We start from the raw sequence: 72,089 nt of genomic DNA, 5'->3' as shown, positions 1-72,089 counted from the left end.
CGTTAACAGCCTTGAAGGACCTCGACTGGTCGATTTTTTCAAATACCAACGGGACAACAATGGTCGTAATTCAGTTTTGTGCAACTGGTAGCTAATTTTTTTTCCACGTCGACCTTATCGACTGCCTTGCCTGGGGCGTCTGTTTATGTATCTGGGCTCTATGTACGCTTATTATAACAATAAAACCGTGGGCGACCCCGCAAATGATATACACATTGTTGTTCTTCTCCCACTTTACCACCAATATCCGTATTTACAGTTCCAATTTAACCATTCTTGACGCTTTTTGTAACGTTAGTGTAACCTAAGCAATAACTATTTAACAAGAAGTTGAAAAGAGAAAGCGAATTAGAGAGACATGGACTCTTCCTACCAAAGTTAAAGAGACAAAAATCTGCTTTGATCGTTGAATATCAGGAGTTTCATTGGTTGGTCATTCAGGTTGTTGAAGAACGTTGCCATATCCCAATTATAAGAAATTAGTTTATATTTGACTCTGATAATTGAATGCAATTTTTAAGAGACAACCGGCAACATGGTTCCTACCAAAACAAATTGCCATCTTAAGCTTGGTTCACATGAATCCGGAACATTCCTCATTAAGTTTCCTATCTACTAACCTAAAAAAACACTAAAAAATCGAGTAGTCAGTTAGAAAAACAGTGTCAAAGTTTGAACTGTCAGAAACACAGTTTGAAAGGACAGTCGGAGACAAAATCGCCTGTAAAACCCACTTGGAATGAGAAAATGACAGTTTTAAGCACATTTTTGGAATCCTCGTTAAATTTCATATTCAGTTACTTGGAAAAACCGTATAAAATGTGTTACAGTCTGGGAGAAAAGCAGTGTCAAATTTTGAACTAAAAGAAACACAGTTCGGAAGGACAGTCAGGGACAAAATCGCTGGTAAAACCCACTTCTAGTCAGAAAATGTTTGATTTAAGTACATTTTTGGAATCCTCATTAAATTTCCTATTCAATAGCAAAAAAAAACAAAAAACATAACGGTACAGTCATGGTGAAAAATGGTGTCAAAGTTTGAATTGTTAGAGACACAGTTTGAAAGGACAGTCAAGGACAAAATCGCCTGTAAAACCCATTTGTGGTGTGAAAATGACAGTTTTAAGCACATTTTTGGAATCCTCATTAAATTTCCTATCCAATAGTCTAAAAAAACACTAAAAAATCGAGTATAGTCAGATAGAAAAACAGTGTCAAAATTTGAACTGCTAGAAACACAGTTTGAAAGGACAGTCAAGGACAAAAGCGCCTGTAAAACCCATTTGTGGTGTGAAAATTACAGTTTTAAGCACATTTTTGGAATCCTCATTAAATTTCCTATCCACTAACTTAAAAAAACACTACTAAATTGAGTACAGTCAGAGAGAAAAACAGTGTCAAAGTTTGAACTAACAGAAACACAATTTGAAAGGACAGTCAAGGACAAAATCGCCTGTAAAACCCATTTGTGGTGTGAAAATGACAGTTTTAAGCACATTTTTGGAATCCTCATTAAATTTCCTATCCAATAGTCTAAAAAAACACTACTAAATTGAGTACAGTCAGAGAGAAAAACAGTGTCAAAGTTTGAACTAACAGAAACACAATTTGAAAGGACAGTCAAGGACAAAATCGCCTGTAAAACCCATTTGTGGTGTGAAAATGACAGTTTTAAGCACATTTTTGGAATCCTCATTAAATTTCCTATCCAATAGTCTAAAAAAACACTAAAAAATCGAGTATAGTCAGATAGAAAAACAGTGTCAAAATTTGAACTGTTAGAAACACAGTTTGAAAGGAAAGTCAAGGACAAAATCGCCTGTAAAACCCATTTGTGATGTGAAAATGACAGTTTTAAGCACATTTTTGGAATCCTCATTAAATTTCCTATCCACTAACCTAAAAAAACACTACTAAATTGAGTACAGTCAGAGAGAAAAACAGTGTCAAAGTTTGAACTAACAGAAACACAATTTGAAAGGACAGTCAAGGACAAAATCGCCTGTAAAACCCATTTGTGATGTGAAAATGACAGTTTTAAGCACATTTTTGGAATCCTCATTAAATTTCCTATCCACTAACCTAAAAAAACACTACTAAATTGAGTACAGTCAGAGAGAAAAACAGTGTCAAAGTTTGAACTAACAGAAACACAATTTGAAAGGACAGTCAAGGACAAAATCGCCTGTAAAACCCATTTGTGATGTGAAAATGACAGTTTTAAGCACATTTTTGGAATCCTCATTAAATTTCCTATTCACTAACCTAAAAAAACACTACTAAATTGAGTACAGTCAGAAAGAAAAACAGTGTCAAAGTTTGAACTAACAGAAACACAATTTGAAAGGACAGTCAAGGACAAAATCGCCTGTAAAACCCATTTGTGATGTGAAAATGACAGTTTTAAGCACATTTTTGGAATCCTCATTAAATTTCCTATCCAATAGTCTAAAAAAACACTAAAAAATCGAGTATAGTCAGATAGAAAAACAGTGTCAAAATTTGAACTGTTAGAAACACAGTTTGAAAGGAAAGTCAAGGACAAAATCGCCTGTAAAACCCATTTGTGATGTGAAAATGACAGTTTTAAGCACATTTTTGGAATCCTCATTAAATTTCCTATCCAATAGTCTAAAAAACACTAAAAAATCGAGTATAGTCAGATAGAAAAACAGTGTCAAAATTTGAACTGTTAGAAACACAGTTTGAAAGGAAAGTCAAGGACAAAATCGCCTGTAAAACCCATTTGTGATGTGAAAATGACAGTTTTAAGCACATTTTTGGAATCCTCATTAAATTTCCTATCCACTAACCTAAAAAAACACTACTAAATTGAGTACAGTCAGATAGAAAAACAGTGTCAAAATTTGAACTGTTAGAAACACAGTTTGAAAGGAAAGTTAAGGACAAAATCGCCTGTAAAACCCATTTGTGGTGTGAAAATGACAGTTTTAAGCACATTTTTGGAATCCTCGTTAAATTTCCTATTCAGTTACTTGGAAAAACCGTATAAAATGTGGTACAGTCTGGGAGAAAAGCAGTGTCAAATTTTGAACTAAAAGAAACACAGTTCGGAAGGACAGTCAGGGACAAAATCGCTGGTAAAACCCACTTCTAGTCAGAAAATGTTTGATTTAAGTACATTTTTGGAATCCTCATTAAATTTCCTATTCAATAGCAAAAAAAAACAAAAAACATAACGGTACAGTCATGGTGAAAAATGGTGTCAAAGTTTGAATTGTTAGAGACACAGTTTGAAAGGACAGTCAAGGACAAAATCGCCTGTAAAACCCATTTGTGGTGTGAAAATGACAGTTTTAAGCACATTTTTGGAATCCTCATTAAATTTCTTATCCAATAACCTAAAAAAAATCACAAAATTCGGTACAGTCAGGGAGAAAAGTGCTGCCAAAATTTGAACTGGCAGAAACACAGTTTAAAAACACAGTCAGCGACAAAATCGTCTGTTAAACTCACTTGGAGTGAGAAAATGACAGTTTTAAGCACATTTTTGAAATCCTCATTAAATTTCCTATCCACTAACCTAAAAAAACACTACTAAATTGAGTACAGTCAGAAAGAAAAACAGTGTCAAAGTTTGAACTAACAGAAACACAATTTGAAAGGACAGTCAAGGACAAAATCGCCTGTAAAACCCATTTGTGATGTGAAAATGACAGTTTTAAGCACATTTTTGGAATCCTCATTAAATTTCCTATCCACTAACCTAAAAAAACACTACTAAATTGAGTACAGTCAGAGAGAAAAACAGTGTCAAAGTTTGAACTAACAGAAACACAATTTGAAAGGACAGTCAAGGACAAAATCGCCTGTAAAACCCATTTGTGGTGTGAAAATGACAGTTTTAAGCACATTTTTGGAATCATCATTAAATTTCCTATCCAATAGTCTAAAAAAACACTAAAAAATCGAGTATAGTCAGATAGAAAAACAGTGTCAAAATTTGAACTGTTAGAAACACAGTTTGAAAGAAAAGTCAAGGACAAAATCGCCTGTAAAACCCATTTGTGGTGTGAAAATGACAGTTTTAAGCACATTTTTGGAATCCTCATTAAATTTCCTATCCAATAGTCTAAAAAAACACTAAAAAATCGAGTATAGTCAGATAGAAAAACAGTGTCAAAATTTGAACTGTTAGAAACACAGTTTGAAAGGAAAGTCAAGGACAAAATCGCTTGTAAAACCCATTTGTGGTGTGAAAATGACAGTTTTAAGCACATTTTTGAAATCCTCATTAAATTTCCTATCCACTAACCTAAAAAAACACTACTAAATTAAGTACAGTCAGAGAGAAAAACAGTGTCAAAGTTTGAACTAACAGAAACACAATTTGAAAGGACAGTCAAGGACAAAATCGCCTGTAAAACCCATTTGTGGTGTGAAAATTACAGTTTTAAGCACATTTTTGAAATCCTCATTAAATTTCCTATCCACTAACCTAAAAAAACACTACTAAATTAAGTACAGTCAGAGAGAAAAACAGTGTCAAAGTTTGAACTAACAGAAACACAATTTGAAAGGACAGTCAAGGACAAAATCGCCTGTAAAATCCATTTGTGGTGCGAAAATGACAGTTTTCAGCATATTTTTGGAATCATCATTAAATTTTCTATCCAATAGTCTAAAAAAACACTAAAAAATCGAGTATAGTCAGATAGAAAAACAGTGTCAAAATTTGAACTAACAGAAACACAATTTGAAAGGACAGTCAAGGACAAAATCGCCTGTAAAACTCATTTGTGGTGTGAAAATGACAGTTTTAAGCACATTTTTGAAATCCTCATTAAATTTCCTATCCACTAACCTAAAAAAACACTACTAAATTAAGTACAGTCAGAGAGAAAAACAGTGTCAAAGTTTGAACTAACAGAAACACAATTTGAAAGGACAGTCAAGGACAAAATCGCCTGTAAAACCCATTTGTGGTGTGAAAATGACAGTTTTAAGCACATTTTTGGAATCCTCATTAAATTTCCTATCCACTAACCTAAAAAAACACTACTAAATTGAGTACAGTCAGAGAGAAAAACAGTGTCAAAGTTTGAACTAACAGAAACACAATTTGAAAGGACAGTCAAGGACAAAATCGCCTGTAAAACCCATTTGTGGTGTGAAAATGACAGTTTTAAGCACATTTTTGGAATCATCATTAAATTTCCTATCCAATAGTCTAAAAAAACACTAAAAAATCGAGTATAGTCAGATAGAAAAACAGTGTCAAAATTTGAACTGCTAGAAACACAGTTTGAAAGGACAGTCAAGGACAAAATCGCCTGTAAAACCCACTTGTATTAACACTATTCCGTCAACCATTCCGCAGCTGTCACTCGTCACATGTGAACGACAAGGAGTTTTCTTGTTATAATTCCGGATACATGAGAACCGAGCTTTAATCCCCATGAATTATTTTTCCATAAGGGTGTACCGTGTTGCCAAATGAATTACCTCGTCGATCAGGAACGTGGTTACCTGAAAACAACATTATAAATTTATTATTCTCCGTATTTCGGGTCTGTCTGGATGTAAGTCGGGCTAAATTCGTAAACCGTCCACCTGCCTGACCTTATCCAGTGGCGTTATGACTGGGCCATTTTACAGTCTGGAGCGTTTTCTGGATTTCACGAATTTCCGCAATGAATTATTACCCGACTGGCCCATCTGGAGTGTCACTGTAGCGTACCAGCTGGTGGATGATGTCTTTACAATTTTTCTTGCAACGTTGCCGCCCTTACTTTCTTCTCCCTCTGAGTGGAAATTGTTCGAGTCCCACCCTGGTCTGCTAACACCTTACGTAGGTATACAAATAACAATACAATGCTAATAAGGCAATAATACTCGACATACACAAAGTATTATGAACTGCGTGGGCGCTGTTGCATAATGCATATCGTATACGTTCATTGTACGACCGGGGCTTTAATGGATATTCAATTTAAGCGACATTCCACAACTAAAATTGACAAAACGCTTGTGTATTTTGGAATTCGGACTTTTTACCATTCTCGTGAAGAAAGTTCAGCAGCGGTCCGAATATAATTGCAAGTAGCCAATGCAGCAGCCAACTGACCTTGCTTCTTCCCGTCTTATCCGTTCCTTGTTGTTTTTTCTCCGTCTTCTTGATTGCCCTTTGATTATTGTGATCAACGGTGATTATCCTTCGGTCGAATTGCGGTAGCGCCTTTAGGCTCACAGGATACGTTCTCGGTTTACATTATTCACTGGCACTAGATGGAACCTCCGATGAAGGAGGAAAGCTGGTGATCATCACACTACAAAGAAGATCCCATCTATGTTTAGGTAAGTCACTTAGCTATATGATTACAGTCAATGATATTTTGATGTCAGGAATATGTTATAGGATTTTGTACAAACCTTTTAGAGACATCCTGTATAATGTAAATTTTGAGAGAGTTCTAGTGTCACTATTTGACAGCATTTGAACATTATTTGACAGCTTGCGGACAGTATAAACGTTTCTAAATCTCAGGTTTTTGATGATTTTAGAACAATAAGAAGAATTTTGATTTATGACAACTGTAGGTGAATTTATTATGGGAAATTTCGTGAAGAATGCTGTTGTGGCCTTGACATTGACCTGTCAAATTTTAGATTTCTAGATCGTCCTCTTTTATTTGAATTGACATATTAATAGTGACATTTTATTATTTGACAGTTTCTAGTTTTTTTTGTCATTGTCAAGTCATTTGAATGTGCGAACATAGTCGTCGAGAAAGTTGTGGGCCGTAAAGATGCGAAAGAGAGAGACAAAAACGCGAGAGATCTTATTAAAACGAATTTTTCGAGCAACTTTTTTTGAGATAATAACGGCCTACACCCGCGATATTATTATGCCCCGTATATTTTCAATCAAGTTAAAAAGATGCACGCAACTATCGACTTTCAATAAGTGTATTCAGGAAAGCGATTAATAATCGAAATGGTGAAATTGAAATTATTAATCGCCAATTAATATAAGAGTTGGTTTGAAAAAAACAACAACGAAATCGTAGACACCCTTGACAATGACAGTGACAGTTTAGTTTTCATGTCAACAATGTGTGTCCATTTCTCTCTGTTTCATACAAATAAAAAAGGACAGAAATAGGTATACTATGAGCGTATTTGGTTGGCTGTGATAAAATCGTGCGTTAAAGTAAAACAATTGTAAAATCATGCATAAATGCGACTCATTAATAATTTAAAAAAGGCTGTTAACACATGGTCGACGGAAAACATTATAAATCTATACTTACATGGCAATGGAACTGTTTGAAGTCACGTTTTGACAGGTTGAGCATAGCTATTACGATAATTTAACCGCGAGAGGGCGTTTTGCATGGCACACTAGACAACAACACAAATATGCAACTTAATTTACTTTACTTTTAATACCTTTTAGCACTTTAGTGAAGGATATTCAATTTTTAAATTCAAAATAGATGTCATGGTGATGAGAACAGCAATGACAACTAGTAATTACTCGTTTTTTTTTTCGGATCAAAACGCGATTTGATCCAAAGGTCACGTGACCTCCGTATTATTTTGTAATCATGGGGTCCTGTGATTTTTATAGAAAAAAAGTGACTTTTGATCAAATGTCAAATTTTGTGTCTTCATGGCCTCCTATTTAAGATGGAGATTCAGATTTATAATGTTACTATGTCGTCCATTAAAAAAAGCTGTTAATACAATAGTCGACGGAAAATAATATTTATATTTTATCGATAAGGGCCTTTTGGTCGATAATAGTTTGCGAATCAGTTTAACATTGAAAAGGCCACAATTTGTCAAAAGAACATTTTTATCTGTCTTGTTCAACATATACCAAAACTGTCTTCATTACAGTGTTGCCAAAGTGATATTAATTTAAAATGTATCGACTACATCAATATTTGTCTCTGTTTTATTAGACTTTTAGCTTGTCAAGTAGTTTCATTCAAGGTTGTAGTAGCAATGGCAGAATAACAAGAAAGCAGGTTGCCAAGTCAAAATATTTAATGGCGCTAGAATAATCATTCAAAAAACGGTAGATAACGATAGATCAAAACAAATTCATTCATTTTACATTGTTATACAGGGTGTCTTTTAAAAGTTGTCAAAAATTTTAATCATTGATTCTCGCTTTAAAAACCGTATTTCAAACATACCGATTTTTTTATTTTTTTCATTAATAATGGTTTTTTAAGTTATGACATTATTGACAGATATCACATGGTTTTAAAGGATAATTTAGCTAGGCAGTCACGTGACCATTGTCAAAAATCATAAATCTCAAAAACACTCTCTATATCAAATACTGAAAGAAAACGTTTCTAAACCCTGACTTTTGCAACTTTGAGCATGGTTTGACAGTTTTGACGTTAGTGACAGTTGTCACGTGATTCTAGAACACTATTTAGCTTGACGGTCACGTGACAATTGGCAAAATAACTGTTAAATTTCAGAAAATTATCTTGTTTGGAAAACTGTGTTAAAATGTAATTCTTGCAAATTCTAGTAAAATTTTGACAATTCTGAGATTTTTTAGATTTAATTTAGAGAATAATTTGGAGTTAAAAAATGACTGTTTTAAGCGCATTTTGAGAATCCTTATTAAATTTCCAATTCAGTAAACTGAAAATGTATATAAAAAGTTTCACAACCAACATAATGGCAATTACAGGAGAATGGTAGAAGAACTACGAAAACGGTAGATTCGGGTAGATGGACCTGGCAACATTGCATGAAGGAAATAAATATTGATTGTCAAAACAAGATCGATTTGTAAGAGATGACATGTATAAAGAAAGAGAAAATTTAATAGTGGATGGTGAAAAATCGACGGTAACGTCATCTTTGCCTTACGGTTGGTACTAATTGGAGGGATTTAGCGTCAGCGCTACCGATCGTATTTTCAGCTCGTTACCGTCCATTTTTATAATATCCCCTTCGAACCTCTGCCTATATAATAATTCTGCCTTATTTTATAATGTATGTTACTTATTCCTAATTAACGCGGTACTATTTACGAGAACGCGCCCGGTAGGAGAGCGCCGTGCAAAACCGGACGTCGTTCGTCCGGACTGCCGTCGCGCCATTTCAGCTGGACGTCCCCTTCTGGAAAAAAATGGCGTTCATAACCGGGTGGCCTTAGGTGGTCAAACTTTTAATTAATCGACCCGACGAGTGGTTATGGTGCCCTACAGCACTCAGGTGCGTAGCCGATAAATTAGCGCGAGCCATATTTTACAAAAAAAAAATTATGTTTAATGAGACAAAGCGCCGCTAATGTACAACTTACCGGCATGCGGAACAGTGGACTTTTGAAATTGTTTATTGCACAAAATATGAAAATTAGTTAGTACTTAACAATTTCTAATTTTGACATATTTATGACAGCTTCTGTAGAAACCTACACAAGAAATAGTTACAAATTTCCTGATTTTGGAGGTTTATTAAGAGAAAGTAGCACGCCACTGTAGAACTACCCAAACCGCGTTTACTCGAAAATAATAAAACAAAAGCGGCTTTTACCGTTCGGCGGGTATAGAAAAGCCATAAATAAAGCCTGAAAATTATTACACATTGTCCATTGATTCACAGACGGACCATTGAATCGTGGAGTGTCGTAAAAACGACCGTAGTAATATTATGTATATGGAAATAGAATTTTTCCTTTTGAGTGCATGCGTACGCGCCTGAATCCGTATAATATGTAAAGTAGCGGTTGAATTACAAGCCGCTCGTTTTACCAACATTGTGATGGACAGAACCACCCAACAGGAACAATTACTTTCCATAAGATCAAAAAGTTTCACCTACACTCAAAATCAAACTAAATTACAATGACGTCACCAACTGCAAAATCGAGCTGACAACAATTCATCAAAATTAATAATTGCTCTCAAATATACAGAGTGTCCCAGCTAAATGTAAATATAGGTTACCAGTGCAATTCTCTGTGAAATTTAATGACGAATTATACATGGCGGTGGTAAGCAGAATTAAATTAGCCTAAAATATACACGGTGTTTCATTTAAAATAATAGCGATTTCTGGCTTTAAACATAATGATTGTCCTTACAGTGCATTTTCTTCTGGAAGCTAAAAACAACTTTGACTGTGAATATTTCTGGAATTAGACACTTTTAGTACAACACATAGTAGGTCATTATGTGGGTCTCGAACAACAGAATCGTACTACTCTAAAATATATAGGGTGTTCTATTTAAAATAATCGAGATTTCTGGCTTTGAACGTAATGATTGTCCTTACAGTGGATTTTCTTCCGGAAGCTAAAAACAACTTTGACTGTGAATATTTCTGGAATTAGACACTTTTAGTACAACACATAGTAGGTCATTATGTGGGTCTCGAACAACAGAATCGTACTACTCTAAAATATATAGGGTGTTCTATTTAAAATAATCGAGATTTCTGGCTTTGAACGTAATGATTGTCCTTACAGTGGATTTTCTTCCGGAAGCTAAAAACAACTTTGACTGTGAATATTTCTGGAATTAGACATTTTTAAAACAGCACATAGTAGGTCATTATGTAGGTCTCGACCAGCAGAATCGTACCACTCTAAAATATACAGGGTGTTCCATTTAAAATAATCGAGATTTCTGGCTTTGAACGTAATGATTGTCCTTACAGTGGATTTTCTTCCGGAAGCTAAAAACAACTTTGACTGTGAATATTTCTGGAATTAGACACTTTTAGTACAACACATAGTAGGTCATTATGTGGGTCTCGAACAACAGAATCGTACTACTCTAAAATATATAGGGTGTTCTATTTAAAATAATCGAGATTTCTGGCTTTGAACGTAATGATTGTCCTTACAGTGGATTTTCTTCCGGAAGCTAAAAACAACTTTGACTGTGAATATTTCTGGAATTAGACATTTTTAAAACAGCACATAGTAGGTCATTATGTAGGTCTCGACCAGCAGAATCGTACCACTCTAAAATATACAGGGTGTTCCATTTAAAATAATCGAGATTTCTGGCTTTGAACGTAATGATTGTCCTTACAGTGCATTTTTTTCTGGAAGCTAAAAACAACTTTGACTGTGAATATTTCTGGAATTAGACATTTTTAAAACAGCACATAGTAGGTCATTATGTAGGTCTCGACCAACAGAATTGTACGACTCTAAAATATACAGGGTGTTCCATTTAAAATAATCGAGATTTGTGGCTTTGAACGTAATGACTACACTTAAGTTGATGTACAGCATGTTTTGACAGGAAAACCCCATTTCCGGTATAGATAGGAAGGAAATTAGGATACACGTCTAGAGGACGATTTTTGAGAAAAGTCGAATGGCAGAAACCGTATTTCGATATCTTGTCAGTTTGCGGCGCTAGATGGCGCTTTACAAATTTTGAAAACTCCTCACAACTTTTTTGTTTATTAAAATATCGGACTGAAACAAAAACCTTTTTTTAAGTGATTTTAGTGACGTGCTTGGTTTTTTGCTAATGTCTTTTGTTTTCTTAAAAAATTACCTGTCAAAACACACTAAATCCGGACACCCTGTGCCTGTGGAATCAATTTTGATTGTTATTATGACAGAAAGTAGACACTTTTAGTACAGAACAATCGATCATTATATTGGCATTGACAAGCAATCAAAATCGAATAATCTTAAAATATACAGGGTGTCCCATTTAAAATAATAGAGATTCGTGGCTTTCAACTACACTTTCAGTGTAAGATGGAGCTTTAGAAACTGTAAATTTTAGTCGTGACACAAAAAAAATAGTAAAACTGACTTAACGTAAAGTTACAATGTCAAAGACTGGCAAAACAGTTTTCAAGCTGCAACGTTGCAATTTTAGGCCAGAAAACTAGAAAATCCTGATTAACCTGGCTTAAATTGCATTTTAATAACATTAACATGAAGTTTTTAGCTTTTTTCTCTTACTTTTGTACTTCAAGATTTGAAAATGTAAGTACTTTATTCTGGCAACACTGTTGACAGCAAAATAAACTAAAAAGCTTGATTTGAAAAACATGTTATTGGTCTCCGCCACTGGAAAGTACCTGCAGTACGCCCGCTACCGTAGCAAAGAACAGGTTCCGTCAACCTGCCGTCGAAGAAGACCCCCAGGTGCCTGTAACGCGATGGACAGTCGATTTTCAGTCCGAGTCAAAATTTCGCCCTTTGTCTATCTGCACGCGGGGGTAATGATCCGGACAGCACACACTTGCAGCAGGAACCATTTACGAGATCCTAATCTTCGGTACCATTCGCGATAGTACTAATCGAAGAAATTGCTTCCGAGATGGTGCTGAAAGATTCGCTGACGCGCTGATTAGTTGGTACCGCACTGCGTGAATTATATCCCTCATATCGTCTAGGAGGCGGTACCGTTTTGGAAAGTACCAATCATTATTACCTAAATCAAATTCATCTTGGTTCTTTTTCGAGCCACCGATTTGCTGATTGATTATATCGCCCGATCAGTAATATACGATCGTTTATTTGGTTTTGTGTCCTGTTTTTTCTTCACCGACTTATTTCAAAAGTGACGACGCACTTTACGGTACTGACATTATTGTTTCAATAATGAACCCCGCTAACTGGTTCTAGATCGCCGATCTTATTATTAGAACAACGCTAAATCTGATTAGAGCGCTCGGATGCCTTTCATTTTTTGTTATTTTAGCTTGCAGTGCACTTTTCTGGTTTGTTTCGATACATTTTAGTTGGGTACTGATGAAACCCACAAAGAGAAACTTGGGTTAACATACCATTTAAATCTTAACACACTGACTTTTCATTTGATTGTTAAGTCATGATTCTGGTGACACTAGTTTCTGGTTAATTCCAATTCTCTCTGCAGCTTCATCAGTGTGCCATTACTTCCAGTTTACCAAAGTTCTTTGAACTGCCAGAAACACAGTTTGAAAGGACAGTCAGAGACAAAATCGCCTGTAAAACCCACTTGGAGTGAGAAAATGACAGTTTTAAGCACATTTTTGGAATCCTTATTAAATTTCCTATCCTATAGCCTAAAAAAATATCACTAAATTCGGTACAGTCAGGGAGAAAAGTGCTGCCAAAGTTTGAAAACACAGTCAGCGACAAAATCCTCTGTTAAACTCACTTGGAGTGAGAAAATGACAGTTTTATCCACATTTTTAGAATCCTTATTAAGTTTCCTATCTACTAACCTAAAAAAACACTAAAAAGTCGAGTATAGTCAGTTAGAAAAACAGTGTCAAAGTTTGAACTGTCAGAAACACAGTTTGAAAGGACAGTCAGAGACAAAATCGCCTGTAAAACCCACTTGGAATGAGAAAATGACAGTTTTAAGCACATTTTTGGAATCCTCGTTAAATTTCCTATTCAGTTACTTGGTTTGTTACTTTAAAGACCGTATAAAATGTGGTACAGTCTGGGAGAAAAGCAGTGTCAAATTTTGAACTAAAAGAAACACAATTCGGAAGGACAGTCAGGGACAAAATTGCTGGTAAAACCCACTTTTAGTCAGAAAATGTTTGATTTAAGTACATTTTTGGAATCCTCATTAAATTTCCTATTCAATAACCAAACAAAAGACAAAAAACATATCGGTACAGTCATGGTGAAAAATGGTGTCAAAGTTTGAATTGTTAGAAACACAGTTTGAAAGGACAGTCAAGGACAAAATCGCCTGTAAAACCCATTTGTGGTGTGAAAATGACAGTTTTAAGCACATTTTTGGAATCCTCATTAAATTTCCTATCCACTAACCTAAAAAAACACTACCAAATTGAGCACAGTCAGAGAGAAAAACAGTGTCAAAATTTGAACTAACAGAAACATAGTTTGAAAGGACAGTCAAGGACAAAATCGCCTGTAAAACCCACTTGTAGTGTGAAAATGACAGTTTTAAGCACATTTTTAGAATCCTTATTAAATTTACTATCCAATAGCCTAAAAAAATATCACTAAATTCGGTACAGTCAGGGCGAAAAGTGCTGCCAAAGTTTGAAAACACAGTCAGCGACAAAATCGTCTGTTAAACTCACTTGGAGTGAGAAAATGACAGTTTTAAGCACATTTTTGGAATCCTCATTAAATTTCCTATCCACTAACCTAAAAAAACACTACCAAATTGAGTACAGTCAGAGAGAAAAACAGTGTCAAGTTTGAACTAACAGAAACACAATTTGAAAGGACAGGCAAGGACAAAATCGCCTGTAAAACCCATTTGTGGTGTGAAAATGACAGTTTTAAGCACATTTTTAGAATCCTCATTAAATTTCCTATCCAATAGTCTAAAAAAAACACTAAAAAATCGAGTATAGTCAGTTAGAAAAACAGTGTCAACATTTGAACTGCTAGAAACACAGTTTGAAAGGACAGTCAAGGACAAAATCGCCTGTAAAACCCACTTGTAGTGTGAAAATGACAGTTTTAAGCACATTTTTAGAATCCTTATTAAATTTACTATCCAATAGTCTAAAAAAATATCACTAAATTCGGTACAGTCAGGGCGAAAAGTGCTGCCAAAGTTTGAAAACACAGTCAGCGACAAAATCGTCTGTTAAACTCACTTGGAGTGAGAAAATGACAGTTTTAAGCACATTTTTGGAATCCTCATTAAATTTCCTATCCACTAACCTAAAAAAACACTACCAAATTGAGTACAGTCAGAGAGAAAAACAGTGTCAAGTTTGAACTAACAGAAACACAATTTGAAAGGACAGGCAAGGACAAAATCGCCTGTAAAACCCATTTGTGGTGTGAAAATGACAGTTTTAAGCACATTTTTGGAATCCTCATTAAATTTCCTATCCACTAACCTAAAAAAACACTACCAAATTGAGTACAGTCAGAGAGAAAAACAGTGTCAAGTTTGAACTAACAGAAACACAATTTGAAAGGACAGGCAAGGACAAAATCGCCTGTAAAACCCATTTGTGGTGTGAAAATTACAGTTTTAAGCACATTTTTAGAATCCTCATTAAATTTCCTATCCAATAGTCTAAAAAAACACTAAAAAATCGAGTATAGTCAGTTAGAAAAACAGTGTCAACATTTGAACTGCTAGAAACACAGTTTGAAAGGACAGTCAAGGACAAAATCGCCTGTAAAACCCACTTGTAGTGTGAAAATGACAGTTTTAAGCACATTTTTAGAATCCTTATTAAATTTACTATCCAATAGTCTAAAAAAACACTAAAAAATCGAGTATTAGTGAAGCTTCAGTGATCTGTGAAGGTAATTTCGCTTTTAAGTCAGTCAGTTCTGTTTGATTCATGTGCCATACTTGATTTACCTTTTTGGTTAACTTGTTTAGAGTTGTCTGGATCAGATTGTTGGCTAGTCACAATGATATCCATGGGAAGACATTCCCTAATTTCGTCCTGACTGTTTAATTCAAACTCCATGTGCCACGTCTTCATTTACCAATTTAGTTTTATCTCAATCACTTCTAATCTTGCTGCTTCCTCAGTCTTTTCTTCTCCACACCATGAGTAGTTTCAGTTAACCTCTTTCTTCTGGTAGAAAAACCCTTCTTCACATAAACATAATATTTAAATATTTCCTAGGTGGTCTTTAACATCGATTATCATTTCCAATAACTTAGCTAGTCCAGACAGTTGAATTAAGCCATTTCGGTTCCTCCTTCTTCGCACACTAAAGGAAAAACCCGGCAAAATGAATGGTTAAACAGATGCAAGCGAGACGGTAAAAAGGTAATCCCTCACAATTATTGCAACTCTTTGCCGCGTTCAAAATTGTATTTATGCGAATATTAAGAAAATTTATCGCTTCTGTAAGCGAAATAAATCTGCCTAAACCCAGTCGTGTGGGCCGAATGGGAAGCGTCCAAGCGCTAATTAAAAGCGACGAGAACACGCTTTAATTGTTTTACTCTCGCGGATTTCGGAAAACCGGTCATCATCAGTACTTATCGATTCGGTTCGAAATAATAAGCCTACGCTCTCGGACATTCCGAAAGGGGGCCCAACCCAAGTATATATACGCATTGTTCCCACCGAAACCTGCCCCCTTTTTTCCGGCCTAGATTTGGCGTAGTAATCGCCTTGAAAACCACGCCAGGAATTTAGAAAAATTACTGCCATATGTCACTCCTGCGCTATAACGCACACGTGTGGTACAGCCACTTTGTTAACTTATACCAGGCCGGAATTTACACAACAATCTTGCCTGTAAACATCCACGCCCTCGTAGCAACTCAACTAAAATTGACACAAGGAAAACACTTTTGAGGTCCGCCCGGTATACGTGGAGAGGCGTTGACACTTAAATCAACATTTATGACACGAGAAACTGGTGGTTCTCTACCGAGAAATTGCATATTAACAACTGTTGTTTTACTGGTGGGTAGATGACATAACTTCCAATTTGATAAGGAAAGGTCGCATACCATTTTCCCAGAGTCGGCCGCGAAAGGTTTCTAGGAACCAAGTTTGGTCGGTGCGGCGTCCAGTAACGACATACCATAGAAATACCTATTTTTTGGGGACCTAATTTAACTTGCTAGGTGTACTTTGTCAAACCATCGCGTTAATAAAGCTCATTTTTGCTTATTGTCAGTCTAGATTTAAGCGACAAATTTTATTAAGACTCGTACTTATTTCACGCTAATTTTGACTTTATGTTCATTGCCCGTTTAAACGTTAACACTTTGTAGTGGCCCCCCAACCTGGAAATTTATATTTTGTTTTCTTTAATCTTTATAAAAATTTCCTGTCCAAAATATGATCTTCAGAATGTGTTAAACGTTGGAATTAGGAGAGGAACTATATACTTCAGTAAGAAGCTTTCAAGCTTCAATTTGAAAAATTTCCCTCATTAAAATGCTTACAGTATTGATATAACCAATCTGAGTTGTTAAAACAACCTTCCAGGCAGAACTTTTGACTATTCAAAGACAGAAAGAAGCTTTCCGGTTTTAATTTGACTATTGGAAGACAGTAAGAAGCTTCTTGTTTTCAGTAAAAGGCTTTCTAGCTTTAATCTGACAATTTCTACTTCTTAAAATGCTTACAGTTAGATTATGACAACTCAGAATCTTTAGGAAAGCTTCCAAGCTGCAGGTTTGACTATTCAAAGACAGAAAGAAGCCTTCCACTATTAATTTGACTATTGGAAGACAGTAATAAGCCTCCTGTCTTTAATAAAAGGCCTACAAGCTTCAATTTGACAATTTCCCTCATTAAAATGCTTACCGTATTGATATAACCACTGAGAGTTGTTAGAAAACCTTCCAGGCAGAACTTTTGACTATTCAAAGACAAAAAGAAGCCTTCCACTATTAATTTGACTATTGGAAGACAGTAAGAAGCCTCCTGTCTTTAATAAAAGGCTTACAAGCTTCAATTTGACAATTTTCCTCATTAAAATGCTTACAGTATTGATATAACCAATTAGAGTTATTAGAAAACCTTCCAGGCAGAACTTTTGACTATTCAAAGACAAAAAGAAGCCTTCCACTATTAATTTGACTACTGGAAGACAGTATGAAGCCTCCTGTCTTTAATAAAAGGCCTACAAGCTTCAATTTGACAATTTCCCTCATTAAAATGCTTACCGTATTGATATAACCACTCAGAGTTGTTAGAAAACTTTACAGGCAGAATATTTGACTATTCAAAGACAGAAAGAAGCCTTCCAGTATTAATTTGACTACTGGAAGACAGTAAGAAGCCTCCTGTCTTTAATAAAAGGCTTACAAGCTTCAATTTGACAATTTTCCTCATTAAAATGCTTACCGTATTGATATAACCACTCAGAGTTGTTAGAAAACTTTACAGGCAGAACTTTTGACTATTCAAAGACAAAAAGAAGCCTTCCACTATTAATTTGACTACTGGAAGACAGTATGAAGCCTCCTATCTTTAATAAAAGGCTTACAAGCTTCAATTTGACAATTTCCCTCATTAAAATGCTTACCGTATGATTATGTCAACCCAGAATTTTTAGGAAAACTGAAATTTTTGACACTCTGCTGACTGTTATTTTTAGGGAGTTGTTAGGGGCTCAGAAACAGATTCCTAAAACCGGCTGGTACAAACGGGCCTTAATGCTTCACTTTTTGAAATTCTATTTCTGTATCACCCTGTATTGAGTCAAAAATTTTAATTATTATCGACGTAAGCGTCGAATTGTTTACTGTAAAGCTTTAGGTAGGCGGGCTCGGCCTAATTAAATTTTAAACGGAATCGAGTCGTCGGTTACGATAAACCGAATTAAGCAGTATCGATCGTCCGATGTTTGATATTTATTTATTCAGATTTTTTCTCGATTAAGAAATCGATCCTTTCTTTGAAAAAACAGAATTGAGTCCATCTCTACTAATTTTTCGGAAAAATTTGACCAAAAGTTGAGTTTACTCTTTGTGCTTCAGACTTTTTCTCAAAGTAATCAAACTGTGGAAGTTGATTGTTTATTAGTGTGGTTTTAGAGGTTGGTAACAACAGGAGTATTCGGGAGAATGTCCCAGAGATTGGGGATAAAAAAAGATCACACGGTACCTATTGCTCGAGCTACTAGATCGGATATCTCGGGCGATATTTGAACGACGATAAAGTTTAGAAAGTCGACCGACCGGATTAATTGGTCACATTAATCAGCCGAATGTCATTTGTCTCCCGCTGTTTTGGCCGCCGACGATTTTCGGTCTTTTGATGCCGTTCTCGGCCTTATTACAATAAATTCCAAATGGAAAACAGCCAGAGGAAAACCAAACAGGTCGAATCGTATCGTTCCGTCAAGATCTCATGCACGTAACGACCGCGGGAGGTCGCTAATTGGCCGTTTCGGTCGCTTCCGACCTGCTGCGCAACCGTCAACGTTGCCACTACTTTCTAGTATACTAAAACTGTCAAAATGACATAATGATGTTTCACAAGTTTTCTTTGTCTGTCAAAAAGTGTGAAGCAAATCATGGACAACCTATTAATAGTACTTCAAAGCGGGTTCAAAGGACCGACAAATGTAAGTAGGAACTTATGGCTAACCTAACCTAACAGTGGAATGTTGTTACGTTTTAATAGGACAAAAAACAAGGAGGGAGCACGCCGCTGACTTTGATCGACCCGAACCGATACCGCGGAGTGTATATGCCGGGAATTTTAATAAGTTATCCGTAGTACTCCTTTGATAATGCCCCGGCGACCGGCCCAGTATATAAAAGGAGGAACTTTTGCGAAAAATGAGCGACTGCACCTGCCTTTTGGCTAATCGTTCCACGTGACTGCCGCGCCACCGCCTCGTATCGTATCTTATTCACTTCTCCTCCTATATAGTTATCGTTCAACGAGCACCCGATTCTTTTCGTGCTTAATGTCGGTATTTTACCGAATACTACATAGGAAAAGTCCCGGTTCAATGAGTCGTAATACGGTAGAACCGGTACTGCCAAACTTGCGACCCGACGAGGGTTACTGGCCTAATTCCCTGTTGAACTCCCAGGAATATCAACGCCTAGTCAGTCAAATGTAAGGTGTTTTCAGCTAATTTGTGATAAAATTAGGCATGTTGGCAACACTGTGACCCCCTCCAACTAGTTTAAACTGAAAACCAGTGATTCCTCATACAACACAACCAACGTAGCAACTGACGTGTTTTCATGAAACTTGTGTTAAAATTGTATAATTTGGCAACGTTGTAACTCTGTAATGCCAGTCTACTGATACGTCAAATACGCATATTATTTCTACAAAAAAAAAATAACAATCAAATTCACACCCATGAAGGTATAAAACACACTATTCAGAACAAATCTGCTATGCCAAGCAAGTTTGATAGTTTTACAGCTTCATGGACGTCATTTTGACAGCTGTCACTGAAATATCAGATTGAATAACACGTAAAATAAAATATCCAGACCACGGAGGTGTAAAAACAGTTTAAAGTGATTCTGTTAACTTTTAAGCAATTTTTAGTTTTACAGCTTTATGGACGTAATTTTGACAGTTGACATTGTAATATTAGTCTACTAATATGTCAAATAAGCTCTATTCCAGCAAAAAAACAGTCGAACCAGACTCACGGAGGTGTAAAACACAGTTAAATTACTTACTTTTGCTTACTTACTTTTACTTACTAAGTTTGCTAGTTTTTCAGCTTCATGGGCGTTATTTTGACAGATGTCACTGTAATGTCAGATTGAATTACACGTCAAATAAAATAACTATGGAAGTGTAACACAGTTAAATCACTTTTCTACTGCACACACTTTTTTAATCTGTACAGAATGTCCCACACTCAACTGAAAACTTGGGGATCTCGGAATTTACAACACATACAAAAGGGTCGGTTAAAATGGCGCTTTATGGTGGATTTTTTGTTCAAAACTGCTTATTTGTTGTAAAGTTCTGACTTGGACATAAAAAAAAATCATATTTTTCATCGGGATCACTGTCAAATAGCAAAAAAAACCCACGAGATGAAAAAACAAGCGACACCACGTCAAGCGTACTCTTGAGGCGCTAATAAATATGTATTAATTGATTGCCGGTTCGTGATAAGGCTTTATCGCCGTTTATGGTCCTGCTTAGAAAAACTAGTTTGTTTAAATATGGATCAAAATCGTTATATTATGTGGCCAAAGCCTTAATAAACGAATGTTCCGCAAACGGTAGGCGTTTCGCCGCATATCGGGAATTGTTTCACGCGAGCTGCTCAACTAGGAAATATTCCTGAAAACGTTAAATTTCTCTGGAAGTTTGCTGTTTTATTTCATCAAATCAATCCGCCCTAAGTGTAATACAATTCCAGGTACAGAAACGTTCAATTCGTTGTTGTTGAATGTCAAAGGTTTGACGTAGTCTTAATGACAAATAACAGATCACTGAACTGAACTGTTCATTACCTGGAAGGAGTTCTTGGTGCGCAATTTTGCTTGTTTGCTTTTGTTCGACGGCTTGGCCGCTAGAGGGCCTTAAAGTTGAAGTCGCAACTTGCTTTTTTGGCCTACTATGCTAACCATTTTGGTTTTTGCTCAAATTGACTTTTTTAACCAATTTCAACCTGGGGAACACAAATCTGACGTCCATTTTGCTCTAACTGGCATCGTTCCGGAGATGACCTTAAAATTATGTCAATTTTGACACTTTAGGGCGTGGCACACTTGCCTTGTAAAGTTTATGGTATTTGAAATAATTATAAATAAACAACGAAAAATGTTTAATATGGCGTTTCGCGAGTATGAATGGTAAAGTGGGCTGTGCATTATATCATTCTGACGCTCCATCAAGAGTGCCAGGCAAATTTTACGTCACGATGACGTAATTTGACAGCTGGTTATAATATTATTTTGTTCAATGATGTCATCGTGACGTCAAATTTGCAACACAATGCACCGCCTACTTTGGTACGATTCAAGCATTTAGAGTTTTGTTATACGGTGGTTTTATACCGGGTGTTTCAAATAAGCTAGTTATGGACGATTTTCTGGAAAAGTGCACAAAAATTTTGCTCAAACTGGAAAATTGTTCTTTTTTAACTGGCGTTTTTCCTTTGACACCCTGTATTTTCGTTATTGTTCGTAATTTGAAAAAAAAAATTATTTTTTAAATCACTCTGTATATCACCACTTTCACTGTTGGCCGCTAAAAAGTGTTAAAATCACCAATAACTATTCTTCTCAGTACAATTCTCCATAAACACTTTACAGTGATTTTACAGGATCTTTTATAGGTAAATCGGTTTTAATCTTCTGAGAGATTTACCGGGCTGTAAAATTCCATTACTCACCGACAAATTACGTCCCTAGGGGATCATAAAATGGACTTTATCGACATAGTCTGCGTGAGTAGCAGCTCCATTACTGTGCGTAAAATGTACGGGAATGCGGAATAAAACGACAACGATTCGTCAAAGAAAAAGTCGAGTTTTATTATCGAGAAAATTAACAAGGAGTATCAGATCAAATCGTTATACAATATAAAAACCAAAAGTAACAAAGATTCGTTAAAAACTAAGTCGGAATTCACTTATTTTTAGGTTCAGTTTACACGACGTCTTATAAACTCGTTGTAATTGGAGTAATAAATACAAAAAAAAAAACTTAAAATTAAACAAAAAAAAAAACATAAAATTATATAAACAAAAAGAGAGCCTCGGATTTCAACCTTAATCCGTTAAAAGACAACGCTTAAAAACTAACAAAAGAAATAAATTAATAAATTCGAAACCTCTTCGAGTGGCACAGAAAAATATATACGGGGTGTTTGCCTGACAATAATCACCCGACGCGGTTAGGAACAGAATATTTACAAACTTGTTCTACACATCTTTTACTACAACATGTAAAAATACGAAAGTTTTCAAAAACTTCAACAAAACAACGTCCTATATCATCAATAATATCAAAAATAGGCTTCGTAAGGGCCAGCATTATCACAGAGTGTATCAAAAACAAGCTCAGAAATTTTTTACATTTAGTAGTTAATAAAAATATTGCCTGTGTTTTAAGCAATTATTTTTTTTTTGGCACCCTATATATTAAAATGTATACAATACTATGTAAAATATCGACAGATTGTCTTTTTTCCGAATTTTCTAAGTCAGTAGTTAACTGGCCTCCTTGGGGGGCGTATGGAATGAATCGTTATATTCTACAGTAAGAAGAAGTGAAGTAAACGTTGCTGATCAACAGTACACTTAAAAACACTGTTGACCAACAACGTCCACTCCCTCCCCTCCTCATTTTTTTTTATAAACAAAACAAACAAGAGATCCTACTTATAAACATTACATCCACGGGGACACCCTCTCCCCCCTCATCCCGCCATATTAAAAAAAAAACAAAAAACAGGACGGCCATGTTTTATAATTGGCTGCTTTCAGTCTTGACCACCAGTGGCGGGGTGGTGTTTAGGTTGTCCGGCTCGTATCGAGTGTGCGTCCGCATGTGTCTGGTGATCATGTCCCGTCTGCACGCCGCGTACGGACACTGCGGACACTTGTACGGTTTCTCGCCGGTGTGGGTGCGCTGGTGGGTGCTGAGGTGGTCCGATCTTGAGAATACCTGGCCGCATACCCGGCACGTGTAGGGTTTCACGCCGGTGTGCAGTCGCATGTGTCTGGTCAGCATGTCGCTTCTGGCGAACGATCTTTTACACACCTGGAACAAGCCAAAACTAGATTTTGTTGGAATGTTTGACAGCTATTCAAGAAAATGATTGATTTGATCTAAGAGCTTGAAAACTTAATAAAGTCTGTTTGTAACGTTGTTGCCAAATGTAAACACTCTAGGGGACGTATTCTTGAAACGTAGGAAGGGAATTCTCAAGAGAATTGTTGATAGAATGTGACAGAAGGAGCTGACAATGACGTGTTCCAGTCACATCTTCCCTCGTTTTAAGAATACGCACCCTGTAGAATGTGACAGACACCCGTTATTGTCACATTCTTCTGTCACATTCTATCAAGATTTCCGTTCCCTGCTTTCAAGAATTAGGCCCCAGATGTAAACAAACATAAGAAGGAATTCGACGGGATTTTCCGTAAATCAACCACATTCCACCTTAACCACCACAAAACCCAACTATTATTCTAATGAAAGATAATTTCTAGGTGAAAATAATATCACCAGTGCACTCACCTCGCACAAATACGCCTTGGCTGTGGTTTCCGCGGAATTTTGCCTACTTTTATGTCGCGACGCCATATGCTTGGCCAGTCTGTCATGTAGTGAAAACATTTGTCCGCATACCGGACAAACGAATGCTACGTCACTGCCCGGTGGCATTTCCTCCACCACTGGCGACACTTCCAAATTGTAGCGGGACGCCACTGATTCCTTGGTGGTGGGGGAGGCCACGTCACCTTTCACCACTGGTATCGAGACTGACGTGCTTTTGGGAGGGAGGAAAATTTGTAGGGGCGGAGGGACTCGTAACGACTCCAAGGAACTATTCTCCCTAGCTTTGATTCCTTTCATCGATAGGTCTAGGGGGAACTCTTGGGGTGAGGTAAAACCTCCTGGAGTGTTGATTCCTAGGTCAGAATCTGAGTGGCTCCGCCTCCTGAATATGTCAGGGAGGTATTTGGAATGCAGGTACCTCTCGAAACTATAGCTAGGAGCTGGAGAGGCTGGTGTTAGTGGGCTAATAGGGGAGGCGGGGAAGAATCGATCGTAAGGGGTAACACATTGATAACATGGACACGCGGGGGGTCGGTGGAAGAGGGGAGGAGAGTCATCCTCCTTGATCCTCAACGGGCTGAAGCTAGGTATTTTAGGAGAATCAGATTTGGAGGTAAACACGTCGTCATCCTCTTTTTCTCTCTTGCGGGACAGCCCCTCCTTGTCCCCTTCGTTGTTGTTATTGTTGTTTGCAGCCAGTTCTCCTTCTCTGTCACATCCAGTCAATTTGTCCAAAACTTGACTGAGTCGTTTGCGCTTGCGTTGTTTTACCGAACTGGGTCGGTGATTGTGATTGGCCACCATTGGGTGATTGTTGTTGGTCTTGTCGTTGGCGGGGGTTTCGCTTTCTGCCATCGTCATGGCGGGAAACAGGTGTTCGTACGGCTTCCAAGCCTTTTTCGGGGAATCGGCAGGCTGCGTGGTGGACGGAGGTTATGTACAACCTGAAACAAAACAGAATCGTTCAAAATCTCATCAACAAAACTGTGATGATGACTTAAACAGTAACTTTAAACTGGGTTTGTACGTTCACGTGAGTAGATTTACATTTACATCTACTGGACTGAGATTTTGGCAAATTGGTTCACATGGAAACTTAAATTAAATCGGTAAAGGAAATAAATTACAAATTGGCAACGTCGCATCCGACGGGTCTTCGCCGAGGTCTTCGACCACGTGTCGGCTCCAGGTCGGCCGTAAGTCCATTCATGGCGCGGAACGGGGTCAATTGTCAGGTGGATCGAACAGGTAACCATCGACAGGTACCTGGGGCACGTATTCGCGGAGCTGTGACGAAGAGGGGCGTGGGTGTGGCGGCGTTGCCTTTTTTTCGATTGATTGCAAATCGATCAGCTCTCGTCTCGCTTAATTAATTAGCGGAGATATCCCTAAGCGGGCACAACTCTATCTGCATTTTTCCCGTATTTACGATTTCAATTAGAGCTCGGCGTTTCCTTCTGGTAACAAGCCGAAAAGGAAACGGGGGCCGGTTTTGCCAACGAGCAAAAAATGCCCTCAACGTAATAAAATTGTATTTTCGTCATTATATCGGGATTTAATGGGGTTTTATAATCGCCGGTCAGATAATTGACGCGCCACATTAAAAATACCACTAATCCATCGAGTTAATGCGTCGGCTGCTGTTTCTATTATCAATTAAAAAATAGACGGCATTTTTCGGGTCACTGATGAACCCCCCCGAGAGGGCCGAAATCTGGCGGGCCGAACCGTCGTCGAAAAAAGGCCGTAAAATTAGCCGGGCCGAAAATTTAATTGAGAGATTACATCGGCCCCGACAACGGTAGAAAAAAAAACCGTAAAATATATTTCATTATGTCGTAAACGTCTATTGATTAGAATGGGTCGTAAATTTTTCCCTTCACCTGATGATGGTCACATCCTTGTTGATAATTTAATTATTTCACCTGGGTGAGGATGAGCGCAAACTCAACAAGCTATATTTAATGATTGGACACATTCAACTGTCAAAAATATCAAAATAAACATCCAGTTTCAAATTCGTGTAGTTCGACCCACTAGCGCCAAGCACGGTGCATGTCGGACATAATCGTGTTCATCATTTCACGTCAAAAACGATTTCGGCGGCCATTTGTACCGTCATTTTACGACTTGTACGTCGTTTTACGCGATTATAAGTCAAACGTCAGTTCTGGCCATATTGGTAATAATTTAACCAGCCAGACTTACTACCACACTAACCGGTGTATTAACAAAAACAATTCAAGTAGGTCAACATGTGCAGGATTTGCGTAAATCACAGCACAGTAGGTAGTTTGTGATTGGTCAACAAAAGCAACAAGCTAAAAGCTACTTTTTTTGGCCAATCACAAACTATACCCTGCAAACAAATTTGTCACATAAACAAATGTATAAGAATAGATTTGACGATTGCTTCCATAGAAAACATTATAAATTTAGATTTACATGTCAATGGAAGTCACGTTTTGACAGATCGGACATAATTTCACCGCGAGGGGGCGTTTTGCTAAGCCGGTTATATTTGGTTTACATAAAACAACAAATACTCTAGAATAGTTTACTTCCTTACTTGACAAGTTACGTCAAAATGTCATAGAGAATTGTTATGGTCAGGTCGCCTATGGATGGCAATTGTCACAAAATGTCTTAGATAACGTTGCAAACAATTATATTATATGACAGCTGTCAATCCAAACCATATACAAACTTATCAACGGCCCACTACGACCATCCCCACATACGTTGATTGATCACACCGTTTGGCCGCTAGAGGACGTCAAAGTTCCTTTACCATCAACATGTGAAATGTTTTATTGTTTTTCCATTTGTTTTGTTATATCAGGTTTTGATAAAAAGGTGTGTATTATAGTAAAGCAAGTCGGACTAAAATGGTGAACTTGCTTTTACAAACGCAAATACAATAATACTATAGATAACACCACAACATGCTATTTGTGATGCTATTTTATACTGTATAGGTAATAAGTTATTTATTAACATAAAAGTAATACATGAATACGCACTTGATAAATATTTCCATAGCAAGTTAGACTAGGTCACTTCCAACAAGGTTTTTCATAAGCTTTAAGTAAGTTGGGGTTTCTTTCGGGATTAGGAAACTTAAACCTGCTGCTGCTCTTAAAATCACTTAAATCTCACTCACAAAACTTAAGAACAACACAAATATGCAACTTTAACTTTACTTTTAATACTTTTTAGCACTTTAAGTGAACGGTATTCAAATTTTAAATTCAAAAGAAATGTCATAGTGACAACAACAATGACAACTAGGAAATTAGTCGTTTTCTTTCGGATCTAAGCGCGATATGATCCAAAGGTCACGCGACCTGCGTTAAATTTTGTAATCATGGGGTCACGTGATTTTTAGAAAAAAGTAAAGTGGTTCCCTCTGGCGGCGGATTCAAATGTCAAATTTTGTGTTTTCATGGCCTACTATTTAACATGGAGATCTAGATTTATAATGTTTTCTATCTTCAACACAAGATTATGTTCACAACTAATAATTACAAAATTAAAATAAAAAATTTTCCATTTAAGAAAAAATTCAGTTACTAATCCTCAGTCTGTACAATAAATCAGTAAATTCGATTTAAACATAAACAACATGTGATGGATGGCAACGTCGCATTTCTAACGTAACTAACGACAGTTTTGAGGTGGTGCATTGCGGGGGCGTTTTCGGATACACACGACAACGGGGGCGCTAAAGTACAGTGGCGGGTGCCCCCGTTAACCCTCCCTTATTTGCTAAACGTCGCGCTATTAGATTGTTGATTCAGTGGGTGGATTTTCGATGGCAAATATTTCTGGCGACGCTGAAATCCTTCGCAGCTGGCAAAAGTTAAGTCGGTTTGCGATGGGATTCGAAACTTGTTTGTTTCCGTGTCAATTTCGAGTTTTTTGTTTGCACAAACGCCGTCCATGGTTGGTGCAATGCCGCATGATTTGTCCGTGTGCGGTTTATGGCAGTTTTACGTGAGCATTACAGTATTAACTGTGTTTGTTGTTTATAAATAATAATAGTAATTTAATTCCAGGAACGGAAATGTTGAAAGCTACATCAAGTCACAAACTATTCTTGAGATTTCTGTGCTTATGTTACCTCAATTTTTAATTTAATTTTTGGTATACAAAGATCAACACACGCCGTCCATGTATGGTGCAATGCTGCACCAAGATTTCGTCGGTGTCTTTTGCGGATTATTTAATAGTAAATGTTGCGAGTTTTGGCAACTTTTTGGCTGGCGCACCGTTGCAGCATAGTAATAAAGTGTACATAGCCGAGAAGATCGATAAGTCGGTCCCATTTCTATGCGAGTCCGAGCTGCCGGTCATTTTGATTTATGGTACCCGATCCGTGACAGTTTGTATCGCGCAAATCGGCTAAAAAACCCGACCGGCATTACTTTTGCACTTGACAAAGTGAACGATCCAGTTTCGCCACTGCCACGCCCGATTATGTTAAATTCCAGCTTAAAGCCCGGTCCGGACGTAGTTTCGTCATTCCCCGTCGAAAATTTTCAGATTTCCCCCTTCCAGCCCGGTGGTACCGTAACCCTTGGGTGCGCCCATGACAAAAAACAAACGCGGGGCGTTTTTTCAGTGTCACAAAAGCGGCAGTACCGACGCATTCCGCGATCGCAAAAACCCACCGGTACTGAAAGGAAATTTGTATTCAGTCGATCGTACCGACGATACGTATATGGCTGGAGACGGCCCGAGATATGCCGATACCTTTCAGTGGGTGGTTTTTTCGATCTGGCGGCACTGAAAAGGAACATTTTTCTTAGGTTGTTGTTACTGTTTTTTTTTTCAATCGTGACCGGGCTGCATTTTTTAAATCCCACAACGCCGGTTCACTGTCACAACATGTGGTACCACTCGGTCATATTTCTAAAATGTACGTCAGTATCACGATAAGTCTATTCAGTAGAAACATCAAACATCTGACTTAAATCCACTTCCTTGTTGAGGCAACCTACAACTACCACAAAGCTTACAAAAGTCTAAAACATTTTTGGAGTGAACACACATTTAGTGCAAGCTGATGAAGTAATTTAGTTTTCTGACTCTTCATAGAGACTTTTTTCAAGATTCAGCCCCAACAAACACCTCAAAGATGATACTAGTAAAATAAACTTTGTGGGAATTTGTCCAATGTGACATTAAAACCATTTTTAAGACCAAAACTGAACATTTTGAGCAATTTAGGTAAGAAATCCTTACTTTTGATGAACTGCTTGAGGAGCACATCTCAGGTTGGATAAGGCCGGATTTAAAAGGAGAGCACATAGTGCAAGGGACTCACTGCCCCCTGATTGGAGCAGAGAATCCATTCAAACATTGAGAAAAAATACCATAATATGGTATATGGACGGATCTAAATACTCCGAACCCATTGGCCAGTTCCCGAGCATTTTTCAAGCTTCAAGACAGGAAATACCGGAACAAGGAAATTGTGATCCTTTCCGATAGCCAAGCAGCCATCAAAGCGTTGAGCTCATCTAACATCAACTCGATGATGGTTCTGGAGTGCCTAGGAAAGCTTAATGACCTAGGAAGGAACAACAAGGTAACTCTGGGTTCCGGGGCACGTCGGAGTAGAAGGTAACGAACAAGCAGATACTCTGGCACAAAAAGGAGCATCAGCGCCACTGATCGGGCCAGAACTATTCTGAGGCCTACTTAATAAAGCTGAAGAAGAACTGAAAGCAACGCAGACTTTCAAGACTGAGGCATTAAAGAAGCTAGGCCTAGAAGAGGACAGTACCTGCAGGTTTTGCGAAAAAGAACCAGAAACACTCCACCACATCTTACTGGAGTGTTATGCTGTACGGAAGATTAAACACACTGGGATTACACCAGCTGGCTGTAGAAGAAATACCTCGAACAGACCCACTCAAGATCCTGAAATCCCTAAAGGAACTAAATCTTGGCTGCTATAAACAAGGAAACCTTGAGATAGCAGAAGAAAATGGGGTACTAAAGATCTAATCAGGTCGCAGTACATCCTTCCACACCTACCATTACTTTTGATCAAATTCTACCTTTGACATTTTAAAAGGCAATATTTGGGTTAAAAATAAGAAATATTGGACCATGTCTGTTTACCAAAAATAGCCTTCAACGTCTAAAGCAAATGTTAAGTTATGATAAAGCAATTTTGACCTGTCGAACTACCTCATAAGTCTATTTTACCAAAAGTTGTAATAAAAGGTAGAAATGAAATTCAACTAGGTCTATAACTTGTAAGTTTCACTTGTCTTGAAGGGCATCTTCAAAGATTAGTAAGTTTTAACTCCCTTCGACAAATTTTTGATTGACGAGTAATTTTTGTAGTCAAAAGATTTTGAATGTTTGTTGGGGCTATATATTCTGGGTGTCTTCTAAGAAACCAAGTGTAGGTGTTAAGCTATTTCATTGGACATTGGGACAAGTAGAACAGATATTCTGACAATTTTTTTGTATTAAAAGCACAACATCTTCTAGAAAGATTTTTCACTGGCTGTCTCGACTGCCCGATTTTGATTCTGGTAACTTGAAAGTTATTAACCGAGTTGTAGGTAAATGGCCGTCCCGATCGTTCGATTTAGTCTCTATCGAATCGTTTAAATTCCCTTCAACTGTCCAATTTACTGATGTAACCGATAACGGGCTGCGTCTTTATAGCAACAACGATCCGAAAGTGTCCTGTCGCGATGATGTCAGATCTCAATCACCGCTCAATCGGGTCTCGTAAATTGCAAAATTCCCGACAATCAATTTATTATTTGAAAGTTAATGACTCCCGTAAGCGGCTTTTGATGGCAAAAAAGTGAATTGCTCCCGTCTCAGTACGATCCGCTTTAACTTGCTCTATTCAAGGTGTCGATGATGGTTTCATTGTTAACCTAACACGAGCTTTAGGTTTATTGATTTGACAATGCGTCGCATGTCAAAAATAATGGGAAAAAATTGGTTACATACGCATTTTCAAGTATCGATCGATTATGGGTCGATAAGTAGTTCACTGACTGTGAAATAATTTTTTTGCAGGTCCCACGCAGACAATAATAATAATTGAGAAACGATCATGACGGTGCTCGACCAGTTTAGGCGTTTGTTGTAATTTAAGCGCGTTTTGCAACAATTCCTGCGGCGTTCGGTAGCCGATAAGGTAGCAGCAAAACGTCGATAATAGAATTAATTTTGCGGTTGTTTCGATGTCCGTTGGGCACGATTGCGGAATGTCTATCGATTAGATTCGAACAGGGGGTCGCGTAGGTGGATTTTCCGCGCTAAACGCTAAAATATGCGCAGAGAGATCGTACAAAAACTCGATTAACACCGATATAATTTATAGCGCAACGGTACCACCCACAACACGAAACCGGGCCCGGCTAATTAAAGTCCTACACGCTCTTTCATAATTAATTTTATTAATTTCCACTTGGCGGATTTAATGAAGTTTGTTTTAGATCGGTTTATCAGCGATCTAAGCTCGGACGATAATTATTTAGTTGTTGGGATCAGTGGCGGCCGGTACCATTTTCATTTAGGGGGCGCAACTTACCAATGATTGACGTAATCTCAAAGTTGCCGTAATAACAAGTTGTTGAGGATGAGATTTGACGTCACTGATAAATCAATCATAATCGAAGCATATTTCTGAACTATTTTTGTTCTTTTTGACAGATGATCCGCCCCTGTTTCAGATTTTTGTGTATTTATTGGTTAAACCGTTTACAAGACGAAACACGGGTCGGTTAGATATTGTCGCGCGTCCAACAAGAGCTTCATTAATTCGACCGATTTTAATTTGTACCGAAATCGCGTCGACGCTTTTGCCAGATTCTCCCAGTTGATTAATGGTACGCCGGTCCGACCGGGAATGACAAAAAGAGGACGCTTTTTTGGCGTGGGACACTCCGAAATAGATTTCCCTCGTCCCGAACAATGACTGCTTCAGTCTATAAATATGTCCCTTTTCCTAACTAAGAGACGCACCATTTACGTTTAAATGCTTTTTGTCTCTCACAGTCATCTTTCATACTTTTATCCAACAATCTCGCTTACATATTGTAATTACCACTATTAGTTAGAGACTTTAAGTCTAAAATCGCACAGACCTACGTCAGGAAATCGTCAGGTACACATTTGACAATTATCAGATAGGACAGTCCATTTAGATGAAGCCAGTAAATCAACCAGCACCTGGTGCTCGTTTTTGGTAGCCAAAATATAGAAAATGTTGTCTAATAGTTTTCAAAACATCAGGTCATCGAGACGATTTAAATTGGGACCGATTAACATGTGTCCAATTAGTTTAATCAAATATTGAAACTGGTAACACTGAACAAGGTTAATGCGGTTCAGATCAGGTTGATCGGAGATACATAACTTAAGAGAAAGATCAAATCTGTTGTTTTTACGCAGATGAAAAAAAAACTCAAGAGGATAATCTAACGTGTAGGTCTTGTTTTTTATTCTCACATATACAAATCCAAATCGAACCCGTGTGGGCGGTACTGTAACCGACCATTGGGGTACCACCTGACACCAGAACCTTCGCGATGGGAGTTGCGTTCAAATTTGCAATGCAAAATCCGTTTGGGAATTGCGTGTCGTGGATCACTTCAATTTTATTTATTAATAATTGTGTTTCATCGCGTGATGGACCGGATTTAGTTGCTAGAAGTACTGAAGAAGCTTTCTTCTGCCTATCCTTATTGTAGACTTTAAGTAAAACAAAATTGGTGTAACGTAATTAGTACTTAATTAATTTAAAAATTAATTAATGTTTTTGGTTTCCCTGTACGCAATTTTTAAGATAAAGTGTTTTGCTTAACACCACTGAAAAGAGGAGTTTGAGACGGTTCGTTTGAGTGGTTCACCTTTTCTGAACTCCCAAAAATAACCGAGTTACAGGGTACCCAAATTTCAAACCACATTTTCTACTGATTTAAAAATTTGTTGCACCAATTTAGTTTTTGCCAAATAACTTGGAAACGGTGAGAGTTACGAAAAAATTGCAAGAGACTAAAAATGGTTGTAATAATCTCCTTAACCCCGCAACGTAAATCTGCAAGACCGTTTTTGCTTCCAGAATACAGGGTGTTCAGGAAAGTTATGATGGTACGCTGTTTTTGATCATTCTGTACGCAATTTTTAAGATAGAATTTTTTGGTTGACACCATTGAAAAGAGGAGTTTGAGACGGTTCGTTTGAGTGGTTCACCTTTTCTAAACTCCCAAAAATAACCGAGTTACAGTGTGCCCAAATTTCAAACCACATTTTCTACTAATTTAAAAATTTGTTGCACCAATTTAGTTTTTGCCAAATAACTTGGAAACGGTGAGAGTTACGAAAAAATTGCAAGAGACTAAAAATGGTTGTAATAATCTCCCTAACCCCGCAACGTAAATCTGCAAGACCGTTTTTGCTTCCATAATACAGGGTGTTCAGGAAAGTTATGATGGTACGCTGTTTTTGATCATTCTGTACGCAATTTTTAAGATAGAATTTTTTGGTTGACACCATTGAAAAGAGGAGTTTGAGACGGTTTATTTGAGTGGTTCACCTTTTCTAAACTCCCAAAAATAACCGAGTTACAGTGTGCCCAAATTTCAAACCACATTTTCTACTGATTTAAAAATTTGTTGCACCAATTTAGTTTTTGCCAAATAACTTGGAAACGGTGAGAGTTACGAAAAAATTGCAAGAGACTAAAAATGGTTGTAATAATCTCCTTAACCCCGCAACGTAAATCTGCAAGACCGTTTTTGCTTCCAGAATACAGGGTGTTCAGGAAAGTTATGATGGTACGCTGTTTTTGATCATTCTGTACGCAATTTTTAAGATAGAATTTTTTGGTTGACACCATTGAAAAGAGGAGTTTGAGACGGTTCGTTTGAGTGGTTCACCTTTTCTGAACTCCCAAAAATAACCGGGTTACAGGGTACCCAAATTTCAAACCACATTTTCTACTGATTTAAAAATTTGTTGCACCAATTTAGTTTTTGCCAAATAACTTGGAAACGGTGAGAGTTACGAAAAAATTGCAAGAGACTAAAAATGGTTGTAATAATCTCCTTAACCCCGCAACGTAAATCTGCAAGACCGTTTTTGCTTCCAGAATACAGGGTGTTCAGGAAAGTTATGATGGTACGCTGTTTTTGATCATTCTGTACGCAATTTTTAAGATAGAATTTTTTGGTTGACACCATTGAAAAGAGGAGTTTGAGACGGTTTATTTGAGTGGTTCACCTTTTCTGAACTCCCAAAAATAACCGAGTTACAGGGTACCCAAATTTCAAACCACATTTTCTACTGATTTAAAAATTTGTTGCACCAATTTAGTTTTTGCCAAATAACTTGGAAACGGTGAGAGTTACGAAAAAATTGCAAGAGACTAAAAATGGTTGTAATAATCTCCTTAACCCCGCAACGTAAATCTGCAAGACCGTTTTTGCTTCCAGAATACAGGGTGTTCAGGAAAGTTATGATGGTACGCTGTTTTTGATCATTCTGTACGCAATTTTTAAGATAGAATTTTTTGGTTGACACCATTGAAAAGAGGAGTTTGAGACGGTTTATTTGAGTGGTTCACCTTTTCTAAACTCCCAAAAATAACCGAGTTACAGTGTGCCCAAATTTCAAACCACATTTTCTACTGACTTAAAAATTTGTTGCACCAATTTAGTTTTTGCCAAATAACTTGGAAACGGTGAGAGTTACGAAAAAGTTGCAAGAGACTAATGTTTGTAATAATCTCCTTAACCCCGCAACGTAAACTTGCAGGACCATTTTTGCTTCCAGTCTACAGGGTGTTTAAGAAAAGTATGACAGTTTACTGTTTTTGATCATCTTGTACGCAATTTTTAATATAGAATTTTTGCCTTAACACCACTGAAAAGAGGAGTTTGAGACGGTTCTTTTAAGTGGTTCAACCACCCTGAACTCCCAAAAATAACCGAGATACAGGGTATCCAAATTTCAAACCACATATTCAACTGATTTAAAGATTTGTTGCACCAATTTTTGCCAAATAAGTAGTAGTAGTGAGTTTTTGCCGAATTACAACCAACTGTCAAAGTGATCATTGTGTTTGTGCTTGATTGACTTTGTTTACATCGTGAACGTTTTTTCCGTACAAATACTACAGTTCTTCCTGGTTTGTATTAGATGTACTCCGTTTAGTTAGCAATTAAGTACATAATAAGTCAGGAGGTTCATAATATTTACATTATACTGGAATACTGGATGTAAATTTAGTCATATCAAGAAGCACATAGCTCAATTGACATAAATATCAAATTAAATTTTCTTAAAATTGAGGTTATTTCCTATGGTAGTCATATTACATTATTGGCAAAACAATACTTTATTGACTGTGTTTACTTACTAAACTAATGAAATTTTTAATCTACATGGTTACTTCGTTTACATCGTAATTGCTATGTCGCACACTAAAAGCCAATTATGTACACCTATTTGAGGTGTTCAAATGGTTGTGATAAACGTAGTCAGTTCCATATAAATTACGATACTTGTGAGTGAAGTATTCATTTGGTATTCTGAATATTGTTTAGGAACATCCAAGAATGATTGTTATTATAATTTGATGAGAATTTGATTAAAAACTTGACCAACCAGGCCTGTTTTGACATTTAAAACTTGATTATATTTATGGGACAGTTATGGCAAGGAAAAATGCGTTTTTGCTGTACGTTTCTTGCTAATCATATCGCCCAAGTTGGTCGACGGCCGTTTGTTCTCTCGTAAAAGGTGTTGAAATCGTCTCCCATCGGCGTTATGGCATTGTTGACGCGAGTTTTTTCAGACAAATGCCTTTCCTATTATCGAACAGGCACACACCGGCAATTTCCTAAAACGTCGACTGTCCCAGCCTTGGTATTTTTCTAATTATTATTATATTATTAGAATTGCCCAACAAGGCTATTTATTTACTTTTAGATAGAGATCTACGGTTAATGCATTACGTTTGTCGTTTACTTGAGTCCCTTTCTATTGTCGATGCCGTAACGGGGAAAGAAAAAAAGACCAGTCATGCCGTCGTCTACGAGGCATAGATCTGGTGCCCGGTCTTTATTAGGATGTATATTCTTTTGATTAGGATACGTATTAAAAAGTTCCGCTCGCTCGGCCACAACTGGGTACTGGTGGTACTGGCAAGAAATAATTGGAGCGGCTGCATCAGGTAACAGTACCCGATGATTTTTTGCCGCGGCCCCAATTTTGGGTTTGGCGGCCTCCAGAAGTGTCAACCCAGACAAGTTTAAACGGTCTCGGACGGATTCCTTCCGAAAATTATTCAGGTATGTGGAGCCGCGTTCACAGATCATTTATTAGCGGGGAAAATGACTTAAAGTCGTTTGTGACTTAAATAATTGTCGCATCAGTCACCTGTAACGGAGCAGAAATGCGTCGTTTCCACATCGAAACGGGGCGTAAAACTGGTTCAGGACAGTGTGGGTGGAGTGACTAAATTTAAACGGCAGAAACTGGACCGAAGACACCAACATCGCGATCTGTTTACACGTTCTAGTAAAAAATCGCCCACCTCTTCGGTAATTATCGACGCTATTAAAAGCGGGCAGGTATTAAAGAAAAAAAGTGCTAGAACACACCCTCGAAACTGCCATCATTATCGGCTCGAGCTCTAAAACTGACATTAGAACTAGTCTAATAAAATCAATCAGTCGACCCACTCGTCGAATTCTCTCATCTCTTTTGCGCTTAATAGGCGACTTCCTGCCTGTAACTCTTACCGCAAACACCTGTCCCAGGACCGGACTCGCTCTTCTTACAAAAAAATTCACAAAGTCACGTGACTGGTTAGGTAAATAGTGTTGTAGTATCAGGTGGCAACTGTCTCAAACTCAAACAATGACAGCGCAGATAGAAACACACATATCACTTATTAGGCACTCCAATGAAATGTCAAAAACAGCTGATTGAAACTTTTGAAAGGGCAAACACGGCCATTAAAACACTTTCTTATGAATACTGGTAGAGTTTTAGCTTAAATTTAGAGATTTTCTATAGACTTTTAGTTGATATTCTATAAAATGCCTGCCAAATTCATAAGAAAGTGTGTTTTAATGAACCTGTTTGCCCTTCCAAAAGTTTCAATCAGCTGTTTTTGACATTTCATTGGAGTGCCTAATAATATGTAAAACTCCTATACGGTGTGTCCATAAAGTATGGAATAAATTCGATTATAATTCAGGGAATTATCTTTTTGGGAAAAAAATTAGATATACAGGGTGTCCCAAAATTGAAATACGACCTTCCAGTTAGGAACCTTAATTTTTTTGTTGCATTTATGGATTCTAGGTACATTTCTGTTAAAAAGAAATATTTGAAAAAAAAAAACACGTACACATCGAGCTGGTGTTTGGTTTATTGTCGCAAAGTTTGTTTTTTTTCTAGATAATCCATTAGTATACAGGGTGTCCCAAATTTGAACAAGAAACCAAACATAATTCGTTTTCAAACGCCATATGGAGCGAGCAGAGCGTTTTCGACGTCACGATGACAAAATTTGGCAAAACCATAATTTAACCAACTGTCAAGTTACGTCATTGTGACGCCAAAAACGCTCTGCACTTATCGTTTTATCGTGCATCGTAATTTTCGTGCACTTATCCAGAAAATCGTGAATAACTCGCTTATTTGAACCATCCTGTATATACGAGCCATATAACAAAAGAAATGATAACACCGTTTGGACGCTAGAAGGCGTCAAAATTATTTCACAATAAAATCACATATTTTGGGACACACCTCGCTTTGACCCTAAATTACTCCCTTATTTGACAAGTTACGTCAAAATGTCATAGAAAACAAAAGATAGAGCAAATTTCAAGCTTTCCAAAAATATCCCCACATGAGTTGATTGATGCCACGTTTGGACGCTAGAGGGCGTCAAAATTCTTTCACCCTAAAATCACATATTTTGGGACACACCTTGCTTTGACCCTAAATTACTCCCTTATTTGACAAGTTACGTCAAAATGTCATAGAAAACAAAAGATAGAGCAAATTTCAAGCTTTCCAAAAATATCCCCACATGAGTTGGTTGATAATACCGTTTGGACGCTAGAAGGCGTCAAATTTCCTTTACCATAATATCACATATTATATTGTAAATATTTTTTAGTCTGATTTCATGTCTCTTAATCCAGCCGAGTTCCTGGCAAAGAAATTTTACACAATTAACACAGACAGTTAAAATGTTAAATTTTAGATCTAACTCTGTTAGTTTTTGAGATATCAAAAAACCGACTGCACCAGAGTCTTTTCCGGGAAATTTTAACATAAAATGACACCGAGACGTCAACTGTAACTTGACAAATAAAAAAGTTGTATTTTTTGACAGTTCGAGGCCGCCATTTTGAATTTTCTGTCCAAATATTGACTTGCACCTCATTTTAAAGGAAATTTCACGTAGTTTCAAGAAATGACAGACAAAATGGCGTCCGAGGCCGCCATTTTGAATTATCTGTCAAAATATTGACTTGCATCTCATTTTAAAGGAAATTGCACGTAGTTTTAAGAAATGACAGACAAAATGGCGTCGCAGGCCGCCATTTTGAATTTTCTGTCAAAATATTGACTTGCATCTCATTTTAAAGGAAATTTCACGTAGTTTTAAGAAATGAGAGACAAAATGGCGTTCCAAGCCGCCATTTTGAATTTTCTGTCAAAATATTGACTTGCACTTCATTTTAAAGGAAATTTCATGTAGTTTCAAGAAATGTCAGACAAAACGGCGTCCCAGGCAGCCATTTTGAATTTTCTGTCAAAATAATGACTTAGTAAATATTGAACACGGCCAAATTTCCCGGTTTAGCCGCTAGACGGCGTCAAAGTTAACCTTGCTTTTTTATAGTTTTTGCTAAATATCTCAAGAACGCTTCAAGTTCGAGATCTGACATTTTTACCACAAAACGTACCTTGAGTGCAACTTTTACCTTAAATGCTCCTTAGTCAGTAAAAAAATTTAAAGGGTGGTGAACCTTGGGGCAAGATGTCAGGGTGATACAGAGTGTCTCAGATTAGCGACAGGGTGGTTTCCGGGAAATAACTCAAAAACTGTGTAAAAAAACAAAAATTGTCACACATTTTGACGCCCTCTAGTGGTCAAACTATCACACCAATGACCCTTTTTGAATATACCGTTGAAAAGCCTTTGGTCTGGACTATATTTTATTTTCAATGACCTTTTGTCGTAACTATTCAAATAACTGAATTATTTTAGGTTAAAGCAAAAGTGGTTATATCACTTTGAAGGTTTGTGAAGCTTGGCTTAGACGCCTTCTAGCGGCCAAACGGTGCAACCGATTAACTTAAATGAGCATATTTTTGGAAAGCTCACAATCTGAGCTATCTTTTCATTTCAAAAAAAGCTGCTGCCATAACTTAGCTCCAACTTGAGCACTGTAATGTCGTCATTTTCGGATAAATCAATATTTACAGTGTTAATTGGGAAATGCTCAAAAACGTCCCGAGATATTGATGTAAATAACACTACCTTATGTTAAAACAAAGTCAAAAAAAATATGGGTCAATTGGGGACTATTTGAAAATTTCACTTTTTTGCAAGCATTTCTTTCACACCCTGTATACGGCAGTTAAAGTGCAGTAAATCAAAAGTTTTTTACATCAGTGAAAAGCCAATAAATCAAGCCCAATGACAGTCCAAACCGCATTAAAATCTGTAGATTCGTTTCGAAGTGGTGAGGGTTTAAAAAATGTTAAGTGCAGCTCACTTAGAGTTCAACAGTAAATTAGGTCAGCAACCCTTTTTCCATTAAACGTTTTTTGTTGGGAAGTACCAATAAGAAATTAGTTTTTAGGTTTTATTTTTATTAATTTAGATAGATTTTGAAATAAGTGCCATGCGGTACGAGGCATGCAACTTTGGTGTAAAAGCCCACAAAAATTCCAAAAGTACTTGCAGTTGTGGATCTACCCAATGTGTGTCATCAGATTATGGTAATTATTTTGACAGTTGTCACGTTACCGTACCAGCCAATATTCTTCTAGTATCACCATAACACCGTCAAATATATAAAAAATTGTCAAAGTTTGCTCTGTCAAACTCAAAGAGTTAACTTGGAGTAGTAGAGTAGTTTTCCTGCAGCGTTGGAGGCAGAATACGTGTTTTACAACTTGTCACGTGACTGTTTAGATAAATAGTGTTGTCGTGTCACGTGTCACAAACAAGTACTGTCGGATTTCGTGCAGTTGATGCTGTCCTAGTATAAAGTTTATACATTTACTGTCCAGTGTATTTACAAACAAAATATTGTATAAGTTTGTGTTATTTTTTAACGTTAAAACAACTTTAAAAATAGTGTTTCGTCTAATTAATACGTCGACTAAAGTTACACTAGACACAAAAGACAAGAAAAAGACGTATTTCCGCGGCCTCGCGCGACATCTCCGATCCAAGATTTACGACGTAAACAGAATCGGCGACGTTGCCTTTTTCGCTTCATGCGTCCGCCATATGCGATTCGTTCGCGGAACAGTCGCCACCTGACGGTCGGTTTTTTTCGCGTAATTACATCGAACCGTAATTGCGACTTGCGTCGATAACGCCTTTTTCGGTCTATGCGCGTTTGTTTTTCTTCATTCTCGGTTTTAAATTTTTTTTTTCGGTTCATTACTGACTTTTACAAAAATTTCCTTTGTATATTATATCACTTTAGTTGTAGTTGGTATTCAGGGTTTTAAATTATCGATTTCATTAAAGAAAGTAACATGTAAGTTAAAAAGAACGTCAGTTCAATTTAAATGTAAACGTAGAATGACTGATGGATTTACCTCTTCAGGGTTTGTTTTTCTGAGTATTATCTGTCAGATAAAATAATTTGCATTTCCATAAATCTGTTCCTTAGATAGGTTATCAGTATTCCGTCTGTCATCTGCCAAATTTGTCTTTGTATTCTCATTATAGTGCTACTGAAACTACCCACTATGCTATACTGGATTAACCTAACCTAACACGCGTTAAGTTGATCAAACTAAACGATAACGTTTACAAAACACTATAAAATCAGATATATCGTATGATACAACGTTTCCTAACAGGTGTTAAATATGTATTTCGGCAATCGACCAAATAGCCCAATAAATAATAAAAAGTTCAAAGATCTCTTGAGAAAGTCGTTTAAAAGATATGTGTGGCAACCAGTCCGGACGCATATAAAAATTGGTATAAAACCATCAGGTCGAAGAGAAAATCCCTGATCATTCTTCGTGATTGCAAAACAACGAAAAGTCCTCTGATTATTCCAGAAAGGCATGCATGATTGGTCTTTGACAGTCAGATGATATATTAGTATGAATGGTTGATGATTTACGTGTGGTCGAAGAGTCTTGGAAAGACGTCAAAACTGCTGCACCTCACATAATAATTGACAGTGTAATAACCGACAATACACGAGGGCCCCTATTACCCATACAATATTTTCAATAAAACCTACACCTGCCCACCACAACACCTGTAAAGTGTAATTTAACAAAAAAATAATAATAAAAATACCCGCCCCGGCACACGCGATCCCGCGCGCCCTCCAGACCTAGACCCCATCGACTGCCGGCTTAATGGTTCCATTACGAGAACCGCTTAAAAGCCTCCATCTTCACCAATTAATTTCTGACCCGTTCAATTAATATCGAAACCATTTATGCCTTTTGAAATAAAATAAAAGGTATCGGACAAAGATGGCCGCGACTGTAACAAATCATCGGATCAATTCAAAACATCAATCAAATCGGATGGAATTCGGTCCGACGTCTCTATTATATGGCCGTGGCCTTTCTTTTCGGTCTTTTTTTTTCTGTTGCGCGTGTAATGACTTCCGTCTGAAGGTGATGAGAGGTTTATAGTGATACAGGCGCCGTTACTGAACCATTGTCCATTTGAAACAAAAAATATGATAGTGCAGAGAGTTGCTAAACAGATATTAAAGCGCTTTAAGCGCTTGCTGTCGTGAGACTCAAATCACAAACTAAACTCATCAAAATTTTCAGCAGTTTCTTCAAATTTTGCATTTTGCAGTAAATTTTGTAAACGGCCCTTAATCGACAAACGATATTGACCATAAGACCACTGAGTGACTCAATTTGAAGATACAGGCGCTCAAAGAAAACTGTTCAAACGCCACTCAAAGCTGTCCTCCAGTGGCCATTTTGACTAACCTAAACTGGATTGAAAGTTTCAAACTTTGACACCGCTTTTCTACCTGACTGTACCAAATTTTGTAGTGTTTTTTTCGGGTTATTGAATAGAAAATTTAATGAAGATTTCAAAAATGTACTTAAAACAGTCTTTTTCTTATTCCAAGTGGGTTATATCAGCGATTTTGTCCCTGACTGTTTTCAAACTTATTTCTGTTAGTTCAAACTTTGACACTGCTATTCTTCCTGACTGTACCAAATCTCCTGGTGTTCTTTCAGGTTATTGGATAGAAAATTTAATGAGAATTCAGAAAATGTGCTTAATACAGACTTTTTCTTATTGCTAGTGGGTTTTACTAGCGATTTTGTCCCTGACTGTCCTTTCAAACTTTGTTTTTGGCAGTTCAAACTTTGACACCACTTTTCTCTTTGATTGTACTAAATTTTGTAATGTTTTTTCAGGTTATTGGATAGAAAATTTAATGAGGATTCCAAAAATGTTCTTAAAACAGTAATTGTCTCACTCCAAGTGGGTTTTACCAGCGATTTTCTCCTTGATCTTCTCTTGTCTTTTAAAACTGTGTTTGAAGTCAATATTTGGCAGTTCAAACTTTGACACCGCTTTTTTACCTGACTGTACCAAATTTTGTAGTGTTTTTTCGGGTTATTGTATAGGAAATTTATTGAGGATTCAAAAAATGTGCTTAAAACAGTAATTTCTTACTTTAAGTGGATCACGTGACTGCCTTTGCTGTCCCATTCCTTTTGACGAGCAGTTTATATCAACTGTTCAAACGCCACTCAAGCTGTCCTCCAGTGGCCATTTTGACTAACCTAAACTGGATTGAAAGTTGGTGTAACAAACCCAGCCAGTTTTGTTACAAACACAGTTTCTCCCTTTTTTTCTCACCTATAGTCTCGCACTTTTTTACGGGTCTTTAAAGCCTGTGTGGTAAACTTGGTCAATGTTTATGAAACAAAAAAAAACACGTTTCGTAAAAATGTGAAAACGACCATGTTTACATCGTGATTTGAATAAATCACTTTAAATTACTGTGAACTGTGAAATTGACGTTCAATTAAATCAGAAAGCAAATCCAGTGATTGTTAATGCTCGTAGCAGCGTAGTGTATTGTGAGTTGCCTAATTTCTTCTGTACGACATTTTGGGTAAAACAAACAAAGATACATAATAGGACAAAACAGTCTACCTATATGGACACCCGTGTTAGAAAGAAAAGGAAAATAATTTGACAAGAAGGAGCAGTACTATCTAACTTTTTTCTCTTGTATAAAGAGAAATTTCGTGTGACAAATGACTGGGCCTTAGGCAAAGCTAAAAGAGCACCGACAAACAGTGTCGTTTAATATTTTAACGTTCCATCAAAGACATGTGTATCGGAAAAAATTTATATATGAGAATACATTAAATCTTAAGTCGATAGCAACGATCAGAGAATGTTATGATAATGAGTCTAATCGCGGTGATTGAAACTTAACACCGAAAAACCGTTTAGACATAAACGCGGTAAATTAGAGAGATGTAGCATTCGAGTGGCATCCAACAAAAAAACTATATACAGCATCCCCTTATCGTTTACCGTTGAACTCAACGATAGATCCCTAATCTCATGAGAACCGCCTGAGCTTCAAAAGAATTACGACCGATTCAAAGCATCGAATAGGCTTTAAAACCGAATAGTTGGATCTTGTTAATGGCCTTTGTAATAATACACCATAATTTGTGAGTATTTATTTGGTATTAGGTGTTTCTGGGATGGAGAAATAGGGCGATGTGTCGTTACATTATACAACTGTAACACCCGAGGTGCAACCCGGTGATTTATGCGACCGCACCTCCTTAATTGATTTTCGATGTTTGCTCGGGCTCGGGCTCGTTCTAATTGATATAAACGGTCTCGGAACGAATTAATCGCACCGGTAATTAAACCAGGTGTAAGTGGAACTTGCACCGTGATCGAAACGAATCAATTCTCAAACCCTTCCAGAAATAATCCCAAAAAACATTCAGTACGGGTTTTCAATCCTTATTTTGAATCTAATCGTAATGTAAGATATACCAGAATTAAGACCATGAAAAGTTTTATAAACTGGTTGTTAATTCACTCTTTTACCTCTTCTCGTTCTAGAGATATTCAAAACATTTCTTGTTACATGGTAGCGCCCCTACGTATTTCAGTATACTGTTGCTTCCAGGTAAATTTTTTTGTTAAATAACACTAAATTTGCATGATTTGATACCTCGATGGGTGAGATACATATTTAGAAAACTGATTATCAAAGGGAACTTCAACTACTTGTGTTGAAGGTATATTCTTCCATATTTTGCTACGTTAATGCTATATAATTGAATGGTATATTGATTCCACTCATAAGACTACTGCTAGTGTACTATAGCCAATGTTGCCAGTTTTATGCCGATTCCAAACATGTGTTTAAAACAGTTATTTTCTCACTCCAAGTAGGTTTTAGAGGCGATTTTGTCCCTGACTGTTTTTTCAAACTCTGTTTTTGGCAATTCAAACTTTGACACCGCTTTTCTTTTTGATTGTACTAAATTTTGTAATGCCTTTTCGGGTTATTGAATAGGAAATTTAATGAGGATTCCAAAAATGTGCTTAAAACTGTCATTTTCTTACTCCAAGTGGGTTTTAAAGGTAATTTTGTCCCTGACTGTTTTTTCAAACTGTGTTTATGGCAGTTCAAATTTTGACACCGCTTTTCTCACTGATTGTACTGGTTTTTCAGGTTATTGGGTAGGAAATTTAATGAGGATTCCAAAAATGTGCCTAAAACAGTCGTTTTCTCACTCTAAGTGGATTTACAGGCGATTTTAGCCTTGGCTGTCTTTTCAAACAGTGTTTGAAGTCAATATTTAACAGTTCAAACTTTGACACCGCTTTTCTACCTGACTGTACCAAATTTTGTAGTATTCGCGGGTTATTGAATAGGAAATTTAATGAGGATTCCAAAAATGTTCTTAAAACAGTAATTTTCAAGTGGGTCACGTGATTGCCTAGTTAAATTAATTATCCGCTAGCAGTTTTCAAAACGAGACGTGTTTCTTACATTTATGACAGTTATTTTAACAATTATCACGTGACCGTTTAGCTAAATAGTGCTCAAAACCACGTGATAATTGTCATAAACATCAAACTGTGCTAAATGGTGGAAAAATCAAGGTTTAGAAAAGTTTTCATGTGGTAGTTGATATAAAACATGTTTCTGAGATTTTATGATCGATATTTTTACTGTTGTCACGTGACTACCTAGCTAAACACCTCTAAAACCACGTGATGTCTGTCACAAATGTTAAAACTTAGATGGAAAAATAAAAATCTGTATTTTTGGCTTCATTCATTAATTGACTTGGCAACACTGGCTATAGCTTTATAACTTAGAGTCTTTTAAGTGGATGAGTACTCTATATTTAGCTCCCTCCAAACATGTTAAGTCATAGTACTTCAACCCTTTGTGGTTGTCGTTATAAACTGAATGAAGAAAAATCTACTCGTTAACATCCTCAATCAGTTCTCCAGGTTATTTTATGATTGCTATAAAGGTTCAGTAGGTGGAGTCCAGTCTCCTTATCCTCCTTGAAATTCCGTAATTAGTCTGACCAGTCTAATAACAACCAGACGTCCAAAAAGAATTCCTCCACCTGCTCTTGATTTACCTTTATGGTACCCACGATAGGGATCTCATATTTTTTTTTTGTTTACCGTGGGTGACGATTAGGCCGGACGACTTCTCGGGTAGCCCGTGGACGTTTTTATGGGGCCCGGCTTATTTACGACCGATGGGCGGTTTGCCCATTTTAATAATTCCCTGAGTTCTTTTTCCCCCGCGAGTCCCACTGATTCAGATCGGGACGAAACGGGGGCCGAGTGAAAACTATTTCGGGCCACGCGGCACAAACAAACAGGTGCGGACAAAGGTCGAGCCCCAAGCCTCTATTTCCATCCAAATAATGATGTTAAATGTTCCAAAGTAAGAAACATGACAGTTACAAAGCGCACTCTGTCCTGACTACTGCTAAAGTAGCAGATTGGCGCGATAAGAAGCCTCGGGCGCCATTGTGGGCAGGATGTTCCCGACTTTTTCTTATCTCCTTGACCACTTTTGTGCGGATGCCTCGACCTGTTCGTGCTTGCTTAATATAGTGCAAAATATCTTAACTAAAACGCGGCTTATGCTTGTCGACGCGGGTACTAACGTTACCTTTAACTATCGGGTACCGTGACTGCGGACACTAAAGTAACGCCGCATACCAAATGAACGCAATCGCTTATAACTTTATACAGGTATAAATGGTCGTTCAAAGTGGCGATTAGTTACCAGGCTACGTTCCTGGATTCATGCAGAGAACCGGAGAATTCGGATTCTTCAGCAAACATATTTTTAGAGCTGCTCACAATATGCCATAAGAAATTTACCATAAAAATTATCAGTGATACAAAGCAATCAGGACCAAAAGCATCTTAAAGATACCTAAGATGGAAGAGAGTAAAAGAAGACGGTTATTTTGTGAAGAGTCAGAATGCTCTAATTTACACAACTCCTGCACATGTGGATTCCCAAAATGTGCTTAAAACAGTCATTTTCTCACTCCAAGTGGGTTTTAGAGGCAATTTTGGCCCTGACTGACTTTTCAAACTGTGTTTTTGGCAGTCCAAACTTTGACACCGCTATTCTATCTGACTGTACCAAATTTTGTAGTATTTTTTTCAGGTTATTGAATAGGAAATTTAATGAAGATTCCCAAAATGTGCTTAAAACAGTCATTTTCTTACTCCAAGTGGGTTTTAAAGGCAATTTTGTCCCTGACTGTTTTTTCAAACTGTGTTTATGACAGTTCAAATTTTGACACCGCTTGTCTCACTGATTGTACTGGTTTTTCAGGTTATTGGGTAGGAAATTTAATGGGGATTCCAAAAATGCGCCTAAAACAGTCATTTTCTCACTCCAAGTGGGTATACAGGCGATTTTAGCCTTGGCTGTTTTTTCAAATAGTGTTTGAAGTCAATATTTGACAGTTCAAACTTTGACACCGCTTTTCTATCTGACTGTACCAAATTTTGTAGTGTTTTTTTCGGGTTATTGAATAGGAAATTTAATGAGGATTCCAAAAATATGCTTAAAACAGTCATTTTCAAGTGGGTCACGTGACTGCCTAGTTAAATTAATTATCCGCTAGCAGTTTTCAAAACGAGACGTGTTGCTTACATTTATGTCAGTTATTTTAACAATTATCACGTGACCGTTTAGCTAAATAGTGCTCAAAACCACGTGATAATTTTCACTAACATCAAACTGTGCTAAAAGGTGGAAAAATCAAGGTTTAGAAAAGTATTTGACATAAAACATGTTTCTGAGATTTTATGATCGATATTTTTACTATTGTCACGTGACTGCCTAGCTAAACTCATCTAAAACCACGTGATATCTGTCAAGCAAATACCCCGTTTGTACATTAAGCGACCGCGACAGAAGTCGCCATCATTGTCCCCCACATTCGCCTACTGCGCAATTGAATGAGTTTTTGTTTGTTTTGCTTTTCGGTTCGTTAAAGGTTAATTTTTGCAAACTTAAATTAGTTGAATTATTATTGACGAGTGGATTTGTGAATAGGGGGCAACAGCAGATTGATTATCGTCACTGATTTTCTGACAGTTTACGGCGGCCATACCGAACGATTTTTGTCCCCCTCTTTCATCGATATTACTCCTTCCTGCTATATTTTTTATTCATTGGGTTCGCTTCATTTATGTTAGGTTAAGATAGCTGAGAAACACTTGAAAAGTTGACACTGTTTTGACATTTAAAACTAAATACTTTATGGAAAGGTCTTCTTCTGGTAGAGACTACTTGGAATATCTGCTTAGTCAAGAAAATTTAATAAGTATGTTTTCGACTCCTTTTGGAAAAATCGATGCTGGTGGTATTCTTCTACAGAACTTGAATTATATGTCCGTTTGCACAAGCTTAGGTTAAGAATAACGTTAGGTTTGGTGGTATTTCTGGTGCACCATCTGAATTTTGATCCCTAACTAAGTTTAGGTGTTACCTATTTTAGGTGGTCGTTTCTGAGCCTCTAATGATTCCCTAAAAATAACTGTCAGCAGAGTGACAGCAATTTTAGATTTTTGGAAAATTATTTCTTAAATTAACAGTAAAATCAGTATTTTACTGTGATATTTCTGTACAAATTGTTGTGAAGATCAATGATGAGTTAGAACATGTACTAAAATGTCTTCCGATTTGAACATACAACCAATCTTTAGTTTGTCGTTAATATATTGAAGAATATATCAAGAACGTAGCCAAAGAAAAATCGATCCTACATACGAGCGTATTATGTAAATAGGACATATAAATGCGTGCGGATCCTGATACATAGATTAGACCTGGAGACTTCTTAAACTTGGTCGGGGCGACACCTACATGCACCTTTAAATCCTCCGTCCGTTCGCTGCCTTTATGTAAATATGATTCGCTTGTTCGTGGCTAAATTGTAATTGCAAATTTTTCGGTTATAAATAATTAATGCTGCGTCAAATGCGACATTTGACAGCGCCCGGTAGCGGCGTTGCCAAACCCATAAATTAAGCGGTTGCACCGATGAATGGCGGCACATTTGCCACCTATATAAATTACCGGTGTGGCGGCAACAGGAATGCACTCTATTTTAGACTGGGTCCTTATAAGGTTAACAGAAGTCTACCGCTCGCATACTTCAGCTACTTAGTGTATATCATATCTTGTGTTAGAGAGGCATCAACGTTGCAAAACAAAGCGGAAAAAATGACACCGGAGGGCTCTTGGCCGACTAGTTAACACCCAATAAACAATAAAGGCATTTACCCAACACCACCGGTGCTTTATCCTGACATAAATGCTACACCAAGATCGTTATCGCTTTATTTAAATCAACCGGGTACCTTCTTACATCTTGACAGAATTATTTACGGCACCTGTTGTGTTGATGCCGGTTGAGAAGAATCACCAGAACCACTTACCGTCTTCTTAAAAGGGCTTCCTTTCACGAGCTCTCCCTGCAAATCTGAAACAAGCACAACCAATTTATACAATGAAAATCAAATTAATAGTGTGTTTGTCAGGTATGTGCATTATTTGTACTTTGTATGTACAGTGTTGCCAAGTCAAAATATTTATTGATGGTAGAATAATCGGTCAAAAAACGGTATAGATCTATATTTAGTTTGCTATATAAACCATACTTCAAAAATACAGATTTCCATTGTTTCAACACGTCTCATTTCGAAAACTGTGATTTTTGCAGATTCTAGGACAATTTTGACATTAGTGACAGATATCATGTGGTTTCATTCAGCCAAGCGTGACCCACTTGGAGTAAGAAATTGTTTTAAGCAGATTTTTAGAATTTCGAAATCTTAAAAAAAACAGTACAAAATTTTGTACAGTCAGGAAGAAAAGTGGTGTCAAAGTTTGAACTGCCATAAACACAGTTTGTAGAGACAGTCACGTGCAAAATCGCGTCTAAAAGCCACTTGAAGTGAGAAAATGACAGTTTTAAGTACATTTTTGGAATCTTCATTAAATTTCCTACTCGATAGCCTGAAAAAACACTACAAAATTTGGTATAGCCAGGAAGAAAAGTGGTGTCAAAGTTTGAACTGCCATAAACACAGTTTGTAGAGACAGTCAGGTATAAAATCGCGTCTAAAAGCCACTTGGAGTGAGAAAATTACTGATTTAAGCACATTTTTGGAATCCTCATTAAATTTACTATTCAATAACCTAAAAAACACTACAAAATTTAGTACAGTCAGGAAGAAAAGTGGTGTCAAAGTTTGAACTGCCATAAACACAGTTTGAAAGAATAGTCAAGGACAAAATTGCCTGTAAAACCTACTTGAAGTGACAAAGCTACTGATTTATGTACATTTTTGGAATCTTCATTAAATTTCCTATTCAATAATCTAAAAAAAACACTATAGAATTTGGTACATCCAAGGAGAAAAGTGGTGTCAAAATTTGAACTGCCAAAACACAGTCAGTACCAAAATCGCTGCTGAAACTCTCTTGGAGTAAGAAAATAATTGTTTTAAGCACATTTTTAGAATTCTCATTAATTGTCCTATGTTGTTTGAAAAAAAAACAGTACAAAATTTAGTACAGTCAGGTAGAAAAGCAGTGTCAAACTTGAAATAACACTGCAAAATAAAACATGTGGATTTGGACCTTCACTAACCTAACAAAATAGAAAGACATTGACGTAAAAGTAGCATGTAATGAGTAGAGACATCTATCCTTAGCTCTGCAAATTAAAAGCCCAAACTTGTGTGAATCTCTTGGTGAATGGTTAAAAAGTAAGCTTTCAGCTTGCTGGTTTTTGTAACCAATCACAACTACAAACATGACTGGGGTTTACGCAAATATGTACTGTAAATGGCCATTATAGACAAATAATTGAACCATTGACCATTTGAAGTTGACAATGCGCGACATGTGACGTGGTGGGCGGTGTTGCCGTGACTGAACGATTCGGCTCGGTTGATTGGAATTTTCGTAGCAAACGGCCTCTGGGGAATCGAGAAAAACATCAGGTCGGAGATAATCAAGTCGGACGATGCATCGACCTTAAAAATACCTTTAAAGCGAGCGGCCGAGACCGAAAACCTCGACGATGCAAAAGATGTGGGAGTATAAAAAGCGAACCCGCATGCAGCCGCCCCGTTAAAAATCGAAACAGATTCCGAAGTTACCGACATGCCGGCGGCGGCGACCCGAAATGGTCAGATACCATCAGGCTACCGGTACCTTTTCGGTTCAGGGAGATTTTGCGTGTGCGCCACTTAGGAAGGGCCCCCTCGTTAAACGGCAATAAGTCTGGTCGTCCCGGCGGCCGCATACCTTCGGAGGAGGCAATTAAAGCGACTGGGTACCCTGGTGGTCCTTTGCGGCCAGCCACCTTTTACCTAAATACGGTCGGTCGGGCTTTTGTTTCAACTCAATGTGGGTCACGACCCTGACACGTGCCGATCGACCTGTTGCAGTCATCCACCTGACCTTTACCTTCACTTTCTATCAAGTAAATGCAGTTACACTTTACAGGGTCGGTTGTAAAATATTTCCCAGGTTTCAGTAAAACACTGTTTTTCCAGAAAATGTCTAAGAGGCCCAGCTCACCGATATACTCAAGAAGAGCAAAAACGGAATATACGATCCTGATAATCTCCAAATAGAGACAAATTTGTAGTTAATCTCTGCATCAAAATGTCCAGCCAAACGTCAAATTGAATGGGACACCCTCTAAGTCCAGTGTTGCAAGATGCCTCCGTGAATTCTTCAGTTTCTGTAAACATTTTAGTGTTCAACTGACACCTGCGGTTTTGCCACAATTAGGCATTCCAGTGAAATGTCAAAAACAGCTGATCGAAACTTTTGGAAGAGCAAACGCGGCCATTAAAAATTAAAAAATCACACTTTCTTATGAATACTGATAGAGTATTAGCTTAAATTTAGTTTTTCTAGAGACTTTCAGTTGAAATTTCTTGAAGTGCCTGCATTTTGTTGGGTTATGAATTATTGTGGGAGACGGGGAAATAGGGACAAGCTTAGTTTCTTTAAAATTCCTAGGGTGTTGAGTCCAAGACCCAAAAATAACGTTTGCTCATGAATTTAAGGAAAAACGTCATATAGCAGCGATTTCTAAGCATTTCCTTTCGAAAAATGACATATGACGTAAAACAGCTGCTTGAGTGTCTAATACGAGTCAATGCTTCAAACCTTGTGTTCGTTGACAGCTGACAGCATCACTTGATGACAATTTTTGCATTTTTTTCTGAAATTCTCATTCTCTGAACATCTCATTGTAACAACTTTAACAGAGAAGTAATTTGTTCTAATCAAGAAGAAAGTAACATATGTAAGTCTTGTAAATTTACATACTGGATTACTTAGAAAATAGACATGTCAAGCTATAAATACAGTTTCTTTCGTGACACCGTCTGGTGTGCGCTCTCATAATTTCGGACATTTGACACCGCTCGTCGACAATGTCCGGACGAAAAAAGAAATTACACGTTAGCCAAACGAAAATTAACTTTATACACGGCATAGAAACTTATCAGCCAAACGGCGTTAGACAAGGCACATACATATAAAACGTCCCGAGTCGGCGTTATTCGATATGTTTACGACACGGAATCGTGTTTTAGAGAATTTTTCTTATCTTTTTGTTTTATAACACCTCCGTAAGTGTAATCGGATACTTTGATTACCTTCTGGGTAAGTGTCGGATTAATCACGAAGTTCCTATAAAATGGGCAAAATCAACAGGTTGGCGATTAATCATCCCCCCGGGAAAAAATGAACGCCACTGAGTTGTGGCATTCCCTCTCGTTGGAGACCCTTTTCCCGCCCCCGCCTTCTCTATCCCGGCGGGGGCGCATTCCCAGACGGGGAAGGTCAAGCGCACGGCGTTTCCCCCCCCCCCTAGAATCAAGGTCATGGCAAGCCGATTCTGGCACGTGGAGTTTTCCCTCGTCAATATTGATGCGGAGTTGTGTCTGGATCAGCTGATCCATTATTATCTGAAAGCTGCTTGGTTTACGCATTTTACACTACACGATCAAATTGACAGTTCCAGTACTAAAATTTGGACAATTATCCTGGCTTTCTATTGAGTAACCAACACAAGTTTTGTAAAATGCTGGTCAAAATTATGAAGAATCTGGTAAACCGTCAGAAATGCAGAACTGCATATGTTTAGGCTTGTATAGTCCAAATTTTACGCATCGAGAATGACAGAAAAACCACGTATACGGTTACGTCATCAAGTGCTCCGCCATATTGAAATTTACGCACGTCGTTTATAACAAGCTAGGCTATCCATCTTTTTAATCACGTGTTTGGACGTTGCCGTATTGACAAATTCCTCCTTTAAACCTCACAATATGTATCTTTCATTAATCAATTATAAATGAAAATGAGAAAACTATATTGTTTTGAAAAAAAAAACATTCTAAGAATCTCACATGTTTTGCATCTGTATAATTCATCGGTCCGTTTATTACTGCAACCAACAATACACTAGGTTTACATCCGCTCGTGGAAGATGTGGCAACATCGGGCACAGTCCCAAGTGACAGTCGGCTAAACAACATTTTGAGGTTAGGAATTTTAAAAAGTTGAAAAACAGCAAAAACTACAAACAGAAGAATGTAAGGTTGTTTAAGTTTATTAATTAGTGTTGTTATTCTGAGACCTTCGCAAAATTTAAGATTTTTCTTCACCAAACTGGAAAAAAGGCGGAAAGTTCCAATCAAACTTTGGCTTGGGAACAACAAGGACATTCAATTTTAATTATCTGGAAAGAACATCACAGATTGGTGCATTCAAAGGAGTCATTAACAGCCCAATACCAACGTTTCAAGAATTATTCCATAAAATTTGCAAGAAAGGAAAGGCAGTGTGTGTATTGTGGGGACTATTAAATCCTAAAGCAGTGTTTTAACTTATAACACAATTTTCCCAGCAATAAATACATTATTTTGGTTTTGTTCTGTGATTTATTTAACATGTTTTTTTCAATTTCAGTTCAATTTATTGTTAGAGCAGGTAGGTACCTCAGTTAAAGAAATTATCTAATTTTATGATTATTTATGGAAAAAACTAGACTTTTGATAGAAAAGAAACTCCAGTGTTCTTAAAGATTTTATTTGTATATTTCATAATGTGTAAGTAATACATTTAAAATAGTAATTTAACTTACTATCTGGTGTAAAAGTATTTAACAGTAGCACCATCTGTTTCTAGCCTTATAGTCAGAGAAGATATGGCAACATTTATAAGGGCTAATTCTGCATAATAATGGCATTTGATCAAATTTACATATTAAGTAACTTATATCTTTCTAATACTACCTGAAACTTACTAGAAATTTGTTTTTTCAACACTCTGCATATGGATTTTGACAACACCTTTATAACCATAGCTTCAAACACCTTTTAGAGCAATTGATAATGGGACTTTTTAAATTTGGACCCTTTCAAAGCATGATAAGCAAACTCCAGATTAGGCAAATAAAAATACCTGAAACATAAGATATTTAGTACTAGCAGCTCATTAATACCTCTCCCAGAGTCTTTTTTATAATATTAGGTAAATCACCTTGTCAGCTTCTGCTAAATACACCTTTACTCTATATCCATGTTTCTTCGAGAACCACTGGCTTGAATAAACTTGGTTTTTGTAGTGTTCTTGTAAAAACTCTTCTTGGGAGTAAGTAAATATATGGGCTGTTTCCCCGTGACAGTGTTTACTATTAGAAAAAGCATCCTTTTCTGTTCCACAAACTCTAGTTCCTTCAAAATGTTTCACTGGGCCCCTTGATAGTTGTAAAGTGTATTAAGAAGGTGGCATTTTCAAAACTGACTACCGAAACACACACACACATTATCTATCTAGTCTCACACGTAAATATTGTAAAATTTACATCAAAAATACAAAATTTGTCTTTGTTTACTTTTGATCAACAATGGCGGCCGATTTTCCGATTCATTACCGACGTGACTCAAGACGTCCACATTCTATCGCGCTCGGAACGCATGTAATAGACAAGAAAGGCAAATGATGAAAAATAGACCATATGTCTTGAATTAGATCACAAATTTTAACCAATGCAAATGCTTTGAAAACATGGTGCGTTCCGAAATATCTACACTTGAATATCACTGATCAAGAAGTAGGTTCACTCATATTGTTCATTTTTTATTATTCAATACATATTTTTTTCTTAACTAGTTATATAAATAGTTTAGAACATTATTTAATCAAGAAGGTTTTTCAAAGATATTCCGATGCGAGTTGTCTGGTTGTGATGTACGATCTCCGAACATGGAGTTAAAAAAACCGCCTCGAGTCGTACCGGTAAAGTAGAAATCTAATTAAAAGTGCGCCGGTGCACTCTCGCCGAACCGTGAACGCGGTCAGAAAAAGGCTGTCAATTAAAATTATTTGCTCCGGCAACTCAAAACGGTATATCTATTAATATTTTTTAATTATAAATTCTCTTCCGATGGTCGAAGGCTTTAAAGAGAAAAAAATTACAGCCTGTATATTTGCTTAAGAAAATCCGTGAATTTCCCACATTTTTCACACAGACAGTTTTATGGCTCTACAAGTTGTTATTTTTGGGAGTGAATAATGGGGCTCATCACGCGCCATCCCGCCCGTCCGATCTAACTTCCATTGAGTTTTCATTTACACGTTACCTATACACAGGACCGCACACGTTGTCGTAATAATAATTTGAGGCTATTATTCTATACAAGATTCCTTTTTGAAGCGTAGGCGAACCGAATTAGCTACGATAATTGGGTGGTTTTTATTTGTGGTAGCTTCGGATGTTAATGAACTATTATACTTGAAGAAAACGCTATCAAGCAATTTAATTTTGCTGGCAACATTGTTTTTTTTAGCGCAAAATTTTGTTTCAGAAAAAACTTATGTCTCCTTTTATACCGTCTGTCATATCTTTTAGTTCTTTTACTGTCTAGCACACTTTCCAATTTTTCTATTATTATTATCCTTCTTTCAGCATTCTTGCTGATATCACACTTTATATCCTCTTTACTGCTCAGTTTGTAGTAAATTACCGAAAAACCTTCTCTCTCTTTACGTTATGTGGGATGAGCCCATTGTAAAAGTTGTCTCAATGATTGTATCAAATAGCTAATTGGTTATTAGAGTTTCCTTGTTGATTGACATTTGTGCTTTTTAGAGATTCTTGGAAACTACTGATCATAAGTTAATATTTGGTTGTGCATGTTTACGTCGTACTATCTACGCCACTGATGGTATTATGCAAACAATATAGCGATATCGGGGACCCCGGATTGTTTTATTATTATTCGAAAGGACAAATAGAAGTAGTTTGGTGCTGCTGACAAGCTAATTATCGGCGTGTACATACACGCACTTAACGGTACCGTTTCGACATTTTCCCATTTCTGCCGGCGTTTTCCCATCAGACGTCACAACAAACCATTAATTAATCCGCAATTACGTTATTTTACGCGATCCTCTTAATTTATCTGTCGTTGTTTCGTAAATATAGCGTCGTACGCAGACAGACAACAGCTGATGTGTCATTTTTCAACGGGACCGCGCAGCTATTTGCGGTGCCCACGGATTTAAATCGGGAATGTCTGACGGCCTGACGGTCACAACATTGTTGTATAACATTTTTCTGTGGCAAATTTCGGGTGTTTACATCGCAATATCGCGTTCATCAATCAAGCGCGCTAATGACGGATACCGGAGCGTCAAACGGTACGCATCAGCGGCAGCCAAAATGTCAAGTAATCCGAACCAGAGCTCCCAACAAAGAGGCGAGCTCCGCGGGAGTCGATTCAAATCCAATAACATTTTTAAATAAGGTAGTCTAATAGTACCGTGGCCGTTTTTTTGTCCGGCTAACGAGCGTATTATGTTTTTGTGTCGAAACATGTGGTTAACAAATGATTGTGTTTCTGGTACCCAGTACTGCCGACGACGGTAGTTTGATATTGTTCGAGATATCGCGGTTAATGGTACTAGAGCTCCTGCGGTTGCACACGCTGCGATATTAAAATAGTTGTTACGTTACGATGCCCTGACGGGACACCAACCACCATTTTTCAAATTTCTTGCACAATCGTCACTGAATCATCCACAGGCCAGTCAAAAAATATTACCATAACGTCACAATTGCAACAATTTGAGAACAGAAAGAGAGTTCAGTTTTTCGTCACTATTTGCAAAGTAAATCATCTTTTTTGCTGATAATTATCAAAACTATTGAACATTTTTATTGGTTAGTGCATGCTAATTCCGATTAGTTGACTGAATTGTCACAAACAAATTTCGACTAGTCGTTAATTAATTTTGCAAAAGTTAATTAATCAGTGACATTAGAAGAGGTGTCTCATTTCATGACCAATAAGGTCTAATTTAGCTTGTCAACAGTTGCGCTAATTACGCTAAATTGTATTAAGAGTAGTGATTCGTTTAAAGCGAATTTCGACCTTAATAAAAGAGTGACGCTACTGGTCTTTGACCTAGAGAATGTCCCCGACACGAGTCGGGGGTGTACACGAGGTTGTTACCCCCGCAACAGTTCGTACAAAATCGATCTGGAGCCAAACACGCGTCGAGTTCAAGGACGTCCCGACGTCCCGACGCTTCAAGTCGGGACGTGCTGTTTGACCTACTCCCGCATTTACCACCGCTTTGGTACCTGGAAAAACATCATTTTTAGGTCCCTTTCGTGTCCCATTTATCGAGATCAATAACCGGAGCCCGATAATTTATCACCCCGATCGCAGATATCGTGAAACAATTAAAAGATAAGTTATCTCCGTAACGAGGGCGTGGCGCACCAACTATAGTGTTGATTAAATTTCGATTGTAATCGCCTGTTTATTTAAATACATTTTTAGTGTACGAGTCGAAAACCAGTGTTGTACAATGCCTATACTTGAAACTACACCGTTACTGAGATAACAGTTATACAACTTTCTCTAAGAAAAAAACATACTATTAATTTGCATAGAATCAAACACAAGAAATATCTCTAATTTAAAAATATTTTTGGTAAAAAAAAAAGTTTTAAAAGCGCAATTTGTCACAAACAAACCCAGTGGTGCCCTACAGGAAAAACACCTTTCAGCATTTAATAAAAAGAAGTAGTCCATCTTCACACAGTGGAGTTGTAGTGTAAGTACAAGCAGAAAACACAAAGTCGTAGCCAAAAGCTGCCCAACATCTTCCCAGGGTATAAACGACTCATTCTCAACGGCTACAAAATATACAGTGTGGTAAAATAAATTCTATTTGAATAAGCCAAAATGCAATGTTTTGATGCCAACTGTCAGTGAGGATGACAATCGGAAGAATTATTTTGTTTACGTTCAAGATTAGCTGTAATTGGTCTATTTCTTTACGTTGGCAATTGCCTACTTATCCGTTCTCTAAACTGTTAAGGAATGAACCAATATCCCTGTAGGAGTAGAAAAAATAAAAAAAAACGCCAAGACATTAGAAGCTTAGGCTATGGTTTTTTAATTCCATAAAGGGAAAAACAAAAACCGAGAATCGGCATGATGGAGTGTGAGAGGGGAGGTGATACCCCATTTGATTACCTCCCCTCTCACATCCACTGTTTTTAGCATTTTCCTTATTCTTCTTCTGACCAATTCTTCATTTCTCTTCGGGTCTTTGATTAAAGTTTTTTCCCTCGTGTAGAATTAAAAACCAAAACCATTAGATTGCACTTATCATGCCAACCAACTTTTGATCGGATTTTAGGTAAGCTTTTAATATCGTGACGGTTTTACTTTATTTTAACACACTGTATATTCTGTAGCCCCTGAGGATGAGTAGTTTATACACTCCAAACATGTTGGGCAGCTTTTAGCTACTGAATAAAGATTTTGTGGAGATTGACTTTGTCTTTTTTGCTTGTACCTTCAGCATTTACTTAAATCGACCAATTTTGACTTCAAATAGCTCGAAAGCACTTTTTTTGGATCACTGTGTAGTTCCAACTGATGTGCACAATCCACTGACCTAAAAATATACAGGGAGTCTCATTTAAATGTCGTGACTTTTGGCACTTTGTCTAGTTTTTTTGAAAATCAGTTCAGTGATATTGTGACATTTAAGGTAAAATTTGTTTGAACCAAACCAAATCAGACCTTATACCAATTGGCTTCTCAATGTAAGAAGACTACTCTGTTTTCGCTTATGACCCCTTTTTGTGATGAATTTTTTTTGTCCACCACCAAAACTTAAATCAACGCCATCTTATGTGTTCGGTTGAGTGTGGTCCTGATGAGGGCAATAAAATCGAAACCGAACCCGCTGCGTCCGGCTAATTTCAATATCGGACCTGGCCATTTATCACAAAGCTTTCCGTATCACAAATTAGTGCATTAATATTTAAATCGGGATTGTTTCTGGTCAGCAGAACGGGGCCCGGTCCATTTGTTACGTGGCGATTCAATTATTTTTTTAAACCGGGCAATTAAGAAAAGCCCGAACCCCCGTTAAGTTGATAAACGCAGTGTAAATAAGGGGCCGGAATCTTCCCAATTTCCATCTGTTTAATTGACCGAAAAGCTCGGCTTTTAATTTTAACTAATGACGGACATTACCGATTTGACAGCGACCGCGGTCCATCACATCCAAATGTCAGGGGCGTAGCCCCCCAATTTGTTGGTGAGTGTATGGGAATGTCAGTTATTTGCATAACGGTCTTACTAATTTAGTCATATTTTTACTTAACAAGGGTATTAACAAGAAGTGCTTTGTGACCACTTAATGTTGTTAAAAATGTGTTAAGATATTGTTGGGGAGCTTGTTATGATTGACTTTCCTGTAAAATTTGGATAGTCAATTATTTTAAATCAAATCGACCATCAGGAAGTCAATGGTGTATACCGATTAAATGTACTTTCTGCTTTGGATCTGGTTGATAGAACATCTCCACATTTAAGAAACTGCAATTTCCAAAATTCATAGAGTCCTACCAACTTACTGGCTCAATAAAGTTATTAGAAGTGTAATCCTTAATCATTAAGTCATATTATGCAATTTCCGACCACAGAAGCTCAAAATACAGTAATACAAGGATTTATGGAGAACGGTAAATTTCCTGGGAGTATGCTCACATGTAGCTGTATACAAGTTTTCCCCCAGGAAGAATAATAGAAAAGTATACTCACTGACCAAAGTTTTAAATTAAAATTTGGAGGATAATAATAGGTTAGGAGTAAAGTGAAGATAGGCACAGACCAATTTTCAACAATTTGTAATATTGTTAATTTGAATTAACATATACAGGTCAGAATGGTAAGTTTTTGTAAAGATATTGTACAATCTGTCTTTAAATGTATTGTTAAATAAAGACACTGTTACGTTAACAAGGTGTCGCAATAGGTTCTTGCTCTTCTTGACATTTCAAACATTTCAATTGGTTAGCAGTTTAGTTTATTTGACGTTTTATAGTATTGACAGCTATCATCATAAAAACTTAACGAAGTATGCTAATTTATACGTCGATAAATTACGGATCCAAACAGCATCACGAAAAAAATCTTAATGTAGGTGTGATAAGTTGGAAAACATAACCTCTCCTCCCACGCACAAAACTGGCGACAGGGGGCGTTAAAAACAGTTTTGTTTGCGACGACCGTCCTTTGTTTTGTCGACTGTCATATAAAGTCGGTGCCTGGGTACCGGCCGAGACTCTCGGTCGCCACTTGTGCGACTGCTGCAGGTACTACATTTACATATTTTCGTTAAGTGTGGGTACCAATATTTGCCTAAAAGGCATACGGCACATGTGCGTCCGATGCTTATTTAAGTAAAAGATCAATATTTATTTCACTTAGTTGGACAAACGGTCGCTGAGCCTCCATATGCGAGGACAGCATGTTCTGATCGGCGAAATAACTTTGACTGGAAAGAGTGAGAGTGGTTTGCAAAAGAGGGTATTAATAAATTAGCTGTCTTTGTCGTCGGATGGCACCTGTCCAATAAAAACAGTCGGTACGACAAAAAGGAGACACCATCTTTCATCCTATTAGCCGGCACGGCTACCTCGTGGCAAATGCATTTCTAATTGAGCGCCCGATACGCTTTGAAACCCCCGTTAATTATTGTTATCGGTCCTAATTGTTTGACTAATCATCCCGCTTGTCAATTATCGCTTAAATTTATCGGCGCTCACATTTTTCCTGATCACCAGGATCTAAATCTGGCCGGCCGTTAGGCAATATACTCACACGTCCAGAATGAAAAACGCACCGTAACCCACAACACTCTACACGCCCAAATTGGCAACTGAATAAGCAAAAATCATTTAGATAGCGCCGTTTACTTAAGATTATCGCAAAAACACGGCATGCTCCATCTTTTGTCGCAAAATGGCGCTCGCGCCACACACAAAATGGAAATTTTGATAAGCATCAAGTGTCACCGATATGTCAATATGTACAGAGAAAGTCTATGCAAATGACTTGTAAATTTATTCAATACAATCGATACAGCTTAAATGTGTGCATATAAAAGTGTAACCTAATATTTATTTGACGTATGACAGATGATTCTAATAAAAGTGACAGTTTTATTGCTACTTTCAAGAGAGTACAGTGATGTACTTGCGTAAATTACAACACTGTGCACTGTCAAAAGCTTTTTTTGACCAATCACAAACTTTCCAGTGTGCTGTCATGTAGGTATCGTCCAAAAATATATTTTTATTATTCTGCTGAAAAATTCTAAAAGGTCCTCTATTGGCCTTTCAAGATAAGAGTTACTCCCTCTGGTGATCAATTATGAAAACAGTTTCGGGCATTCCAGCTGTCATTTCTCCGTTTGTTTACATTGATTTTGGTTAGGAATTTGGCACAGATTTTATAAATATGAAATGACAGTGTCATATTATTTATAATGTTAGGTTACGAACGTGGTGCCCGATTTTAGTTCAAATGGCGCTGCGATCTTAACTTGAAACGTCAATAGTGTTTAAGTCACAACTGTCTATACGTTTGTGAACCGTTAACTGTTAAAAACATCCTGATTGACCCATGTTTTTTCCATTTAACCTCAAATAGCTCACTTATTTGGATCTATGTGTATACATTTTTATACATCATTGGAAAGCTAATTAAAATGGCTTTCCAACGATATGGCAACATTGGTTGATCAGTTCTACGGTTTGGCCGCTAGAAGGCGTCAAAGTTGACCAATGTTTTTTTTTTTAATATTCAGGCACTGTTCCATTTAATCTCAAATAACTCACTTATTTGGGTCACTCTATATAAACTTTTATACATCATTGAAAAGTCAATTAAAAGGGCTTTCCAACGATATGGCAATATTGGTTAATTGGCTGAAGGATTTGGCCGTTAGAGGGCGTCAAAGTTGACCAAGGTTTTTTTTCAAATTAATGCAAACTACAAATGAATCATCCCCAATTAACTGTAATAAACTTGGAATGATTTGCTGCACACTCATCTGTCAAGTGTCAAGTAAAAAAACGTCAGCTGTAAACTTCAACTTTGGTTCACAATCCGTTGCTGCGTCATTCTAACCTCTCTCTCTCTCTCTGGTTAATTAAAGCTTCTAGCTTCGGGGGTTCCACCAGAAACTACCGTCCGGTACCACTATGATAATAATGATGATGGAATATGTAGAAAAAAATGGTTTCTCGCGGTCGGCGGTACAATTTTGAAAGAATAAATTAAACGTAATTATTGACAGTTCTATTACTGATTCGGAAAATTAATCGGCCGTATAGGACCTTGTTCCACTGTATATATACACGATTATTGTCTTGGTGGGTATTTTCTATATTAAGTGGCTTCTTGAATTTCGAAAACCGGTTCTCAACTTTTCCATTATTCATCCTGTAGAGAGATGGAAGGAAAAAATCCAGTTTTTGACACGTCAAAGAGCGCAACTAAGCTACCACTGATTCTGATGTGTTTTAGTATTTTTTGATTGGTAAATTTAGGTTTATTTACAGCCAATCTATGGTAAGTCTACATTTTACGTCAAAAGGCAGTTTTAAGCTTGCTCAATCATAAACTACGAACAATGGATTTAGTTGGGTTAGAGTGGATTATAGAGTAAGGAATAACTAATTGTAATCTTTAAAAAAAAATCTAAAAATTGTAAAATTAAAAATATTATTTTTAAGTCAAAGTGTATTACATATTTGGATTTATGTTAGATAGAAAAATTTTAATATTTTCTTTGCTTTACATGTAAATAATATCAAATGAAAATTCCAAGACAAACTTAACAGTTTCTCAATTCGGCAAAATCTATTAAGAGATTGCAAAGTTTACAGTGCTTTTATTATGCTGGAAAATTAGTAATATACTAAGGCTACTGTGTAACTCAGCATTTTCCTTATAAATAAGGGAATATGGATTAAGGCTCTAAACTGCCTAAATCAGAGTAAATTAGTAGCCTTTTTTAATTTCTATGTCAGAATGTTATACAAAAAAGATAACTGAGATATTAAAGTTTTTAAAGAACGTAACCCTAATAGAAATTTAGTTTTTATTTCAAATTTTTGGATATTATAACATTCCAGATTCACAAGACATTCAAAAATTTGATTATTTTACTTTACTTTCAGTCAAAACGTGGTTTGTTTATTGTCCCAATATTGAAGATGTGTTTTTTTGTCTATTGCACAAATAGGCATTGATGATTTATTCTATGTTTCCATAGCAAAATGGATGTTTAATAGATCAATAACTTGATGTGTAGGTAAAATGATTAATTTTATGTTTTGTGAATGTAATTTATTTTTGAATTTATTTATAGATTTTATTTAATTTTTATTTACAAACTCGATTATTTTCAAGCAACTAACAATTTTACGTCCAAGTTTAGAGAAATATAAAATGTCAGGAAAATTGCCACACTTTCTGAAAATTTTAACATTTTCTAATTTGCTTCTTGTAACGGTGCTTTTTAAAAATTTAAGAAAAGAAAAATTAACCAACACACTTTGGAACTTTACAAGTTACTTGTAACTGACTTCACTAACATCAAACTGATAAGATTTTCTTATCGGAAAATTATCACGTTAGCCACCGTATAAACCAAAAAAAAACTCACCGTGTAAACAGTCAGAGCGACATAACCACAAAACAAGACAAATAAACAGTCCATACACAGTGACACAAAAAAGAAAAACACAACAAAAACGTGTACGCGTTTAAAAGTTGGCAAAACGTAAAAAGTCTGATGAGGCCCGACGCGCACGGCCGTAATCGGCAACGTTGGTCCGCCGAATGAGCGGCACAAAACCAAGTCCGTCAAGTCGGGAAAGTTTCGACGGCGGTGGCGGCATCAGAGCGCTGATTCGCCGGTTTTTGCCTCCCACCCCCCTCTTTTTGCTTGGCTTGCCGACGAACTTTTTCTTCCGTCATCTGCGACCGGCATATTGCATACCACCAGAGAAAATTTTGGAAAAATTGATGCAAAAGTTTGTTATTTTAGGTGGCCCCACTTAATTTGAACAACCCTACCAGTTTCAAACTTATATTAGTATACAGAGTGAACGAGTCAAAATTTGCTTTATATACAGGGTGTCCCACGACGAAAGACAACTTTCGATCACAACTTTCTTATTTTAAATAGAACACCCTATATATTATCACATATTTGGATTCTTCACAAAATTCTGACCAACTTTTGTGTACAATGCCCTATGCCTATCTCTAGCCGTTTTTGAAATATTTGATGTTTTTCCGAAAAAGTGACAGTTGCAACGCTCAACATATTTTTGTACTCAATTTTTGCAATGAAACTTCGGGTTTGTGTAAATAAAGGATCGTTTTATTAAACTGAGGGTGCGTAATGACTCATTTGTATACAGGGTCGTCAAAAAAAAATCATAAACTTGTCACTAAAAAAAATGAAAAATCTCAAGTTTTTTAAATAGAAACCCACATTTTTTATGACGGAATCGTTTCGTTTTATTTGAGAATAAACATTTTTTATTCATAAAACTCCAAATTTCTCTCTCTAATTACGTGTGAATTATGTCTATTGAACATTCCATTTTTAGTGAATTTGGCCTCGTCGCTCTAAATAATATTATTCAAAAACAATTCTTCTCCATAGTGATTAGTCAGCAAAAACTCACTAAAAACAACTCTCTTCGGAAATTCAACCTCTTTTAAGTGTTGCACTAATTTAAATGAAAAAGGGTGAAATTTATGTTTCTTCAGGATCCTTTGAATTGAGCTTTTGGATATGTCTGATTCTACGGAAACTTGTCTTATTGACGAAGTTGTATTTGCAACAAAATAGCCCAAAATTGCAATTTCTACATTTGCATTATTAAGGATTGGTTTTGTTTTAATAGCTTTTCTCTTCACAGTACCGTATTCTTAAAATGTTCAATTATTTGCTTGACAGTTTTTGATGATGGCTTTGCTTTTTCTGGATAACGAGCGAAGCGAAGAAATGGGTTGGATTTAGGTATAGGCAAGTAAATTGAAATGTATAGTAATTTTTAATGCTAAAAATGATTCCGTCATAAAAAATTTGGGTTTCTATTTAAAAAACTTGAAATTTTTCAACGCAAGAGTCATTACGCACCCTCAGTTTAACAAAACGATCCTTTATTTACAATAACCCAAAATTTTATTGCAAAATGAAATACGGTTTTGACAGAGTACAAAAATATGTTGAGCGTTGCAACTGTCACTTTTTTGGAAAAACATTAAATATTTCGAAAATGGCTAGAGATAGGCATAGGGTATTGTACACAAAAGTTGGTCAGAATTTTGTGAGGAATCCAAATCCGTAATAATATATAGGGTGTTGTATTTAAAATAAGAAAGTTGTGATCGACTTCCGGTATAAACGGAAGTGCAACTATCTTGAAAATGTTTTAGTTAGATTGGGCATGCCCACATCAGTATTCTGCCAAATTTTCAAAATTCTCCTATTTATACTTTTTCCAATATCAATCGATGTCTTTCGTCGTGGGACACCCTGTATAGGATGTCAATTTTGTTGCTTTGAAAGTTTCAACTTATTTTTAATTTCACTTAAGTCACTTAAGCCTCTTTGACATCCTGATTTATGCACTTTTTGTCGAAAAGAGAAACTGTTGCTACATTTTCAAGGTTTTCAACAAAACGTCATCAGTTTTATTACGGCTGTCAGAACTTCCAGACTTAACTCCTCTGGAATCCATAATATACGTCAGATAACTAACATTAAAACTGATTTGTTTGAAAAACTTATTGGTGTATAGTAATAGTTTCCACCCACAAAATACCCTGAAACCAATAATCGACTCATTAAATGTTTATAGTTCTTCAAAAACTCATTTGTGAAATATTTTCGGGGCAAATTAGTATCTACACTGCACATTCCAACAAACGGTTAATAGCCCAAGTTTTGATAGTTTTATAGTACATCTTCAAGGTTTTTTTTTTAACTACTAATGCGTTGATTTGACTAAGGTTCTAATGGCCCAACAATTTGGAAAGAAGACTGATTGAGAAAAATGTGTTCATCATTCAATTCCTGGGCAATGTCCCAGCTCAAGTGGAGTTATTCGGCAATATTGGATGTTGTGCTAAACTACACTTTCTAGGCTACAGAATCTGTTGGAGTGTGTGTTACTGTATACGGAAGTGACAGCTGTCACAATTAACGTCACGTTGCCAGATTGTTTGCGTTGAGAGTTTCTCGAGATGATCGGAGACCGATAAAGCACAATTAGCGACCGGTATAAACTGGTAGACTTTTTCCCGTGGCCCCGTCAGATTGTTGCTCCTAATTAGCGATCCGCTTTGATCGTCGATCTATAAACTCATAATTTCCGAAGCACCGCCGATGATCGGTGCCGGGCAGAAAAAACCGAAATAAATCGAACAAATTGCCAGGCGAAAAAACGATCCGCGAGCCAATCAACGTCCCTGTTGATATTTTATCGCGACTGACCGGTAAAGATTCTTCCTAGGAATGTTTTAGTGATCTTGTGCAAGGCCTATATCGGCCGCTAATTAGCGGATAGACGAACGGTTAATAGCCGATAATTATTCCGGCAAAAAATTCGACGTTTGTTTATGTAGTCGGTTCGTGGAGATGACAAAAAGAAAGTCGTTTTTTTGTTTTGTTTTACCGCCCCGTGAGAAAACTGATCGCTTGAGGCGTTGTTGCCACAGTCACTAGAATGGTGAAATCACAATATTTCTCTAATTGACTGTCCAAATTTCGAACAATTCTGGGGTAGGGAAGACTTAGGCAACCTTGATGAAACTGAACCCTCAAAAACAACCCCCCAAAGACGGTCATCCTTGTTCTAAATCTTGAACCGGTCCAACGAGGGTCAAAGTTGACTCTGCTCGTTTCCCACGGCTCACCCTTCGATTTTCTTTTGTCGCAATTCCTTCCCCTAACTCTAAGCTGGTGATTTTATTGCGTAGTGAAGGTATGTAAGGAACAAGTAGTGGCATTATTACGCTACTTCCCCCCCAATGTATGTGCCGGTATTTGTTTATGATGATAAATTGAATTTGAGGAGGGAGCGCAGCGTGGGACTTTTGGAAAGGTGGCGGTGACGTAACGCCCGCTTTGATTTTGGTTTTTTTCTTTTTTTTTTTGAAAGGTAAAGTTTACCACCCGTCCCTATCGAAACACCAGAGACACGCCACTGAGTAATTAACTAGCAGCTTTTAAAAGTTTCGAAAGCATTTGAAATTATTAAAACAGGAAATGCTTTTTTAAAAACCAGTAACGTTTCTATTTTGACAAATTTAATAACAATAACAAATATTTAAATAAATCACGTGGCTTTGACAAATCCGGAAGCTTGACCTAGAAGTTTGGTTAAATGTCACTTAACTGTCAAAACCGTGTGACGGTTGTAATGACACTTGATCGCAACAGAGCTTGTACGGTTGATTGGAAATAGACATGGATCACGTGATCACTTTAAGCACTCTAGAAAGTCTAGAAACTTGGGAACTTTGTAGAATTCTGACGGTCACGTGACAGCACTTTAGTATTCCCTGGAAATCATTTTTACCTGATCACGTTACTGAAATTAAAAACATATTCAATTTCGTTGAATACAAAACTTGTTATTTTTGAATTTAAAAGAAAATTGCAAATCAAGCATGGCAGCAAACTTCAAGTGAATTATTCATCACATGTTTAAATTATGACAAATAATTGGTTTTTCAGATGAGAAAACTAACACGAATCTTGGTATTATTGTTTAAACAATTTGTTATTTACATTTACAAACTGACAATTGTCAAAATAACTGTCAGAAATCTCAAAATGACATCTTGTTTCGAAACTATAAGAAAACTGTGTTAAACTGTAATTCTTGCAAATTTTAGGCAAATTTTGACAGTTTTGACATTAATGACAGATATCACGTAGTGTTTGAAGGATAATTTAACTAGGCAGTTATCTACCATTGTCAAAATAACTGTCAGAAATCTCAAAAACACATCTTGTTTCGAAACTATAAGAAAACTGTGTTAAACTGTAATTCTTGCAAATTTTGACAGTTTTGATATTAATGACAGATATCACGCAGTGTTTGAAGGATAATTTAGCTAGGCAATTATCTACCATTGTCAAAATAACTGTTATAAATCTCAAAAAGACATCTTGTTTCGAAACTATAAGAAAACTGAGTTAAAGTGTCAAATTCTAGGCAAATTTTGATATTAGTAACATATATCACGTGGTTTTTGAAGGATAATTGAGCTAGGAAGTCACGTGGCCACTGTCAAAGTAAGTGTCATAAATCTCAGAATCACGTTTTGTATCGAATATTGCAAGAAAACTTTTCTAAACACTTGTTTTTGCAACTTTTGTGCACAGTTTGACAAAATTGATTGTCAACCCACTTGGAGTGAAAAAATGACTGTTTTAAGAACATTTTTGGAATTCTCATTAAATTTCCTATCCAATTATCTGAAAAACACTACAAAACTTGGTACAGTCAGTGAGAAAAGCGGTGTCAAAGTTTGAGAATCACAGTTTGAAAGGACAGTCAGAGACAAAATCAACTGTACAACCCACACACACAGAGTAAGAAATTTTTTGTTTTGAGCACATTTTTGGGATCCTCATTAAATTTCCTATCCAATTATCTGAAAAACACTACAAAATTTGGTATAGTCAAGAAGAAAAGTGGCGTCAAAGTTTGAGAAACACAGTTTGAAAGGACAGTCAGAGACAAAATCAACTGTAAAACCCACTTAAAGTAAGAAATGTACTGTTTTAATCACATTTTGGAAATCCTCATTAAATTTACTATCCAATAAATTGAAAATATACTAGTTGAAATTTCAATTTCAATATATTTTTGAAAACATGAGTTTCACACTATTTATACTTTTGGAACAGTAAAGGAGAAGGAGCTTTAGAGATACACTTTTTGGCATTTTATAGTTTTGTCAGCCGCTTCAAAGCAACAAACTATACCGAACAATTGAATATCGAAAAATTGGTCTTCTTGAAGCGATTCTTGGCGGGAACCCCTACTGGCACCCAGCTGTTCCGGCAGCCAGATCGAGCGTAAGGTCTTTTTGTTGAAGGGGAAACAAAAGATCCAGCCAAGTCACGATTTTATCAAGGCGGTCGATCGTTTTGATTGTTTTCACGGTTGTTTTGGTCAAGATCAATGAATTGACTTACCGTACAGCTGGTGTGCCCTATGAGTTTTACATACAAATCGAAAAAAACGCACAAATTTTTAAAGCCACACACGACAGAACCAAAAAATTGAACAAAACCAGTTGAAGACTCTTAAGAACAATGTTAACGATTAACGGTTTGACCTGCTGTTTTGTAACACTCTGTATACTATTATACCATCATTATTGACTACCGGTTTCGGTTTTCAAACCCAATCAGAATTAATTACCGGTAATTCCATCTAATGTGGCAATTCTCCACTAACGAACTTGTCGCCATGATCATTGTAAAAACTTATTATGAGGTAAAATTTTATGAATCTAATGATCCTTAAATCCTTCGTACATGTAAACACAGCAACTCGTTTGGTAAAACATTAATAAAACTGTTTGGTGTTGAGATGTCTTAAGTGGATTTACAGCTCCTCAAAATGGGTGCCAAACCAGAAAATGTAACCATTTTCAACAAATTTAAAGATCCATTGAATGATATCCATGGAAAATGCACATTTTGGCAATTTTTCATTTTGCTCCAGAAGGGTTCCAGTTGACCACAAGCACCAAAAGACAAATTTGTATAATTTCAATAAAATGATTGTTAGAGCCAGATATGAGGTTGGTTATGTTTTTAAAAACCACTGTCCTTAGAGATTTTAGAAGCATTTAAGGTGCTCTGGTACTTCCAAATGATGCTAAAATTAAAAATGTATTGTCTTTAGATCACTTTCGAATAACTCTCTTAAGTTAAATTTCAATGAAATGATAAACAGACATCTGTCGTTTCTTTGGAGAAGTATTTAGATTGATTTGGTACATTTTGAGTGGTATTTTTCAGTCAATATTAAGGGGTGAGAGGTCTGACAAAACCAACCCTGAAAGAACAAAGGAGGGGGTAACAAAACCCGGAAGAAAAACTACCCCCAAAGAGGAACAATAGAGAGTTTACGCCTGCACCTTGAGAGCGTTGCATAAATAGTCACCTGCAAAGAGGGGGCATCTCACCAAACCGTGAGAATGTCTTACCTCAAATTTTCCCCGAGGGGGAGTTGAATTTGTGTGCGAGTGAAAAATTTTACGAGCGCCTGGTAATAAGCGCATTCCCATTTGAAATACAATTTCCGAAGGCATTTTTTAGTGTCAATCCGGTCGATTAAGATAGCGATCTACCATAACCAGTGAGTATTACGGCGAAACGCAAATAAAACATTTGCCGGCCGTAAAAACTTTAAAACATAATTAGTTCCTTCCCATTTTAATTAAGAAGGAGATAATTTAGTGCCTCGGGTCGGGCGCAATCTACTACTTACACCTACTTCCTTTTCGAGTACGTGCGCGGATTTACATGTATTACGGATCGAGTCGAGCGGGATTAGATCGGGCGAAAAAGTTGGCAGTGGAGACTGGAGAGGACGCTGCGGGAATTCCGAGCCATAATTCGATTATTAATCAACCATTAATCCGCAACGGGCCGATTAAGACGCTGTATAAATCTATCAGAAATTACCCACATGAAGTTGTTCCCATAGAAAGTCCTCTTGTTGTCTGTTGACCTCCTAGGAAGCTTTTGCCTTTGTTTAAAAATAAAAACGTTATTGGATATCAGTCAAAATAATCGGGTGTCAATAGGTCTGTTAGCAGAAGCAATCCCTGACTGGTTTCCAACTCAGAAACAGTAAATGTCAAGAGTTCTCTGATTGCTAGTTGGAGATTCTCTCTGCGAACAGATTTCGGATGCTCTGGAGGAGGGAAATCTTTGTCCAAGGCTTTCGACTGCCTCAACCACAAAAGTCTACTTTGAAAACTTAATAGATATGGTATTAGGGGATGTCGTGGATAGAGTCCTAACTCCAGGGTCGTATTCAGTATGTGAAAATAAAGGACACAAAATCAGAGAGCCTTCAAATGAAATTAGGTGTTACCCCAGGGCAATACAGGGTGGTTCAACCATTCAAATTGACCGTCTTGAACTATTCTTTTTAGTGGTGTAGAGCACTGTATTGATGTTAAACGTTACGTAGCCTGGTTTAATTGTTCATTAAAAACAATTTTGCATTGTTGCAGTTTTTTTTTAAATTTAACTGTTTTAGAGATATTTGCCAAATAGTAGTTTGAGGAGGGAGACCAAAAATTAATCTTAAAACTTGACCACCCTGTATCTCGGTTATTCTCCAACGTACAGGGTGATTCAACCACTCAAAATAAACCATTTTGAACTGCTCTTTTTAATGATGTAAACTAAAAAATTATATCTATAATATACCGAATTTTTCATTTTTTGATTACACCTCAGTCATACCCTGTTTACTCGGATTCGTGAAAACTTTTAGAAGGATTATTTAGGTCATCAGAAAGAGGAAGAAAACACCTTTTAATCCTCAAAACAAATTAGTAAAATCGAGTGAGTCAATTTGAAGAAACAGCCGCTCAAATATGACCAAAAATTTTGCTGTCCCATTCTTTTTGACGAGCATTTTCAAGTTTCAAAAATGTCATTGAAGCTACATTTAAAGCTTATTTAAGTTGGGTGATTATTATCAATCAAGTCATAATTCGTCCAGTTTGTAATGATGTCGCACACGTGTTTATAGCTCCATGGACCAAATTTGAAAAATGTCAATAATTCACCAATCCATAGCCAATTAAAAAATAAGTTGACATTCATTATGTCATTTTCCTGAAAAGTGCTTCCTAAGGAAAATATAGTCCTTAAAAAAATTTCTGTTTAAAAAATCGTTTTTTTTGTCATAACTGTCAGACCGTTGGAGCAATATTGATCAAATTTGGAACAAGCACTTTATTACACGTTATTACGGTCAAAGACCCAAAACTAACCCAACCCAACTTAAAAATTGTCTTGGAAACGAAAAATTCACTTAAGAAGTTTAAAAAATATTCTTGTAGCCAGTTTACATAGTTTCCAGACAAACTAAAAGACTTTCAGAAGCTTAAAAATTGTGTTTGTAACCAGTTTTCATGCAAATCGAGAG

The 72,089-nt window shown here is 36.9% G+C and overlaps 1 protein-coding gene and 2 long non-coding RNA genes across 7 annotated transcripts; all 3 read right to left on the bottom strand.

Moving 5' to 3' along the window:
• Positions 1-5,290: 5,290 nt before the first annotated feature.
• LOC145731951 (uncharacterized) lies at positions 5,291-9,376 on the bottom strand. 4 transcript variants are annotated; one of them, XR_014178918.1, is made up of 5 exons: positions 6,394-6,576; positions 6,089-6,290; positions 5,866-5,971; positions 5,584-5,797; positions 5,291-5,490 (listed from the first exon to the last, which is right to left on the bottom strand). It is a non-coding gene; the product is annotated as an uncharacterized LOC145731951 (long non-coding RNA). The 4 variants fall into 4 exon arrangements; XR_014178917.1 differs by lacking the exon at positions 6,394-6,576 and adding an exon at positions 9,302-9,376 and having other exon boundaries at positions 5,866-6,290; XR_014178919.1 differs by having other exon boundaries at positions 5,584-5,807; positions 5,866-6,290; positions 6,394-6,579.
• Positions 9,377-21,849: 12,473 nt separating this feature from the next.
• Positions 21,850-63,733, bottom strand: klu (zinc finger protein klumpfuss). 2 transcript variants are annotated; one of them, XM_081983524.1, is made up of 4 exons: positions 63,536-63,732; positions 48,883-48,926; positions 23,586-24,571; positions 21,850-23,105 (listed from the first exon to the last, which is right to left on the bottom strand). In XM_081983524.1, the coding sequence occupies exons 3-4, from the start codon at positions 24,486-24,488 to the stop codon at positions 22,809-22,811; spliced, it is 1,200 nt and encodes a 399-aa protein (XP_081839650.1). In that variant the 5' UTR covers positions 24,489-24,571; positions 48,883-48,926; positions 63,536-63,732; the 3' UTR covers positions 21,850-22,808. The 2 variants fall into 2 exon arrangements, with proteins under 2 accessions (XP_081839650.1, XP_081839651.1); XM_081983525.1 differs by lacking the exon at positions 48,883-48,926 and having other exon boundaries at positions 63,536-63,733.
• Positions 53,554-54,565, bottom strand: LOC145731646 (uncharacterized). The gene is made up of 3 exons (XR_014178844.1): positions 54,023-54,565; positions 53,776-53,944; positions 53,554-53,712 (listed from the first exon to the last, which is right to left on the bottom strand). It is a non-coding gene; the product is annotated as an uncharacterized LOC145731646 (long non-coding RNA).
• Positions 63,734-72,089: the final 8,356 nt, after the last annotated feature.

The sequence above is a fragment of the Ips typographus genome, linkage group LG7 (genome assembly GCF_016097725.1).
Source record: "Ips typographus isolate SLU linkage group LG7, UJ_Ityp_2.0, whole genome shotgun sequence".
In the NCBI taxonomy this organism is placed as follows: Eukaryota; Metazoa; Arthropoda; class Insecta; order Coleoptera; family Curculionidae; genus Ips; species Ips typographus.
This window is presented reverse-complemented; position numbering and strand designations above follow the sequence as displayed.

Bases quoted from the DNA above. Each gene is read 5' to 3' on its own strand.
- klu (XM_081983525.1), bottom strand. From the start codon at position 24,488: ATGACGATGGCAGAAAGCGAAACCCCCGCCAACGACAAGACCAACAAC. The intron at 23,106-23,585 runs GTGAGTGCACTG...GGCTTGTTCCAG, and splicing joins CCAAGGCGTATTTGTGCGAG to GTGTGTAAAAGATCGTTCGC.